Below are 72089 nucleotides of genomic sequence, written 5' to 3'. Positions count from 1 at the left end.
TAGGCAAGAGGTACAGGGGGGATGTGAGGAAAAAAAAATTACGCATATGCCGTCGGAAGTGGTGGAATCGGAGACACTCAATGTTTTCAAGGGGAGACTGGATAGGCTCTTTAGGGAAATAAACTTGCAGGAATACATCGATAGTGCGAAGGAATGGTACTGAATTTATCAGTCTACAGAGAGCCGGCACTGGCTCGATGGGCAGAAGTGCCTCCGCCTGTGGCATTATGCCTCTATGATTAAACCAAGGGAGCGCAAAGTCACGGATCATCAATTTTATAAGTCTTTTTAACAGGAGTGCGATTTTAGCTGTGATGACCCAGTTGTTAAGGTTGGCTGGGTTTCATCCGGGTTTTAAACCCGGGACCTCTCGCATTTTTAAGCAGCGAAATTGCTTGAGCGAGAATCAGATCTCTAGACCAACGAGCCGCCGATTTTGGGCTCGAAGTTGCATTGGGTTTCCCTGCGCTGTTGCGAACCCAGTTCGCAGAGGACCTGTTCATTCATTTGAAATAAGTTTATATTTTCCTAAATCCACTTCTTCATATGAGCCGTTTCCCTGAATCTGCTCTCAATTCTCCCCATAACAAGAAGGTCGGCGACAACCTAATTGTGGATATGGTGTTTGGGCGACTGTCTGTGCGTGACTTCCGTCCTTGTAATTCTCAACATCATGTTCAGGTGAATCGTTGTCTGCGTTCAACATGATGTCGGAAACATGTACATATTACCCGTGAGTTTACACAACTTCTCGTTTGTGCCAAAGGCTTAGTCACTGATTTGAAATCGAATCTATTTCCTGCACATTAGTCTTTGCCTGATAGTTGCTGGTTTAACAGTTAAAACTGGCCCCACCTTCCCTCCTCTCAATAAGTAACACTGAAGGGCTCCTTTAAAATTCCCATCCATTATTACAACACGGTGGGCCTGAGGAAACTAAGAGCAAAAACGCTGGCTGTTGCAGGTGAGGCTCGAGCACACAACCTCGACATTTCCCCGAAGCTATAGCTGTTATACAAGTACTATGCACGAACCGAATGCGCCACTAGAGCTGCGCTTGATGAGAGTTATTTATCCGTGCTCATTTACTAGCACATTTCAGGTTGTCTAATCGTGCGGGGGTGCAATGTTGTTTAATTGAGGTGCATTGGCTGGGTTTATACGAAAGAGTGAAGCAGGTGTTTTCTGATGTGTTAGCGAGCTGGTGAATTTACCAACGGCTGCACCAGATCCTTGTGCCATAAACACTGAACATTTTTACCCAACTCCTAAAATACGGGCTGCAAAATGAGAACCGATAAAAATTCATCACATGCAAAACGCAAGAAACGTTTTAAACTTTTGCCCATGATTCGGTAACCATGTGAGTTATCCGGTGATTAATGACGATTACAACTAACTTTTCACACAGTCTAATGAGTTTTACTCATTAAAATAAAGAGTTTTCTTAAAGTTCACTCCTTGACATGCAATGGAACCCGTATCGCAGAGTAAGAGGATTTGTAGCTGATAATTGCTGTTCTGAGCTGCTTCTCTAATTATTTAAAGAGCAGCAGTTTCCGAAGTGTAGCGGTTATCACTTCTGTCTAAAGTACAACAGGGCCCTGGTTCAATCATCTCTTGTAGGTAGAGATCCCGGAACCTCTCGCATTCTTATGTAGCAAAATTCCTTGAGCGTGAATCAGATCTCGAGACCAACGAGCCGCCGATTTTGGGCTCGAAGTTGTATTGGGTTTCCCTGCGCTGGTGCGAACCCAATTCGCAGAGGACCTGTTCATTCATTTGAAATATGTTTATATTTTCCTAAATCCACTTCTTTATATGAGCCGTTTCCCTGAATCTGCTCACAATTCTCCCCATAACAAGAAGGTCGGCGACCACCTAACTGTGGATATGGTTTTTGGGCGATTGTCTGTACGTGACTTCCGTCCTTGGAATCCTCAACATTATGGTCAGGTGAATCGTTGTTTGTGTTCAACATGATGTCGGAAACATGTACAGATTACCGGTGAGTTTACACAGCTTCTCGTTTGTTCCAAAGGCTTTGTCACTGATTTGAAATCGAATCTATTTCCTGCACATTATTCTTTGCCTGATATTTGCTGGTTTAACAGTTGAAATTGGCCCCACCTTCCTTCCTGTCAATCAGTAACACTGAAGGGATCCTTTTAAACTCCCATCCGTTATTGCAACACGGTGGCCCTGAGGAAACTAAGAGCAAAAACATTGGCTGCTATAGATGAGGCTCGAACTCACAACCTAAACATTTCCCCGAAGCTATACTGGTATACGGAGAGGCAGCGGACCTGCGAGGGAGCACCAGAGGTGGCGGAGCTACTTAAAGAGCAGCCAGAGGCAGCGAGGCCCAGAGCCCCGAGACCGGAGAGGCAGCGGACCTGCAAGGGAGCACCAGAGGCGGCGGAGCTACTTAAATAGTAGCCCGAGGCAGCGAGGCCCAGAGCCCCGAGACCGGAGAGGCAGCGGACCTGCGAGGGAGCACCAGAGGCGGCGGAGCTAATTAAAGAGCAGCTCGAGGCAGCGAGGCCCAGAGCCCTGAGACCGGAGACGCAGCGGACCTGCGAGGGAGCACCAGAGGCGGCAGAGCTACTTAAACAGCAGCCCGAAGCAGCGAGACCCAGAGCCCCGAGACTGGAGAGGCAGCGGACCTGCGAGGGATCACCAGAGGCGTACCAATCCAGGTTCCGGGATAGAGGTAAAAAGTAATCCAAGTATGACGTCAGCAGGATGCAGGTAAGTGATTGGTTGGTGAGTATTTATCTCTTTTTTAAACTTTAACTCTGTTTTATAGTTTCTAAGGTCTCTCTGGTGTAGCGGGGACTGTTGGTAAACTATTTAACTGTAGTGTAATTAGTAGGGTTGAATGATTAAATCTAAACTCAATTAATTAAAGGGTAAGTCATGGCAGGACAGCCCGGCCCCGTGATCTGCTCCTCCTGCGAGATGTGGGAACTCAGGGACACTTCCTTTGTCCCTGACAACTACATTTGCAGGAAGTGCACCAAGCTGTAGCTACTGACAGACCTCATTGCGGCACTGGAGCTGCGATTGGATGCATACTGGAGCGCTCACGATGCTCGGGACATCGTGAATAGCACGTTTACAGAGTTGGACACACCACAGGTAGAGGTTGGACAGGAAGAAAGGGAACGGGTGACCAAGAGGCAGAGTACTAGGTGCAGGCAGGTAGTGCAGGGGTCCCCTGTGGCCATCCCCCTCTCCAACAGATATACCACTTTGAGTACTTTTGGGGGGGATGGCTTATCAGGGGAAGGCAGCAGCAGCCAACTTCCTGGTACCAGGGGTGGCTTTGCTGCACAGAATGGGAGGAAAAAGAGTGGTAGAGCTATAGTAATAGGGGATTCAATTGTAAGGGGAATAGATAGGCGTTTCTGTGGCCGCAAACGAGACTCCAGGATGGTGTGTTGCCTCCCTGGTGCAAGGGTCAAGGATGTCTCCGAGCGCCTGCAGAACATCTTGGAAGGGGAGGGTGAACAGCCCGTTGTCGTGGTGCATATAGGCACCAACGATATAGGTAAAAAGCGGGATGAGGTCCTAAAAGTGCAATATAGGGAGTTAGGAGGTAAATTAAAAAACAGGACTTCAAAGTTAGTAATCTCAGGATTGCTACCAGTGCCACGTGCTAGTCAGAGTAGAAATAGAAGGATACTCCAGATGAATAAGTGGCTAGAGGAATGGTGCCAGGGGGATGGATTCAAGTTCCTGGGACATTGGAACCGGTTCTGAGGGAGGTGGGACCATTTCAAACCGGACGGTCTGCACCTGGGCAGGGCTGGAACCGTTGTCCTAGGGGGAGTGTTTGCTAGTGCTTTGGGGGAGGGTTTAAACTAAAATGGAAGGGGGTTGGGAACCTGAGCAGGGAGATAGAGGAAAGGGAAACATGGATAAAAGAAAAAGATAGGAAGGAGAAGAGCAAAAGTGGCAGTCAGAGAAATCACAGGTTTAAATCAAATGTGGCCACAGTAAATAACAATTCTAATAGGTCTAAGAGCGTTAAAAAACAACCTGAAAGCTTTGTGTCTTAATGCGAGGAGCATTTGTAATAAGTTGGACGAATTGGCTGCGCAAATAGAGGTAAACAAATATGATTTGGTTGGGATTACGGAAACGTGGCTCAAGGGCGGTCAAGGCTGGGAACTCAACATCCAGGGGTATTCGATATTCAGGGAAGATAGGCAAAAAGGAAAGGGAGGAGGGGTAGCATTACTGGTTAAAGAAGGGATTAACACAATTGTAATGAAGGATATTAGCTCTGATGAGGTGGAATCTGTATGGGTATAATTGAGAAATACTAAGGGGGAAAATACATTAGTGGGAGTGGTATATAGACCTCCAAACAGTAAGGTGGAGGTTGGGGATGGCATTAAAAGGGAAATTAAAGAATCGTGCAATAAGGGCACAGCAGTCATCATGGGTGACATTAATCTACATATAGATTGGGCTAACCAAATTAGTAACAATATTGTGGAGGAGGAATTCCTGGAGTGGTAACAGGATGGTTTCCTGGACCAATATGTCGAGGAACCAACCAGAGATCAGGCCATCTTAGACTGGGTGTTATATAACGGCAAAGGATTAATTAGCAATCTTGTTGTACGAGGCCCCTTGGGTCGGAGCTATCATAATATGATCGAATTCTTCATTAAGATGGAGAATGAAGCAGTTGACTCAGAAACTAGGGTCCTCAATTTAATTAAGGAAACTACGATGGCCTGAGGAGCGAGTTGGGTAGGATTGATTGGGGAATGGCACTCAAAGGGTTGACGGTGGATATGCAATGGGAAACATTCCAAGACCGAATGGATGAACTACAGAAGTTGTTCATCCCAGTTTGGCATAAAAATAAAACAAAAAAGGTGACTCAACCGTGGCTAACAAGGGAAATAAGGGATAGCATAAGATCCAAGGAGACGACATACAAATTGGCCAGAAAAAGCAATAATCCTGAGGATTTGGAGCAGTTTAGGATTCAACAAAGGAGGACAAATGGATTAATTAAGAAAAGGAAAATAGAATATGAGAGTAAGCTTACAGGGAACATAAAGATTAACTGTAAAAGCTTTTATAGATATGTAAAGAGAAAAAGATTGGTGAAGTCAAGCGTAGGTACCTTGCAGTCAGAATCGGGGGCATTTATAATGGGGAGCAAAGAAATGGCAGACCAACTAAATACATATTTTGGTTCAGTCTTCACAAAGGAGGACACAAATAACCTCCCAGAAATACCGTGGAACATAGGTTCCTGGAACTGAAAGAAATCAGTATTTGTAGGGAAATGGTGTTAGGAAAATTGATGGGTCTGAAGGCCGATAAATCCCCAGGGCCTGATAATCTACATCCCAGGGCACTTAAGGAAGTGGCCCTAGAAATAATACATGCATTGCTGGTCATCTTCCAGAACTCGATAGACTCTGGAACAGTACCCAAGGATTGGAGGGTAGCTAATGTTACCCCACTATTCAAAAAAGGTGGCAGAGAAAAAGCGGGGAATTATAGACCGGTAAGCCTGACATCGGTAGTGGGGAAAATGCTAGAGTCCATTATAAAAGATGTAATAGCAGAGCACTTGGAAAGCAGTGACAGGATCGGACAAAGTCAACATGGATTTACAAAAGATGCTTGACTAATCTACTGGAATTTTTTGAGGATGTAACTGGTAAAATAGATAAGGGAGAACCAGTGGAAATGGTGTATTTGGGCTTTCAGAAGGCTTTCGATAAGGTCCCGCATAAGAGGTTAGCGTGCAAAATTAAGGCACGTGGGATTGGGGGCAAGGTATTGAGTTGGATAGAGAACTGGTTGGCGGACAGAAAGCAAAGAGTTGGAATAAACGGGTCGTTTTCCAAATGGCAGGCAGTGACTAGTGGGGTACCTCAAGGATCGGTCCTATGACCCCAGCTGTTCACAATATATATTAATGATCTGGACGAGGGAATTGAATGTAATATCTCCAAATTTGCAGACGACACAAAGCTGGGTGGGAGGGTATGCTGTGAGGAGGATGTCATGAAACTCCAGTACGATTTGGACAGGTTGGGTGATTGGGCAGAAACATGGCAAATGCACTATAATGTGGATAAATGTGAGGTTATTCACTTTGGTGGCAAAGGCAGGAAGGCAGATTATTATTTGAATGGCAATAGGTTGGGAGAAGGGGAAGTGCAAAGAGACCTGGGTGTTCTTGTGCACCAGTCGCTGAAGGTAAGCATGCAGGTGCAGCAGGCGGTTTAGAAGGCAAATGGTATGTTGGCCTTCGTAGCAAGAGGGTTCGAGTAGAAGAACAAGGATGTCTTGCTGCAGTTGCACAGGGCCTTGGTGAAACCGCACCTTGAGTATTGTGTGCAGTTTTGGTCACCTTACCTGAGGAAGGACGTTCTTGCCATGGAGGGAGTGCAGCGAAGATTCACCAGGCTGATACCTGGGATGGCAGGAATGACGTACGAGGAGAGATTGTGTCAATTGGGCTTATACTCACTGGAGTTTAGAAGATTGAGAGGGGATCTCATCGAAACCTATAAAATTCTGTCAGGTCTGTACAGACTAGATGCAGAAAGGATGTTTCTGATGGCCGGGGAGTCCAGAATCAGGGGTCATAGTCTAAGGATAAGGGGTAAGCCATTTAGGACTGAAATGAGGAGGAATTTCTTCACCCAGAGAGTGCTGAACCTATGGAATTCTCTGCCACAGAGGGCGGTGGAGGCCAGTTCATTAAATATATTCAAGAAAGAGTTGAATATATTTCTTGAGGCTAAAGGGATCAAGGGATATGGGGAGAAGGCAGGACAGGGTACTCAATTTGGATGATCAGCCATGATCTCATTGAATGGCGCAGCAGGCTCGAAGGGCCGAATGGCCTACTCCTGCTCCTATCTACTATGTTTCTATATAAGTACCACACAGCTAACCGATTGCGCCACTACAGCTGCGCTTCATGTGTGCCAGTTATCCGTGCTCATTTACTTGCACGTTTCAGGTTGTCTAATCGTGCGGGGGCGCAATGTTGTTTAATGGAGGTGCATTGGCTGGGTTTATATGAAAGAGTGAAGCAGGTGTTTTCTCATGTGTTAGTGAGCTGGTGAATTTACCAACAGCTGCACCAGATCATGGTGCCATAAACACTGAACATTTTTACCCAACTCCTACAATACGGTCTGCAAAATAAGAACCGATGAAAATTCATCACATGCAAAACGGAAGAAACGTTTTAAACATTTGCCCATGATTCGGTAACCATGTGAATTACCCGGTGATTAATGACGATTACAACAATCTTTTCACACAGTCTAATGAGTTTTACTTAATAGAATAAACAGTTTTCTTAAAGTTCACTCCTTGACATGCAATGGAACCCTATCGCAGGGTAAGAGTATTTGTAGCTGACAATTGCTGTTCTGAGCTGCTCCTCTAATTATTTAAAGAGCAGCAGTTTCCGAAGTGTCGCGGTTATCACTTCCGTCCAAAGTACAACAGGCCCCGAATTCAATCATCTCTTGTAGGTAGAGATCCCTGGACCTCTCGCCTTTTTAAGTAGCGAAATCCCTTGAGCGAGAATCAGATCTCTAGACCAACCAGGCGCCGATCTTGGGCTCGAAGTTGCATTGGGTTTCCCTGCGCTGGCCCCACCTTCCCTCCTGTCAATAAGTAACACTGAAGGGCTCCTTTAAAACTCCCATCCGTAATTGCAACACGGTGGGCCTCAGGAAACTAAGAGCAAAAACATTGGCTGCTCTCGGTGAGGTTTGAACTCACAACCTCGGCATTTTCCCTGAAGCTATATTTTTATATAAGTACCACGCGCTAACCAATTGCGCCACTAGAGCTGCGTTTGATGTGTATTAGTTATCCGTGCTCATTTACTTGCACATTTCAGGTTGTCTAATCGTGCGGGGGCGCAATGTTGTTTAATTGAGGTGCATTGGCTGGGTTTATATGAAAGAGTGAAGCAGGTGATTTCTCATGTGTTAGCGAGCTGGTGAATTTACCAACGTCTGCACCAGATCCTGGTGCCATAAACACTGAACATTTTTACCCAACTCCTGTAATGCGGTCTGCAAAATGAGAACCGATGAAAATTCATCACATGCAAAACGCAAGAAACGTTTTAAACTTTTGTCCATGATTCGGTAACCATGTGAGTTACCCGGTGATTAATGACGATTACAACAAACTTTTGACACAGTCTAATGAGTTTTACTTAATAGTATAAACAGTTTTCTTAAAGTTCACTCCTTGACATGCAATGGAACCCGTATCGCAGGGTAAGAGTATTTGCAGACGACAATTGCTGTTCTGAGCTGCTTCTCTAATTATTTAAGGAACAGCAGTTTCTGAAGTGTAGCGGTTATCACTTCCGTCTAAAGTACAACAGGTCCCTAATTCGATCCTCTCTTGTAGGTAGAGATCAATAAAATGCATTAACAGCCGTGCGGTATTCTCCTTTTCTCTATACAGTTCTGTACACACTCAAACTGTACAGAAATACCGACAGTGTGAGATAACATTACAGGATCCTGCAGCGCTGCCTCGGTCAATAGCAACAGTTCGGAGCTGCATTTCAGACCCGGCAACAAACCCATGAGTTTGTTTGCTGTTACCCAGCTCCCGGAGTGAGTGAGGCCGCGACAGCAGCGAACTTCAGGCTGCCTGTCCGGCCCCGCTCTCTCCAAGCGCCTACTGCCGGCGGAAAACAGCGATTGCAGCCTCAGAGAGTGTAAACTGCCCATCGCTGCGAAACAAAATGTCACTGAAGCAGAGGAGCGCAGAGATTTGCATCTGCAGCGTGTAGGTGAGGATGTCGAGGTTGATATAGGTCGACTCGTTGTTGGAAACGCTGAAATTGAATCTTTCTCTGGCAGATGTTGCAGGTTTACCTATGAAAAGTGCCCTCGAGGTGCAATCGACAAATTTGGAGATGCCGTGTAGTGGAACAAGTTAAAGGATCAGCACAGTTAATGCCGAGAACAAATTAAACAGTAGCTCAAGCTGATGGACCTTGCACTGGTGAAAATCCTGGGCGGAGATTTAGAGGAAGCGACAGTGGGAAGGGCTGTGCCTCGATTCCAACACTTCTCCAAGCACATTCCGGGCAAGTAATCGACAGCAAAAAGAGGGCTTGGAACCAGAATTGGAACTGCGGGCCCACTTTTCAGACAAAATGCAATGGACAATACATGACAAATCCATTTGATTTTCCGTTTGATAACCAGTTGACTGGGCCTGTATTCCAGACAGAGTGACTCTTTAGTCTAGGGGTATGAATCTCGCTTTGGGGATTGTAGATTGACATTTGCGAATGGTTCCGCGTGAGGCCATTTTTAATGTCGACTTCTAATATTGGACTTGCGCTCAAAAGTTGCTCGAATCCTCCTAAGAAATGATCGTTTAGAACCCAAATCATTCTCCATCAGTCTCCAGCGGCTTTGGAGGAAGGTCAGTGCAAACTACCATGTAAATATTGTGGCTTTAAAGACAAACAATTAAAGTATTTTTTTTAACAAACAATCAGTCGTGATGGTTGTAAGTATATTTGTGTGTGTCCATATTAGATACAAATGTATTGGTGAGTTGCTATTGTATTAGTTGTAAATGCTTTTGCACCTCTGATCGCTACAAATATGTTTAGATGTATCTGTATTATTTATAAATGTATTGAGTGGGGGAATTTATGCCAGTTATAAATGTATTTCTGAGCACTGTAAATGTTCACTCCGGCCCCATTCTGCCTTCTCATTGCCCCCACGTGGGACACGGCAGACCATCTGTTACATTAGGATTCAACTTTTGCTTTTATTGATAATTAGAAAATGTGAGCTGTAGAAAGTAATAAATCTGCATCCATCAGACTCTCTGATACCTCTTGAGCGTCCCTTACTCTGTCTGATTGGCCCTGAGCATCCCTTACGCGCTCCAGAACCTCTTGAGCATCCCTTACCCTGTTTAGTACATCCGGAGTATCCCTTACCCTGTCTGGTACATCCGGTGCATCCCTTTCCCTATCTGATACAACCGGAGCTTCCCTTACAATGTCTGGTACATCGGGAGCGTACATTACCCTGTCTGTTACATCCGGAGTGTCTCTTACCTTATCCGATACATCCGAAGCGTCCCTTACCCTGTCTGATGCATCCGGAGCGTCCCTTACCCTGTTTGATATATCCGGAGTGTCACTTACCCTGTCTGGTACAACAGGACCGTCCCTTACCCTGTTTGGTAAATCCGGCTCGTCCCTTAAACCGTCTGGTACATCCGGAGCGTCCCTTACTCTGTCTGGTAAATCCGGAGCGTCCCTTCAACTGTCTGGTACATCCGGAGCGTCCCTTACCCTGTCTTTTACATCCGGAGCGTCCCTCACTCTCCTTGATAACTACTGAGCGTCCGTTTTCATTTTTGGTAGCCAGTTTGTCAAAATTGCATATTTCACCCTTCATCCGCAGCTATGTAGCGCTTCCCATCGCTCACGCCCCTCAACTGTTTAGGGAAAAGCGGCAACTACCAGGTGAACAAACCCAATTTTTCAGTTAGCCTCCCCAGTGCACTTCATTTCCCGAGCAATTTTCTTGTACAATCAGGCTGCTTTGGTTCCAAATGCCGGCCCTGCTTTCGCAGAGCTTGTCTGTCGAGAGGTCCCGCAGGTCTAAGTATATCGACTGGTTTGAAAGCACCAACTCAGATTGGGGTGAATGGGACATGTGCCCCAGGAACAGCGGTGGTAGCAGAGCACACTTAGCGTTTTAAGTAGGCGAAAGTGAATGTTAGATTAAGGTAATACTGCAGGAAATTTACAATGAAATTGAAGGAGGAATGTAAAGGAAGGCTATTGATTGTGGAAGGATGAAAAATCTGTGCCGTGACTGGGATTCTGACCGAGATTGCTGCGGCCACAACGCAGAGTACTAACCACTATACGATCACGGCGCCACACATCAACTACTGAAGCTCTGCTCTGACTACAACAAAGTAACGCACGGCACTGCATAGAAAAGGTGGATTTTTGATGAAGAGGCCAAAATCAGCACCGCCAGAAATTAGGACAGTGGTGGAATTCGACCCAGGCCCCGCAGGTATTGGAGCGTTCAACCAGAATGGGAACCAGTGCAGCTGCAGTTACATTAAAAATAATTTTAGCCTTTTCACACGAGAAGAAACTTACCCCTAGGGATTCAATAAAACAAAGGCCCCGCTGCAAGTCGAACCCAGGATCTCCTGTTTACTAGACAGACGCTTTGATCAGCTAAGCCACGGGGCCAAATCCCGAAAAAAAATTCACCTCCACTCACTGACCTCTATCAGCTACCGGTCACTGTCTTCTGGAGTCTCAGTCCATTTTGTATTTCTCCAGCTCTCTTGTCTGTTCCGCCATGTGTCCCATTGTTGTCTGTATCTCCCACTTAATTTATCTCAGTGTCAATCTGTGGGGTGATTCTGAATGATTACCTGAGTTTGTGTCTTATTATCTACATATATAAAAGGATCGATCTGTCTGTCTGTCTATCTGTCTGTCCTTCTGTCTGCCTGTCTGTCCGGCTATACACTCTAAAGTTATAGAGCCTACCTACACGTGCATTACATCAAAAGAAAGCTTATGATTCCAGAGCGGTCAGAAGTGTATTTACTTTTCGGCGAGACAAAAATTGTGCCCGCGTTATCCAAAAAACGTTCAAAATTCCGCTCATTATCCGCTCATTAGCATAGAGTGACATTCAGGTCGACCAATCGTACGGTCGAGCGACCCGACGGTCAAACAATCGCTGCATGGCGGGGGTAGGTTCGTTGCGCGTGCGGACGGGCCCTGCCAGAGCCGAGTGGCAGGATGATTGACCAATCCTACGCTTCGGTGACATGACGGTCGGCCAATCGGTGCATGTGTGGGCTGACCTTATCGTTCTGAGATGAGGTGAGTGGCCGCCATCTTGATTCCAAACTGTTCATTTCTTTTTCCCACTTTCTGCATGTTTCTTTTCACATCTACATTTCCAGCAAAAAAAAATTGCTTTAAAAACACAAATTATTTTTTTAAAAAGTTAATTAATTTGTAAATCTTTTCTCTAACCTCTATAATTTTCCTACCTTTCACCATTTTTCCAGGCCGCGAAGCCTGGGCCTCTGTTGCCCAGCCACGCCTGAGCTCGTCACCACCCGTCGCGATCAACAAAAGGCCCGCGATCGCCACAATCTTTGTGAAGGCAGGAGGGGGCGGGCCTGAGCCAAGCGTCGCCACTGCCACTGCCACCATCTTAGTAAAGGCGGATGGGGCGGGAGTCAGCGCATGCATCAACTTCTGCCCGGAGCGTGACTTGAGTCCGGCCGGGCCTCACGCGATAGGTTGTGCGGCGGCATCTCTCTCTCTGGTCTTGAAGCCGGCTCGGGCATGGGGAGGGGTTTGGCAGGGCGGAGCTCAGGAGGGCAGGGCTTGGGAGAGCTCGCGCGTGAGGCTCGGGGGGGCGGGGCTCGGGAGAGAGTGAGCGCGGGACTCGGGTGGGTGGGGCTCGGGAAAGCGCGAGCGCGGAGCTGGGGGGGGCGGGGCTCGGGAGAGGCCGAGCGTGGGGCTCGGAAGAGCGGGATCGCAGGGCTCGGGAGGCCGGTGCGCGGGACCGCATGGCTCCGGAGGCTGGGGCTTGGGAGGGCGGGGATCAGGCTGAGCCATGTCAGTACGTGGGGTGGAATGGAGCTCCGCGGAGCCATCGCCGGCAGAGGGCAAAGGGTCTGCTAGCTCCCCCCTCCCTTTCTCCCCCCTCCCTTTCTCCCCTCCCCCTCCTTCCTCCCCACACACCCCCTCCCCTCCCCCCCACAGCCCCCTCCGCTCCCCCCTCCCTCCTCCTCCCCTCCCCTGCCCCTCCCACCTCCCCCCTCCCCTCCCCTCCCCTCCCCCTGGCCCCTCCCCTCCCCCTCCCCTCCCCTACCCCCTCCCCTCCCTCCCCTCCCCCTCCCCTTCCCCCCAGTCGCTCTCTCTCTTCCCCCCAGTCGCTCTCTCTCTTCCCCCCAGTCGCTCTCTCTCTTCCCCCCAGTCGCTCTCTCTCTCTTCCCCCCAGTTGCTCTCTCTTCCCCCCAGTCGCTCTCTCTCTTCCCCCCATCGCTCTCTCTTCCCCCCAGTCGCTCTCTCTCTTCCCCCCCAGTCAGTCTCTCTCTTCCGCCCCCCAGTCGCGCTCTCTCTTCCCCACCCCCAGTCGCTCTCTCTCTCTCTCTTCCAACAACAACATGCCCTCAAAAAAGCCTCGGCACCGCCGGGCACTGCAGCTAGTATATATATATCTAAGAGTATGTCTCTCTTTCTTTCTCTCTGTCTCTCTGTCTGTCCAGCTATACAATCAAAAGTTATAGAGCGTACCTACACAAATGTTATATCAAAAGAAAGCTTATCGCTAGTGGACTCTTGTGGTTGTATTTACTTTTTAGTCACACAAATTTTGTTTGGACAGTCTACAAAAAACATTAAAAATTACTCAAAAATCCACTCATTAGCGCTTGACCAATCCTACCTCTCATTAGCGTTGCGTGACGTGCTACTTGACCAATCCTGCAGCTCACTCACCTGATGCTTGACAAATCGGTGCGTCACAGGCGGGACCTAATGCTCCAATCTCCTTAAACTTTGCCGCCATTTTTTTCATCCCCACAGGGACACTACCAGCCAAATAAACCCCCACATTCTGACTCCGGCAGCGGCAGGTGAGTTTCCACGTAACGGGCGGTTCATCGGCAGCGGCCGACCGTCAACCGCGCCACCCGCAGGGGAGCTCCATCCCCACAGGATCCCCCACATTGTGGCTCCCAATCCCGCTGCAGCGGCCGCCCATCAGCCACGCAATCCATGAGAGAACTCAGCTCTGGTCCGTCTCGGCCCGACAGCCCGGCCGCGCCTCAAGCGCTAGGCCCCGGACGGCCGCTATCAGAATGGCACTGGGCCTCAGGCGCTAGACAGGGAGAGGGGAGGGAGGGGGATGTGAGGGAGGGAGAGGGAGGTGTGGGGGGAGGGGGAGGTGAGGGGGGCAGGGGGAGCGGAGGGAGGGATGCAGGGAGAGGACAGCACAAGAAGAGGGGGAGAGGGACAGAGAGGGGGGACACACAGGGTCACGGACACCGCGCACCCCAAAATTGCCCTGGCAACGCCGGGCTCCCCTGCTAGTATGAAATAAATGTGGGGATCAGACAATTCTTCCTCTGACACCGGGGAACTAATGAGCCAACATTTATAACAAGATATTGTTTATTTTGGTGCAGCAAACACAATATTCCATCTTGAAAGATTCAGGTTCATTCCTGTGCAAAAGAAACTGTGAAACCAACGTGTTTCCAATAGGCTGCCTTTTAATTTGACGTCAAAAACACCACCATTGCAGCTCAAGGTGATTCATAACTAATGAACAGAGAAGTCAAGCAGTGAAAGGGTATTTGTAGAAAGGGTTGTGAGACTGTCGAATGCACTGGCCCAGCAAAGCAGCAGATATAAAACAAGGTCTAAAAACCGGCAGCATGTGGGAGGGAGGCAAGACAACCACAGGTAAGATTACCTTGGAATGCACTGGCCCCGAATCTGCTTTAAATCCCCCCACTGTACTGAAACACATTTAATGTCATATTCACACATTGATGCATTTGAGCAATATATGAGATTTAACGCTGTCTCTGATCTAAAATATCTGCTTTATGTATGTGAAATTATCATGGCCGAGATTAAACACGCATTGCAGGGTTAGTGGCTCTTTGCTCTAGGGGTGTGATTCTTGTTTTGGGAATTCACAACAATTAAAATGCAAGAGGCACCAGGTCCAAATCCCGGACGCGCTCCAAAATTTTAATAGAACCACTTTCCTCGGCCTGGAGACATTCCACAAGTCTTCAAATAATAACTGGCAGAAAATCAGCCTTTGTTCAGTACATCGCAAGAAAACGGCAATTTTATTCTTTAAAGCAGGAGTTCAGTCCCAGAAGTGCCGAATCTGTAAAATAAATATATAAGTCCGTTTGTATCCAGAAGCCTGCTCCACATTTTCCACATTGTCAATCTGGGAACACAGGCAGGACATGTGGTAAAGAGACTTTATTAAAGGTTGTTTCTACCGTTTGAAACAGAAATACTGAAATAAAAGGGATTTTTGGATGACTCCTTTTGTATAATAATGTTAGTTCGAGGTTGGTGAGACATTAACGTCTCAGGACTGTTAATCCAGTTGGAAGATACGTGGCCTGAAAATGTTACATTCCCCAAGTTAGACAATATTTTCTCTCCCTGTTTGGTAAAATTCTCCCAATTTTTCAGCCTAATATTTCACCCAGCTCTAATGGAAAGAAGATCGAATCGAGAGCTCCTTCCTCCTTCCTCCCTTGCTTCCCTCATTGCTTCATTCACATCCTTCTTGTTCACGGTTTCCTGCTTCATTGGACAATGAGCCTGAATTTGATGTTAACTCTGTGATCGACATCTTATCAGTTCCAGTCCTAACCTCGTCTTTTTGCAGATTTATTAAAATCTTTTTGATGGAAACTCTCCAACCTATAATAAAACTGCCCATTTAATGCCTGTGAGTTAAAACAGGCGTTTTCCTGGTGAGGGAACTATTAGAGGAACAGAACAACTCCTGCAACAATAGAAATAGATTCAGTGCCCAAATCTGCTGTTCGGGGCAATCCTCGAAGGGCTGAATGGCCTAATCTGCTCCAATTTCTTATGTTCTTATGTTCTTACACCGCTTGAACGATAAACAGAAAAAGCAAATGAAGTGGGAGCTGGCAGAAAGGGTTAACTTTATCCTTTGGAAATGAATTTAATTTCAAACTGTTATCGATCTTAGACCAGTGCTGTTTTCTGATTTGTAGCACGTCTGTACAATTTATTTCTGTTAAACTGTATTCCTGCCCCCGCTCTTCATAAAGAACAGAGGGTCCCGCGCCATGGGCATTCAAAAACATTTCAATTATGGCCAACCTCCTGTAATTGCTGGTTTCACCCACTAGTGCTCTTTCCATTTAACCTCTATTTGTTTCAATCGCACACTTCAAAGGAACTGTTAAGATTAAGACGAAGCACTTCCGATCCAACTGCACTGCAACAGCGGGCCACTTGTTCACATTTAAACCCTCATTGGCAGCTAGGTAGCGCTCCCTGTCACTCACGCACTACAACAGTTTTGGGAAAAGCACGAACCAGCATTAAAATAAATCCCAGTCCTTCAGTTAACAAGATTCTCCAAGGAAATTTCGTGAACAATCCGGCCGCTGTCCATCTGAAGTTCAGTCCTGCTTTCACAGTGATTATCTGTCGATCTGTCACACAGATCTAAATGTATCGACTGGTTGTACATTGGTGCGAATGGGACATGTGCCCCCATGAACCGCGGTGGTAGCAGAGAGAATTTAACCATGTAAGCACATGAAAGTGAATGCTAGATTAAGGTAATACCGCAGGCAAGTGACAATGAAATGGAAGGAGGGAAGTAAAGAATGGCTACTGATTGTGGAAGAGTTAAAACCTGGGAGAAGAGGTGGGTTTGAATTATGGGGCATCAAGCTCAGGCTTGTGAGAGCGCGGGGTTTTAAAGGAGTAAAAAGGTTTTCACCGCCAAAAAAACATAATTTTTCATGTCATAAAGATTGATTTTTCAGTCAGTTCCATTGGCAGGTGCCGCAGAGGACAGAAGATAAAAAGCGAGCTGTGACATGATTTAAGTTTGAACCGAGGTTACTGCGGCCACAATGCAGAGCACTAACGATGATATGATCAATGATCACAGCGCCACATGTCAGCTTCGCGTATTTTTTCTGGCTACAGCATAGTTGCGCACGGCACGGATATTTTTGCTGTTAACTATGAATAAAATGCGACGTATGTTGGCAGCTGTTGATGTTTCTGTCCTGTTACTGTCATAAGAACATAGAAACATCACAAGGCCATTCAAGCCCTCGAGCCTGCTCCGCAATTCAATTAGATCATGGCAGATCTGTATCTGAACTCCATCTACTTGCAATGATTCCATAAACCTTCACATCCTCGCCGAACACAAATCTATCGATCTCATTTGGAAATTGTCAATTGAACCCCAGCCTGAACAGCTGCTCCAGGAAGGGAGTTCCAGATTCCCACTACCCTTGTGTGAAGAACAGCTTCCTTATATCATCCCTGAACGTGGTAGCTCTAATTTTAGCGTTAGACCCCGTTGTGCTGGACCCTCCCAACAGAGCAAATAGATTCTCTCTCTCTTACACCTTTTTGTTTGCAGCTCTAACGGAAGTTCACACCCCAGAACATTAATTGTCACTCAGATCCTGTCCTGCTAATTTGGATTTTGAGTTCATGCCTCTTTCCCCGATTGTTATTTGCGCCCTGTCTCTGCAATTGGGTTTGTTGCAGATTACTGGCAGCAGGCAGCAGAAGCAAGCGGGATATGGGTGCTGAGAGGGAATGTTGCTTCTCATGGCTGTCTCACACCCCGCGGGAGCTGGCGGGGGTTTGAAAGCCTTCATGTGCAACACAGTTAGAATTGATGACGTGGTGTCTCAAAGTGCGACCCTATAATGGAAGAGCCTGTATATGGGGATATTTGAGACGCACACAGGATTTCGGGAACCTGTCTAACTCCAGATTATAAGACCGCCTGTTCGAATGACGCCCAGATCACGGCTACTTTTATACCAGATGTGCGTCTGAATAAATCTAAACCGCTCACAATAAACACTGTGAACTTTCAATATTTAGCGGACGAGTTTCTCCGAGCGATCAATTTGATCCTCTCATTAATTCGTTTCTACAAACTTTGGGAACAGACGGAAGTGGAAATGATTTACAGGGAAATCACGTAAACATATCTTCAAGTCTCCCAGTCACCCACAAAGAAGCTCAAACTCACGGATTCAGCATCCTCCGACGTAATCGGCTCTGTTGCGCAATGAATAGCGCGTTGAACTTCTCGTGTCAAGAGTTGGTAAAAGTTATTCAAAGGCTGTGGATTCGAGTGCCGCCAGAGTCGCTGTTCAGTCAGGTTTCGATGATGAACTTCTGAAGCAAAACCACTTTGATGTCCTTCAAGGACTGAGAATAGCCAATGAGGTCGTTTCGAATTGTGAACAATTAACATGTCAGCAATCTGCGCACTTTCTGCAACTGTAAAAAGACATCATTTGAACCTGAGAACCACTCCCATATCAATCAATGGAAACCCCCCAAGCGAGAATTCAAACCCGAGGACTAACGAGTCGCTGGCAATGAAGCCATAGCATTTCATTCAGACCGCTTCTGTCCGTCCAATATGGCTTTCCTATAAAATGTACAGCAATATCTGCGGTACACTAAACATTTCAAGTCAAAATATCATCCTCACTTCACCAGGTTCTGTTTGAAAGTTCGAATTTCACTTTACTTAATTACTTACCCTGCCGTCTCAGTCACTATTTCTTTCTTAACCGTTTCCTGCTGGTGTGGCAGGTTAGATCAGCCTTGGCAGTTCAAGGAAGCCTGAGACGTCTATCTGTGGAAAACACAGAGAGGCAAGATAGAGAGACGGAAACATTGAGAGATGGTGTCTACCGGTAGGATTCTCGCACAGAAAAATCCACTGACTTAAATGCGAGAGACGAGGACCCAAATCGCGGATGAGCCCCGTTCTTTAGACGAAAATCCCCAAATCCCTCAGTTTGGTGACATTGCAGAAGATTTAAAATAATAACTGGCAAAAATTCTGCACCGAGCTTGTGTCCAGTACACGCAAGAAACCCGCGATTTTGTTATTAAAAGCAGGAATTCAGTCTCAGGTGTACAGAAACTGTATAATGTTAACCCGCTTGTTTACAGAAGCCTGCTCCACATTTTCCACACTGTCAATCTGGGAGCGCGAGCCGGACATATCTACAAGTCTGCCGCTCACCCACAAAGCAGCACAAACTCATGGATTCAGAAACAACTCATAGATGGAGAATGAAAGATAAACACAACCAGAGAAAACTGCAATACCTTTAGCTCAGGAAAAATACTTTGGCACAAAAGCAAAAGACTGCGGATGCTGGAAATCTGAAATAAAAACAGGAAATGCTGGAAATACTCAGCAGGTCAGTCAGCATCTGTGGAGAGAGAAAGGGAGTTAACGTTTCAGGTCAATGACCCTTCGTCGACCTGAAAAGTTACCTCTCTTAAAATTCCGTGGCTCAGTTGGTTAAAGTGCCTGTTCAGTAAACACGTGTTTCTGGCTTGCACTCCCAGCTTTGTTTTATAATTAGTGAAATTAAGCAACAAAATAACTCTGTATCTGAAAACCACACAGACCAGAGCGTGGAAATATCAATTTTAATAAAATGACCTGCAATTTTTTCAATGATTGGTGCGAAAAATTAGATCGGAGGAGAGCTCATCGACCTGAAACGTTAACCCTGTGTTTCCATCTCCACAGATGATCCCGGACCTGCGGAGTGTTTACAGCATTTTCTGAATAATTTCATTTCCAGACTCTGCAACATTTTGCTTTGTGTTTTATTCTTTCATTAAAAGAATCAGGAGCGTAACAACAGAATTGAATACTAGGCTCTGTTGGTCCAGAGGTAGAATTCTCGCCTGCCATGCGGGTTCCATTTCCGGCCAATGCAAAGTTTAAATTCTGACTGAAGTATTTCGGTAATCCTTTTAAATTAAAGAAGATTCATGAAACGCACTACAAAGAATACAATTTTTAAAATATGTATCAAACTTTCCGTCATTCTTCAGTTAAAGAAGGTAAATCCATCCTCTCACATCCGTGGGACAAATCTCAGGCAAAGAGCTCCGAGCTTCCTTAAGAATTGCTTCACTCAGAGGGTTGTGAATGTTTGGAATTCTCTGCCCCAGAGGGCTGTGAATGCTGAGTCTTTGAGTATATTCAAGGCTGAGATAGATAGGTTTTTGGACACTAGGGGAATCAATGGATATGGAGATCACGCAGGAAAGTGGAGTATATGTCGATGATCAGCCATGATCTTATTGAATGGCGGAGCTGGCTCGAGGGGCCGAGTGGCCTTCTCCTGCTCCTAATTAGTATGTTCGTACAGATAACCCGTGAGTTTACACATCTTCTCGATTGTGCCAAATTCTTAGTCACTGCGTTGAAATCAAATCTATTTCCTGCACATTATACTTTGCCTGATAGTTGCTGCTTTAAGAGTTAACACTGACTCCACTTTCGTCCTGTCAATAAGTAACACTGAAGGGCTCCTTTAAAACTCGCATCCGTTATTGCAACACGGTGGGCCTGAGGAAACTAAGTGCCTACGTGAAACAACTAATAAGGAGAAAGCTTCCGCAAACACCAATTGTACCTTCAGCTCCGGTAGAAATATCACACCGGAAAAGCATTGGCTGCTGCAAGTGAGGCTCGAAATCACAACGCCGGCATTTCCAGAACCTCTACTCTCATAGAAATATGGCACGCTAAACGATTGCACCACTAGAGACGTGCACCGTGGGTTGGAGTTATCCATGCTCATTTACTTAATTTTTCAGATTGCTTAATAGTGTGCGGGGCTGCGGCACTGGTTACTGTTGTTTAATTGAGGAGCATTGGCTGGGGTTATATGACAGAGTGCAGCAGGAGTTACTCTGATGTGTTCGCGAGCTGATGAATTTACCAAAGGCTGCACCAGATTCCTGGCGTCATAAACATAGAACATTTTTACTCAACTCCTAAAAGTGCAGTCTATAAAATGAGAACGGATGTAAATTTATCACATGCATAACACAACACTTTTTTTTAAAGTTTTGCCTATGAGTCGTTAACCATGCGTGTATTTCGATCAGTCCGAAACAGAAAGTTATCGGTTGATTACTGGCGATTACCAGAAACGTTTTGCACAGTTTAATGAGTTTTGCTTAATTAATAAATTAGCAGTTTTCGAAAAGTTAATGGAACCCATGTCGCACGAATAAGAGCATTTATAGATGACAGTTCTCTTCTGAGTTGTGCCTACAATTATTTAGAGAGCAGCGGTTTCCAAATTGCAGCGATTGCAGCCTCAGAGAGCGTAAACTGCCCATCGCTGCGAAACAAGCTATCACTGAAGCGGGCGCTTGGAGGGAACCGGACGGACAGGCGGCCTGAACGTTGCTGCTGTCGCGGCCTCACTCACTCCAGGAGCTGGGGAACAGTAAACCAACACAATGGGTTTGTTGCCGGGCCTCAAATGCGGCTCCGAACTGTTGCTATTGACCGAGGCAGCGCTGCAGGATCATGTAATGATCTCCCACACTGTCGGTGTCTCTGTAGAGTTTGAGTGTGTACAGAACTGTATAGAGAAAAGGAGAATACTGCGCGGCTGTTCATATATTTTATTGCTCTCTGCCTACAAGTGATGATTGAACCGGGGACCTGTTGTACTTGAGACGAAAGTTACACTTCAGAAACCGCTGCTCTCTAAATAATGAGAGGAACAGCCCAGAACAGCAACTGTTCATCTATAAATCTCTTATCCAGGCGACGATGGTTCCATTCCACGTCGAGGAATTAACTTTCAGAAAACTGTTTATTTTATTAATTACACAAAACTCAATAAACTGTGTGAAAAGTTTGTTTTAATCGCCATTAATCAACCGCTAACTTTCTGTTTCCGACTCAGCGAAATACTCACAAGGTTAACGAGTCATAGGCAAAACTTTAAAAAGATATTGTGTTCTGCACGTGATGTATTTTCATCCGTTCTCATTTTTGCAGACTATATATTAGGAGTTGGGTAAAAATGTTCAGTGCTTAGGACACCAGGAATCTGGTGCAGCCTTTGGTAAATTCACCAGCTCGTGAATACATGAGAGTAACTCCTGCTGCATTCTAGCATATAACCCCAGCCAATGCACCTCAATTAAACAACATGGTGGTGCAATAAAGCATGAGACTTTTAAAGGAGCCCTTCAGTATTGCTTATTGACAGGAGGGAAGGTGCGGTCAGTTTTAACTGTTAAAGCAGCAACTATCAGACAAAGAAAAATATACAGGAATTAGATTCGATTTCAACGCAGTGAGTAAGCCATTGACACAAAGGAGAAGATGTGTAAACTCACGGGTTATCTGTACATGTTTCCTACATCATTTTGAACACAAACAACGATTCACCTGAACACGTTGTTCAGGATTATAACGACGCAAGTTGCGTACAGAGAATCGCCCAAACCCCATATCCACAATTATAGATTCATTTAACTGCCGAACTTCAACATTGATGGAGCGAGATCGTCCATACAGGATGTTCAATTACCATTGCCCTGATGGACAGTATCACACACATAATTGGCGTCAAACATCCGACAAAATCTGAGCTCAATTTCAGAGTAGGACCGAGGGGTTTCGTTATCTGGAGAGTACATCGGGCTCTCGGTGGCGCTCAACAACAATAAAAACAACAACTTGTATTTACATAGCGCCTTTAACGTAGGAAAACGTCCCAAGGCGTTGCACAGGAGTGTTTTAAGTCAAAAAATTTGAAACCGATCCACACAAGGATAAATTAGGGCAGTTGGTCAAAGAGATATGTTTCAAGAACCGTCTTAAAGGAGGAAGTTGGGGTAGCGAGGCGGAAAGGTTTAGGCAAGGAATTCCAGAGCTTAGGGCGGCAACAGGAGGCTCAGCCAGCAAAGATTGAGCGATTATAATCAGGGATCCTCAAGAGGGCAGAATTAGAGGAGCGCAGATATCTCGGGTGTTGTGGGGCTGGAGGAGATTACAGAGATAGGGAGGGGCGAGGCCTTGGAGAGATTTGAAAACAAGGATGAGAATTATGAAATCGAGGCACTGCTTAACCGGGAGCCAATGTAGGTCAGCGAGCACAGGAGTGATGGGCGAACGGGACTTGGAGCGAGTTTGGACACGGGCAGCCGAGTTTTGGATGATCTCAAGTTTATGTAGGGTGGAATCTTGGAGGCCAGCCAGGAGTGCGTTGGTATAGTCAAGTCTAGAGGTAACAAAGACATGGATGAGGGTTTCAGCAGCGCATGAGCAAAACAAGGGGTGTATACAGGCGATGTTACAGAGGTGGAAGTAGGTGGCCATCGTTATACCGCGGATATGTGGTCAGAAGCTCATTTCAAGGTCAATTATGACACCAAGGTTGCGAACAGTGATGTTCAGCCTCAAAAAATTATTTGGGAGAGGGATGGAGTCAATGGCTAGGGAACAGAGTTCGTGATGGTGACCGAAAACAATGGCTTCATTCTTCGCTCCTGGAGGTTCTTCTGGAGCAAGTTCCAAATAATGTTTCCACCCGGGATCGAACCAGAGACATTTCGCGTGTAGAGGTGAACGTGATAATCACAACACGATGGAAACCTCTGCTCCGTTTATTATCGGCAAGTCAGATGACGTGTTCAGGGACAGGGTGAATCGCTGAATTAGAGGGCGGGGATCCTGCGCTGTTGTTGAGACGGCCTGGCTGTTGCTGCTTCCACCTCTCGCACTCGGAAAGCCTGAGCCACAGTCCGCACTGATCTCACTCCTATAGATCCCAACTTTACTCCGTTCACTGTGGCGCAATGGTATCGCAGTCTGAAGCCAGTTCATGAAAGCTGCGTGTTCAAAATCATGCGCAGTTACAGAAACCGCTCCTAAATTGATAAAACGGAACAGTTTGCAAGCTGGGAAACTCAGTGTTTTTCAGAATTGTGCTCTTTTTCTGTTACTTCCCAGTTACGCATTCAGTTTTTATTTGGCAATTTTTATTTTATATCGGAACAATGTTTAGGGGATGTGATGTATTCATTGTTGGTACAGTAACTCTGTCACCCAGTGTGAGAAGTGAAACACAAACCGCCCAGCCTGGGGCTCGCACCCATTCGAGGTGAGTCTTTCTGTCCGTCAGCTCAGTTGGTTAGAGGCGGTGTTAATAACGCCTTTACAAAAAAATACAGAATGTCAGGGGAATTTATTTTCAATAACATCCATTGCACCTTTGCACTGGGGTGGAGTAACACATCTGTTTGTTTATTTGTGTTTCTTCGGTTTGCTGATAAACGTTTAACTGGCGGCCTGTTCCCGTTAATGGTCACAAGCATTAACAGACAGACAGAGCGTGTCGGACCGCCCGAGATGTGCAAAAGGCATCAGTTTACGACAAATGCATCAAATCAAATGTTCACCCGGTACCGAGAGAGAAAAAACCAGAGAAAATGGCAGAAGTAGATCGAGAAATAAAAACTAAATACAGAGGATATAAATATGTCCCACTCTAGATGTCACTCAACCATCATAACAAAAACAGATGATCTGGTCATTGCCCCATTGCTGCTTGTGGGAGCTTGCTGTGCGCAATGGCTGTCGCGTTTCCGACATTAAAACAGTGACTCCACTTCTGTAAAGTGCTTTGATTGGTCCGGTGGTCATGAAATGCAAAATAGAAATGCAAGTCTTTTTTTCTTTATTGATTCAAACCCAACCCTTCAGTTCCGGATAAAGAATTTCAGAGTAAATCATTCAGTTCGAGATTCAGACCAAAGAAAGTGACAGGAAATACCATAAAACTGCCAAAACCAGAGAATGAATCAGGAACCTTTAGATCTTTTTCAGTCTAACGCTCTCCCAACTGAGCTATTTCGGCCTCACAGCAAATTGCGCTTTGTGTCATTCATTGGAAAAAAATATTTCCCCGGATGGAATTGCCCCGAACCTGCAACACCAGCAGAAAAGAGCAAAGAAAGAAATAATGACTGAGACGGCAAGGAAAGTAATTCAGAAAAGTAAAATTCGCACTTTCCAACCGAATCTGGTGAATTGAGACTAATATTGTTGACTTGGAATATTTAGTGAACCGCTTGATATTGTTGAACATTGTGTAAGAAAGCGGATTGGATGGACAGAAGCGCTCTGAAACGATGGCTGATCAGCAGTGGGTGATAGCGAAATCTTACGGCTTCGTTTCCAGCGGCTCGTTGGACTTGGGGTTTGATTCACGCTCGGGGGGTTTCAGTGATTGATATGGGAGAGATTCCCAGGCTCAAATGATGTCTTTGTACCGTTCCAGAAGGTCGGATTGTCTTTTCTCCAGAGAATGTTTGAGCTCCAGAGGACAGAATGCACAGGGTTTGTCCACACAACACACGTGGAGTAAAGAAAATGTTGCCAGGAGGTGCGCAGATTGAAGCTGACATGTTAATTAATCACAATTCAAGCGGCCTCATTGGCGATTCCCAGTTCTTGAAATATAGAAACATAGAAGATAGGAGCAGGAGTTGGCCATTCGGCCCCTCGAGCCTGTTCCGCCATTTAATGAGATCGTGGCAGATCATCCAAATTCAGTACCTTGTCCATGCTTTCTCCGCATATCCCTTAATCCCTTTGGCCTTAAGAAATATATCTAACTCTTTGAAAATATTTGATGAATTGTCCTCAACTGCCTTCTGTGGTACAGAATTCTACAGGTTCACCATTCTCTGGGTGAAGAAATTCCTCCTCATCTCAGTCCTAAATGGCTTACCCTTTATCCTTAGACTATGACCCCTGTTTCTGGACCCCCGCCATCGGGAACATCATTCCTGCATCTAGTCTGTCTAGTCCTGCTAGAATTTAACAAGCTTCAATGAGATCCCCTCTCATTCTTCTAAATTCTAGCGAATATAAGCCTCGTCGACCCACTCTCTCTTCGTACGTCATTCCTGCCTTCCCAGGTATCAGTCTGGTGAATCTTCGCTGCATTCGCTCCATGGCTAGAAGATCCTTCCTCAGATAAAGTGACCAAAACTGCACACAATACTCAAGGTGTGGTCTCATCAAGGCCCTGTACAATTGCAGCAAGACATCCTTGCTCCTGTACTCGAAACCTCTCGCTCTCAAGGCCAACATACCATTTGCCTTCTTAACGGCCTGTTGCACCTGCATGCTTACCTTCAGCGACTGTTGCACAAAGCACCCAGATATCGCTGCACTTCCCCTTGTCCCAATCTATTGCCGTTCAGATTATAACCTGTCTTTCTGTTTTTTCCACCAGAGTGGATAACCTCGCATTTATCCACATTATACTGCAGCTGCCATGCATCTGCCCAATCACCCAACCTGTCCAAATCATACTGGAGTTTCTCTGCATCCTCCTCAGAACACACATGCCCACCTTGCTTTGTGTCGTCTGCAAATTTGGAGATATTACATCTAGTTCACTCATCTAGATCATTAATATATATTGTGAATAGCTGGGGTCCTAGCACCGATCCCTGCAGTACCCAACTAGTCATTGCCTGCCACACGGAAAAAGACCCGGTTTTTCCAAATCTTTGCTTACTGTCTGCCAACCAGTTCTCTATCCAAGTCAGGACATTACCCCCAATCCCATGTACTTTAACTTTGCACGCGAATCTCTTGAAGGACATCAGTGAACGAGTTGTGGTGTTGCTGCAAAATGTCGTCACCAAAAACCTGACTAAACAACGACTCTGATGGGACTTGAACCCACCACTTTTGAATGTTTTATTCCAATAATTAACGAGACGTCCAAGGCGCTATCCAATGCGCCATGGAGCCTACTGTATATTACAGCTCTGAATCCGTGAGTTTGTGCTTCTCTGTGGGTGACGCGAGCCTTGAAGATAAGTTTAAATGATTTCCCTGTAAATTATTTCCAACTCCGTCTTTTCCCGAACTTTGTACAAACGCATAAATGAGAGGGTCACACACATCGCTCCGAGAATCTCGTCCGCTAAACTGTGAAAGGTGAGAGTGTTTATTGTGAGGGGATTCCATTTATTGAGACATACATGTGATGTAAAAGTAGCAACAGGAGGCCTTATGATCTGGAGTGAGACGGGTTCCTGAAATCCAGTTGTGTCTTAAACATTTAGATTTTATTCTATATATAGTCATATTCTGAAACACCGCTTCACACATTCTGACTTTGTGACACATGAAGATTTTCAACCCCCCACCAGCTCCTGTCGCTTCTGCCGCCTGCTGCCAGTGATCTACAACAAATCAAATTGCAGGGGCAGGGCGCAAAGAATTATCAGGGAAAGAGGCATGGGTTCAAAATCCAAATTAGAGGGACAGCATCAGAAGGACAGTTAATGTTCTGGAGTGTGGACTTCGGTCAGAACTGCAAACACATAGGTGCAAGAGAGAGGGAATCTATTTCCTCTGGTAGGAGGGTCCAGCACAATGGGGTGAAGCAGTAAAGTTAGAGCTCCCCCGTTCAGGGATGATGTAAGGAATCTCTTCTTCACACAGAGGGCAGTGGAAATCTGGAATTCTATTCCCAAAACAACTGGTCAGGCTGGGGTCAATTGACAATTTCAAAATGAGATCGATAAACTTATGTTCGGCGAGGATGTGAAGGATTATGGAATCATCGCAGGTAGATGGAGTTCAGATACAGATCTGCCACGATCTAATTGAATAGCGGAGCAGGCTCGAGGTCCTAAATGGCCTCCTCCTATTTCTCTGCTCCTATGACAGTAACAGGACAGAAACCTCAACCGCTGCAAACATACGGCACATTTTATTCATATTTAACAGCAAAAATATCCGTGCCGTGTGCAACTATGCTGTGGTCAGAAAAAATACGCGAAGCTGACGTGTGGTGCTGTGATCATATCATGGTTAGTGCCCTGCATTGTGGCCGCAGTAACCTCGGTTCAAATTTAAATCACCTCACAGCTCGCTTTATATCTGCTGTCCTCTGCGGCACCTGCTAATGGAACAGACTGATAAATCAAATCTTACCACATGAAAAAAGATGTTTTTTTGGAGGTGAAAACCTATTTACTCATTTAAAACCCCGCACTCTCACATGCCTGAGCCTGATACTCCATAATTCAAACCCGCCTCTTCTCCCAGCTTTTTCTTCTTCCACAATCAGTAGCAATTCTTTACTTCACTCCTTCCATTTCATTGTCACTTGCCTGCCGTATTACCTTAATCTAACATTCACTTCATGTGCTTACGTGGTTAAGTTCTCTCTGCTACCACCGCTGTTCATTGGGGCACATGCTCCATTTGCACCAGTGTACAACCAGTCGATACATTTAGATCTGTTTGCCCGCTTGACAGATAAGCGCTGCAAAAGCATGACTGGACTTTAGAAGAACAGCGGCCGAATTGTTCACGAAATTTCATTGGAGAATCTTGTGATATCTTGTTAACTGAAGAACTGGGTTTTGTTTTGATGCTGGTTGGCACTTTTCCGAAAACTCTTGCAGTGCGTGAGCGACGGGCAGCGCTACCAAGCTGCCAATGGGGGTTTAACTGTGAACTATTGGCCCGCTGTTATGGTGCAGTTAGATCGGAAGTGTTCCGTCTTAATCTTAAGAGTTCTGTTGAAATGTGTGATTGAAACAAATATAGGATACATGGAAAGAGTTGAAATGTCTTTGAATGCCCGTGGCGCAAGGCCCTGTGTTCTTTATGAAGAGCGGCAGCAGGAATAAAGTTTTACAGAAATAAAATGTACAGACTTGGTGCGAATGAGTAAACTGCGCTGGTCTAAGATAGATAAAAGTTTGAAATTAAATTCATTTCCAAAGGATAAAGTTAACCCTTTCTGCCAGCTCCCTCGTCATTTGCTTTTTCAGTTAATATTTCAAACGGTGTAAGAACATAAGAACATAAGAAATTGGAGCAGGAGTAGGCCATTCGGCCCTTCGAGCCTGCTCAGCCATTCAATGAGATCAGGGCTGATGTTCTGCCTCAACTCCATTCTCCGGCCCTATCGCCATATCCCTTGATGCCCTTACTCGTCAGAAATCTATCGACTTCTATTTTGAATATACCCAATGACTGAGCCTCCACAGCCCTCTGGGGTAGAGAATTCCAAATATTCACCACCCTCTGTGTGAAGAAGTGTCTTCTCATCTCAGTCCTGAATGGCCTATCCTTTATCCTGAGACGGTGGCCACTGGTTCTAGACTCCCCAGCCTAGGGAATCATCCACCCAGCATCCACTTTATCAAGCTCTGAAATAATTCTGTATGCTTCAATGAGATCCCCTCTCATTCTTCTGAATTCAAGAGAATAGAGGTCTAGTTTACTCAATCTCTTCTCATAGGACAGTCCCGCTATCCCAGTAATCAATCTCGTGAACCTTCGTTGCACCCCCTCTATGGCAAGTATATCCTTCCTTCGGAAAGGAGACCAAAATTGTACACAGTACTCCAGGTGTGGCCTCACCAATGCCCTATATACTTGGAGTAAGACTTCTTTACTCCTATACACAAATCCTCTTGTAATGAAGGCCAGCATACCATTTGCCAACCGAATGGCTTGCTGCACCTACGCATTCACTTTCAGTGACTCATATACAAGGACACCCATGTTCCTTTGAGCATCTGCATTCCCCAATTTTTCTCCATTCAGGAAATACTCTGCCTTCCTGTTTTTTCTACCAAAGTGGATAACTTCACATTTATCCACATCATATTCCATCTGCCATGTTCTCGCCCAGTCACTGAGCCTGTCCAGATTCCCTTGAAGCCTCTTCACATCCTCTTCACAACTGACACTGCCACCTAGCATTGTATCTTGAGCAAATTTGAAAATGTTACATTTAGTCCCCTCATCTAAATCATTGATATAGATTGTGAATAGCTGGGGCCCAAGCACGATCATTGAGTGACCACACTAGTTACAGCCTGCCATCCTGAAAAAGACCCGTTTATCCCTACTCTTTGTTGTCTGTCTCTTAACCAGTGTAAAGCCCGTGTAGATTGGAGTTCGCTCTCAGTTTTCCCATCGATGTGAAAATGAAACACGAGGTGGCGAGGATTGCCCCGAACAGCAGAGCTGGGCACTGACTCGATTTCTATTGCTGCAGGAGTTGTTCTGTTCCTGTAAATATTTCCCTCAACATTAAAACGCCTGTTTTAACTCACAGCGTTTAAATGGGCGATTTTATTATATGTTAGAGAGTTTCCATCAAATAGATTTTAATAAATCTGCAGAAAGATGAGGTTAGGACTGGAACTGGTATGATGACGATACACAGAGTTAACATCAAATTCAGGCTCATTTTGCAATGGGGCAGGAAACCGCAAACAGTTGCTGATATGTGGCACCGTGATCGTATAGTTGTTCGTACTCTGCGTTGTGGCCGCAGCAACTTCGCTTCGAATCCGAGTCATAATACAGGTTTTTCTTCCTTCCACAATCAATAGCCCTCCTTTACTTTCCTCCTTCAATTTCGTTGTAACTTTCCTGTGGTATTACCTTAATCTAACATTCACTTTCACCTACTCGTACCGCTAAGTGTGCTTTGCACCCACCGCTATTCCTGGGGCACATGCCCCATTCGCCCCGAACTTAAGTCGATACCTTTAGACCTGAGGGACCGCTCGACAGACAAGCTGTAGGAATGCAGGTTCGGCCTTTGGAACCAAAGCAGCCCGATTTTACAAGTAAACTCCTTGGGGAATGAAGTGAACTGGGGAGATTAACTGAAGAACTGTTTTTTTTTTTAGCTGGTAGTTGGCGCTTTTCCCTAGACAGTTGAGGAGCGTGAGCGATGGGAAGCAGTACATGGCTGCGGATGAAGCGTGAAATGTGAAATATGCAATTTTTGCAAACTGGTTATCAAAATGCATAATGCACGCTCAGTAGGGAACAAAGAGAGGAAGGGACGCTCCGGATGTAACAGGCAGGGTAAGGGACGCTACGGATGTAACAGACAGGGTAAGGGACGCTCCAAATGTGCCAGACAGTTTAAGGGACTCTCCAGATTTACCAGACAGTGTAAGGGACGCTCCGGATGTACAAAACAGGGTAAAGGACTCTGCGAATGTATCACACAGAGTAAGGACGCTCCGGATAGATCAGACAGTGTAAGGCATGCTCCTGATGTAACAGACAGTGTAAGGGACGCTCCGGATGTATCAGATAGGGTAAGGGACGTTCCGGATGTACCAGCCAGGGTAAAGGACGCTCCGGATGTATCATACAGATTAAGGGACGCTCCCGATGTACCAGAGAGGGCAAGGGACGCTCTTGATGTACCAGACAGGGCAAGGGACGCTCCGGATGTACCAGACATTCTAAAGGACATTGCGGAATTACCAGACAGGGTGAGAGATGCTCAGGGGGTTCTAGAGCAGTTAGGGTGCACTCAGGACCTATCAGACAGAATAAGGGACGGTAAAGAGGTATCAGAGGGGCTGATGGATGCAGAGTTATTACTTTCTAAACCTCACATTTTCTAATTATCAATAAAAGCAAAAGTTGAATCCGAATGTAACAGGTGGTCTGCCGTCTCCCACGTGGGGGCAATAAGACCGTAGAAAGGGGCCGGCCTGGACAATTGTAGCGCTGAGAAATAGATTTATAACTTACACTGATTCCCCCACCCAATACATTAATAAATAATACAGATATGTCTAAATATATTTGTAATGAACAGAGGTGCAAAGGCATTTACATCTAACACAATAGCAACTCACAAATACATTTGTATCTAACATGGACATACACAAATATACTTACATCCATCACAGGTGATTGATTGCTAAAAGTACTGTAATTGTTTGTCTTTATGTGTCCCAGAAATTCGGGCCGGGGGCTTCCCGTGGGTGCAAGCCCCCGACCTACACTTACCTTGCGCGCCGGCAGTTGAGCTTTAGGGCTCCGTGGATTTCCTCTCTGTGGCCCGGTCCAGCTCCCGGCGCGCTGTGCTTGCGTGTTCCAGCGGCATAGTTAGTGCGATGCGTCCCCTTGGATAACGTGAGCCATGGGCAGCCAATCCGAGGAGGGAAAAGCCCATTCATAAGATTGACAGAAAGACCTGTCAAACTTATGAATACTCCGGTCCCCAAAACAGTAGTTAACCTTCAAATAAATTTTAACAAATCATCACACTTTTTAAATAAACTTTAAATTACATTAAATAACTATTTTAAAAATAATTTACATTTTTGAAAAAAATATTTTATAAAAAAACGGGGCTAAAAATAAACTTACCTTACTTTAAAGTGTTTAAAAATAATAAACCTCTGGAAAAAATGTTTTCATTTCAATTAATTGACCACTTACGTTTAAAAAGCAGGCCTTACGCCTGCTTTTCAAATGTGTAAATCCTACAGGCTTACCCTTGCGTGAAAACCTGTAAAAAAAAGCTATGTTCAAAGCGCACGCGCCGCCTCCCCTGCGCGCGCGTTCCACCTCTGAACCACTTCGTTCAGAGGATCGGAAGTGCCGGTTTCCCGCGCATGCGCGGTGCATGCAAGATATCGGCCCTTCCATCGGATCTACGCGTGAGCACCCCGTGCATACTCACGCGTTGGGACCCGAATCTCTGGGCCTACTATGGGCCAGAAATTCGGGTCGGAGGCTTCCCGTGCGTGGAAGGCCCCGACCTGCAGTTACCTAGCGCGCCTGCCGTTGTGCTGTGGGCCCGCGTGGGATTCTGATCCTGGGCCTGCTCCAGCTGCTGGCGCGCAGTGCTTGCATGTCCCAGTGGCGCCATTAGTTCGAAGAGTCCCCTGGGATCACGTGGGCAATGGAGAGCCAATCGTAGCACGGAATCTTTATTATCAGTTTTGACAGGAAGACCTGTCAAATCAATGAATAGAGATCTGCCCGAAAACCTAACTAAAACTTCAACATTTTTTTAGAAAACATCACAATTTTAAAATAACTATAAATTACATAAAATAACTATTTAAAAAAAAAATTAAATTTTGAAAAAAATAATTACTGTTTTTAACGCGGCTTAAAATAAACTTACCTTTCATTTAAGTATTTAAAAATAATAAACCTGTGGAAAAAAGTTTTAATTTTATTTAATTCACCACTTACCATGTTAAAAGCAGGCCTGGCACTGATTGTTTAATCTCGGCAATGAGAATTTCACATACATAAAGCAGATATTTTAGATCAGATACAGCGTTAAATCTCATTGCTCTAATGCATCAGTGTGTGAATATGACATTAAATGTGTTTCAATACATAAGAAATAGGAGCAGGAGTAGGCCATACGGCCCCTCGGGCCTGCTCTGCCATTCAATAGGGTCATGGCTGATCTGAATGTAGACTCACGTCCACTTCCCTGCCCTCTCCCCGTAACCCCTAATTCCCTTATCTGCTAGGAAAATGTCTATCTCCATTTTAAATTTATTTAATGTTGCAGCTTCCACAGCTCTCTGGGATAGCAAATTCCATAGATTTACTACCCTCTGAGTGAAGAAGCTTCTCCTCATCTCAGTTTTGAAAGGGCAGCAACTTATTCTAAGATTATGCCCCCTAGTTCTAGTCGCACCCATCAGTGGAAACATCCTCACCGCATCCACCCGATCAAGTCCCCTCACAATCTTATATGTTTCGATAAGATCGCCTCTCATTCTTCTGAACTCCAATGAGTAGAGTCCCAACCTACTCAACCTTTCCTCATACATCAACCTCCTCATCTCTGGAATCAACCGAGTGAACCTTCTCTGAACCGCCTCGAGAGCAAGTATATCTTTTCTTAAATATGGAAACCAAAACTGCACACAGTATTCCAGGTGTGGCCTCACCAATACCCTGTGTAACTGCAGCAAGACTTCCCTGTTTTTATACTCCATCCCCCTTGCAATAAAAGCCAAGATTTCATTGGCCTTCCTGATCACCTGCTGCACCTGCATACTAACTTTTTGTGTTTCATGCACCAGGACCCCCAGATCCCTTTGTACTGTAGCACTTTGCAGTTTCTCTCCATTTAGATAATAACTTGCTCTTTATTTTTTCGGCCAAAGTGCATAACCTCACAGTTTCCAACATTATGTTGCATCTGCCAAATCTCTGCCAACTCACTTAGCCTGTCTACGTCCTTTTGCAGGTTTTTTATGCCCTCCTCACTCAATGCTTTCCTTCCCATCTTTGTATCGTCGGCAAACTTGGATATGTTGCAGTCGGTCCCTTCCTCCAAATCGTTAATATAGATTGTAAAGAGTTGGGGTCCCAGCACTGACCCCTGCGGAACACCACTAGTTACTGATTGCGAGCCCGAGAACGAACCATTTATACCAACTGTTTGTTTTCTGTTAGATAGCAAATCTTCCACCATGCCAGTATATTACCCCCAACCCCGTGATTTTTTTTATCTTGATCAGTAATCTTTTGTGTGGAACCTTGTCAAGTGCCTTTTGGAAGTCCAAATACACTACATCCACTGGTTCCCCTTTATCCACCCTGTATGTTACATCCTCAAAGAATTCGAGCAAATTGCTCAAACTTAACTTCCGCTTCGTAAAACCATGCTGACTATGTCCTATTAAATTATGTTTATGCAAATGCTCTGTTACTGTTTCCTTAATAATGGACTCCAACATTTTGCCAACCACAGATGTTAGGCTAACTGGTCTATAGTTTCCAGCTTTTTGTCTACTTCCCTTCTTAAATAAGGGTGTTACATTAGCAGTTTTCTAATCTGCTGGGACCTTTCCTGAGTCCAGGGAGATCTGGAAAATAATCACCAATACATCCACAATCCCTACCGCCACTTCTCTCAAGACCCTAGGATGTAGGCCATCAGGTCCGGGGGATTTATCCGCCTTAAGTCCCATTATTTTACTGAGTACTATCTCCTTAGTGATTTTAATCGTGTTTAGCTCCTCCCCCCCCCATTGCCCCCTGTTTGTCCAGTGTTGGGATATTTTTAGTGTCCTCTACTGTAAAGACTGATACAAAATACGGTAGGGGGATTTAAAGCAGATTCGGAGCCAATGGTTTCTAAGGTGATCTTACCTGTGGCTCGTTAGTTCAGTATTTCTGTTTCCAAATGGTAGAAACAACCTTTCATAAAGTCCCCTTTACCGCATGTCCTGCCGAGCTCCCAGATTGACAATGTGGAAAATATGGAGCAGGCTTCTGGAAACAAACGGACTTACACATTGACCTCACAGTTTCAGCACTTCTGGGACGGAATTCCTGCTTTAAAGAATAAAATTGCCGTTTTATTGCGATGTACTGAACACAAGCTGTTTTTCTGGCAGTTATTATTTGAAGATTTGTGGAATGTCTCCAGGCCGAGGAAAGTGGTTCTATTAAAATGTTGGGGCGCGTCCAGAATTTGGACCCGGTACCTCTTGCATTTTAATTGATGTGAATTCCCAAAATGACAACCACACCCCTAGACCAAAGAACCACTAACCTTGCACTGATTGTTTAATCTCGGCAATGAGAATTTCAGATACATAAAGCAGATATTTTAGATCAGAGACAGCGTTAAATCTCAATGCATCAATGTGTGAATATGACATTAAATGTGTTTCAATACAGTAGGGGGATTTAAAGCAGATTCTGAGCCAATGGTTTCTAAGGTGATCTTACCTGTGGCTCGTTATTTCACTCTCCCCTTCCTCCCACACGCTGACGGTTTTTAAACCTTGTTTTATTTCTGCTTCTCTGGGCCAGAGCATTCCACAGTCCCACAAGCCTTTTTACAAACATCCTTTCACTGCTTGACTTCTCTGTTTATTAGTTATGAAGCACCTTGAGGTGCAATGGTGGCGTTTCTGACGTCAAATTAAAAGGCGGCGATTTGGAAACACGTTGGAGTCACAGTTTCTTTTGCACAGAATTGAACCGGAATCTTTCAAGATGGATTATTGTATTTGCTGCATCACAATAAAACATATCTTGTTATAAAGGCTGGCTCATTAGCTCCCCAGTGTCAGAGGAAGGATGGTCTGATCTCCTCATTTATTTCATGTAAGACACAAACACAGGGTAATCATTCAGAATCACCTCACAGATTGACACAGATATAAACAAAGCGGTAGATACAGATAGCAATGAGACACATGGCGAAATGGACAAGAGTTCTGTACACAATTAAACTCTACAGAGATACCGACAGTGTGAGAGATCATTACAGGATCCTGCAACGATGCCTCGGTCAATAGCAACAGTTAGGAGCTGCATTTCAGATGCGGTAACAAACCCATGAGTTTGTTTGCTGTTCCCCAGCTCCCAGAGTGAGTGTGGCCGCGACAGCAGCAACATTCAGGCCGCCTGTCCGGCCCCGCTCTCTCCAAGCGCCCTCTGCTGGTGGAAAGCAGCAATTGCAACCTCAGAGAGCGTAAACTGCCCATCGCTGCGTAACAAGATATCATTGAAGCAGAGGAGCGCAGAGGTTGACATCTGTAGCGTGTAGGTAATATGACCGACTCATTGTTTTGGAACAGCTGAACCTGAATCGTTCTCTGGCAGATGTTGCAGATTTACGTATGAAAAGTGCCCTCGAGGTACAATCGACAAATTTGGAGATGACGTGCAGTGGGACAAGTTAAAGGATCAGCACAGTTAATGCCGAGAACAAATTAAACAGTAGCTCAAGCTGATGAACCTTACACTGGTGAAAATCATCAGCGGAAATTTAGAGGAAGCGACATTGAGAAGGGCTGTACTGCGATTCTAACACTTCTCCAAGCACATTCCGGGCAAATCATTGACAGTAAAAAGACGGTTTGGAATGGAAATGGAACTGCGGGCACGCGTGACAGAGCATTGGTATTGGGAATGCAAAAATGCTGTCTCCAATACTCTGCTTACCTGAATCAGTCAAAATGCAATGGACAATACATGACAAACATTTTTGAATATACATTTGATAATCAGTTGATTCGGTCTGTATTCCAGACAGAGTGACACTTCAGTGAATGGGTATGAATCTCGCTTGAGGGATTGTAGATTGAAATTTGCGAAAGGTCCCTCGTGAGCCCCTTTTTAACGTTGGCGTCGTACTTCTGCTCCCACATGACACAGCTCAGCCACAGCCTCTGCTCCCTGCCCGCCGGCTGCAGAAACATTGTCTCCAGATTACAAACTGATTCTAGGTCGGAGATCAATATTCAGGGTAGAGCCTAAACACAGCGGGTGGGATCAAATAATAAAGCATTTATTTTAGACCAGAGGCAGCGATAAATGTCCTATATTGCTCACATGCATCAATGTGTGAATCTGACATTAAATGGATTTAAATACAGTGGGGGTATTTACAGTAGATTCGAGGCCAATAGTTTCCAAGTTGATCTTTCCTGTGTCTCTCTTGCCTCTCTGCCCCCTTCCTCCCACAAGCTGCCGGTTTTTAAATCTTGTTTTAAATCTGCTGCTTGCTCGGCCAATGCATTCCACAGTCTCACAACCCTTTCTACAAATACCCTTTCAGTGCTTGACATCTCTGTTTATTAGTTATGAATCACCTTGAGGTGCAATGGTGGCATTTGTGACGTCAGATTAAAAGGCAGCCGATTGGAAACACGTTGGAGTCACAGTTTCTTTTGCACAGAATTGAAACTGAAACTTTTAAGATGGAATATTGTATTTGCTGCAGCACAATAAACAAAATCGTGTTATAACTGTTGGCTTATTTGTTCCCCAGTGTCAGAGGAAGAGTTGTCTGATCCCCCCATTTATTTCATATAAGACACAAACAGTCAGAATCACCTCACAGATTGGCACTGAGATAAATTAAGCAGGAGATACAGACAGCAATGGGACACATGGCGAAATGGACAAGAGAGCTGGAGAAATAAGAAACGGCCTGAGAGTCCAGAAGACAGTGACCGGAAACTGATAGACATCAGTGAGTGGTGGCGAGAAGTTGTGTTCAGCCGTCTACCCAGTGTCTTAGCTGGTCAAAGCGTCTGTCTAATTGAACAGGAGATCCTGGGTTCGATTCCCAGCGGGGCCTTTCTTTAATGAATCTCCAGGGGTGAGTTTCTTCTCGTGTGAAAAGGCTACAATTCTTTTAAATGTAACTGTGTCTGCACCAGTTCCCATTCTGGATGAAGGCTCCAGTCGCTGCGAGGTCTGGGTCGAATTTCACCGCTTCAGTATTTCTGGCGGAGCTGATATTGGACTCTTCACCAAAAATCCATGTTTCCCAAGCAGTGCCATGCGATACTTTGTAGAGCTCCAGTTGTTGATGTGTGGTGCCGTGCTCGTATAGTGATTAATGCTCTGCATTCTGGCCGCAGCAACATCGGCTCCAAACCGAAACATAACGCAGACTTTTCTTCCTTCCACAATTAATAGCCCTGCTTTAATTACCCCCTTCAACTTGATTGTAATTTTCCTGCGGTATTTCCTAAATCTAACATTCACTTTCAGCCACTTAAACTGCTAAGTGTGCTCTGCTGCCACCGCTCTTCCTGGGCCACATGTCCCATACGCCCCAATCTGAGTAGGTGCTTTGATACCAGTCGATACATTTAGACTCGACAGTCAAGCTCTGCGAAAGCAGGGCCGGCCTTCGGAACCAATGCAGCCCGATGATACAAGAAAATTCCTCGGGAAATGAAGCTTCAAACTTTTCAAACAAATCGTTTTATTGACATAATAATACAAGTTTTACAGAGAGAGACTTGTACAACCTCAGTGGTGCAACTCAGAACTCAGAATGTTCAATTCTTCTGCTTCGGGAGAGGGAGAGATGAATTATGAGTTGGTGTCCTCCTTGTTTTTTTTCTGGTCAGTCTTCCAGATCTCCACTCCGTTTGTCTGTCTCCTGGACTGTCTCCTGGAATGTGTTCTGCTTTTCACTTTAGAATGGCTGCTCTTGTACCATTGCTGCTGACAGAAACAAGCCTTCCAGTGACTTTCCATTCTCTCTCTCCCATGGTTACACAGACTGATGCTACCGGACAGCACCGAGTGTATGTGAAGGTACCTCAGAGACTGTCGAGGCCTCCTTATCTGGAGCTTCCAGACAATCTGCAGAAAACTTTTGGAATTCGGTCAGCAAACCTTCTTGAAGTAAGTGATCCAGTTGTCTCGGCAATCCTTTATTTTCCTTAAAACCGGCATTGAAAATTCCAAAATCCTCCCAGAGGGAGCAGATTGAAGAAAATAATTTATTCGAAGTAATTAATTATCATAATGAGAAAACCCGCTGCGAGCAGGGTTCGAACCTGCGCGTGGAAACTCCATTGGATTTCAAGTCCAACGCCTTAACCACTCGGCCATCTCAGCCGCTGCAACGTCGGTTCCAAGATATTAAATTCTCAAATCGCTGACCCTGTTTATTGTTGGCGATGACGGTTTCGTGATATTTAATTTGCTGCAAATTCAGCAAGTCCAGAAGAATCGCAGCGATCATTACAATAAACGAAAACTTCCGATATTTAACGGTATGTAAGATGTTGAGAACAGTATGGAATATTCTGCAGGGTAATGAAAATAAACAGCAGAAACATTGTGTTCTGCTCCCACATGACTCAGATCAGTCACAGCCTCTGCTCCCTGCCCGCCGCCTGCAGAAAGCTTGTCTCCAGATTACAAACTGATTCTATGTCGGAGATAAATATTCAGGGTACAGCCTAAACACAGCGGGTGGGAGCAAATAATAAAGCAGTTATTTTAGACAAGAGACAGCGATAAATGTCCTATATTGCTCACATGCATCAATTTGTGAATCTGACATTAAATGGGTTGAAATGCAGTGGAGGGATTTAAAGTAGATTCGGGGTCAATAGTTTCCAAGTTGATCTTTCCTGTGTCTCTCTTGCCTCTCTGCCCCCTTCCTCCCACAGGCTGCCGGTTTATAAACCTTGTTTTAAATCTGCTGCTTGCTGGGCCAGTGCATTCCACAGTCTCACAACCCTTTCTACAAATACCCTTTCAGTGCTTGACTTCTCTGCTTATTAGTTATGAATCACCTTGAGATGCAATGGTGGCGATTGTGACCTCAGATTAAAAGGCAGGCTATTGGAAACACGTTGGAGTCACAGTTTCTTTTGCACAGAATTGAAACTGAAACTTTTAAGCTGGAATATTGTATTTGCTGCATCACAGTAAACAATATCGTGGTATAACTGTTGGCTTATTTGTTCCCCAGTGTCAGAGGAAGAGTTGTCTGATCCCCCCATTTATTTCATACTAGCTGGGGAGCCCGGCGTTGCCGGGGCTGTTTTGGGGCAGGCGGCTTAAATTGAGTGCCAGGCTTTGGGGCCCTGTCTGTGTCCCTTTGTGAATCTGGTGCTGGGCAACATTTTAAATCGAGTGGCAGGCTTTAGGGCCCTGTGTGTGTCCCTGTCTGTCTACCTTTTAAAAGCTTGCAAAATGAAAGTGAAACTTCTTATGGTTTTGGGGCCCTGTCTGTGTCCCTTTGTGAATCTGGTGCTGGGCAACATTTTAAATCGAGTGGCAGGCTTAGGGCCCTGTCTGTGTCCCTGTATGTCTACCTTTTAAAAGGTTGAAAAATGAAAGTGAAAGTACTTATAAAACGTTTTTGGTAAATCTTATGTTATTTTTAAAAGAGATACTAACTTTGAAAGTTGTTATAGCTGGAAGCTGAAGTCATTTGAGCTGGAAGCTTAGTGAAAGAATGGCTGCCACATCCCCGAGATGAAAACGAATAGTCCCGCCCACACACACACCGATTGGCCAACCATCAGGGGACCGTACTGTAGGATAGGTCAATCGTGATGGAACAGGATTGGTGGAACCTTGATGTCAGTCAATCAATGCTAGCAGATAATGAGTTTAATTTTGAAGGTTTTTTGCTGAAGGTTTTTTGCTTAAGGCACGAACAATTTTCGTCCGACTGAAAAGTAAATACGCTTAAAACTGTCTCTGAAGCGTAAGCTTTCTTTGGAGGTAACGCGCGCGTAGGTACGCCCTGTAACTTTCGAGCGCATAGCCCGACAGACGCACAGGCGATGGCAGAATGACAGACAGAATGACAGAGAGAATGACAGACAGAAGTACCGATTTATATATATAGATAAGACACAAACATAGGGTAATCATTCAGAATCACCTCACAGATTGACACTGAGATAAATTAAGCGGGAGATACAGAGCGCAATGGGACATATGGCGGAATGGACAAGAGAGCTGGAGAAATAAGAAACGGCCTGAGAGTCCAGAAGACAGTGACCGGAAGCTGATAGACATCAGTGAGTGGGGGCGAGAAATTGCGCCAGCATACGGTACCGTGGCTTAGCTGGTCAAAGCGTCTGTCTAGTAAACAGGAGATCCTTAGTTCGATTCCCAGCGGGGCCAATTTTTATAGAATCTCCAGGGTTGAGTTTCTTCTCGTGTGAAAAGGCTACAATTCTTTTAAATGTGGCTGTGCCTGCACCAGTTCCCATTCTGGATGAAGGCTCCAGTGGCTGCGAGGCCTGCGTTGAATTTCACCGCTTCTGTATTTCTGGCGGTGCTGATTTTGGAATCTTCACCAAAAATCCATGTTTCCTAAGCAGTGCCATGCGATACTTTGCAGAGCTCCAGTTGTTGATGTGTGGTGCCGTGCTCGTATAGTGATTAATAATCTGCATTCTGGCTCAGCAACTTCGGCTCGAAACCGAAACATAACGCAGACTTTTCTTCCTTCCACAATCAATAGCTTTACTTTCCCCCTTCAATTTCATTATAATTTTCCTGCGGTATTTCCTTAATCTAACATTCACTTTCAGCCACTTAAACTGCTAAGTGTGCTCTGCTACCACCACTCTTCCTGGGCCACATGTCCCATACGCCCCAATCTGAGTTGGTGCTTTGAAACCAGTCGATACATTTCGACCTGCGGGACCTCCCGACAGTCAAGCTCTGCGAAAGCAGAGCTGGCCTTCGGAACCAATGCAGCCCGATTCAGAAAATTCCTTGAGAAATGAAGCTTCAAACTTTTCAAACAAATCGTTTTATTGACATAATAATACAAGTTTTACAGAGAGAGACTTGTACAACCTCAGTGGTGCAACTCAGAACTCAGAATGTTCAATTCTTCTGCTTCGGGAGAGGGAGAGATGAATTATGAGTTGGTGTCCTCCTTGTTTTTCTTCTGGTCAGTCTTCCAGATCTCCACTCCGTTTGTCTGTCTCCTGACCTGTCTCCTGGAATGTGTTCTGCTTTTCACTTTAGAATGGCTGCTCTTGTAACATTGCTGCTGACAGAAACATGCCTTCCAGTGACTTTCCATTCTCTCTCTCCCATGGTTACACAGACTGATGCTACCGGACAGCAGCGAGTGTATGGGAAGGTACCTCAGACACTGTCGAGGCCTCCTTATCTGGAGCTTCCAGACAATCTGCAGATAACTTTTAGAATTCGGTCAGCAAACCTTCTTGAAGTAAGTGATCCAGTTGTCTCGGCAATCCTTTAGTTTCCTTAAAACCGGCATTGAAAATTCCAAAATCCTCCAAGAGGGAGCAGATTGAAGAAAATAAATTATTTGAAGTAGTTAATTATCATAATGAGAAAACCCGCTGGGAGCAGGGCTCGAACCTGCGCGGGGAAAACCTCATTGGATTTACAAGTCCAACGCCTTAACCACTCGGCCATCGCAGCCGCGGAAATAGAGGCTCCAAGATACTAAATTCTCAAATCGCTGACCCTGTTTATTGTTGGCGATGACGTTTTCGTGATATTTAATTTGCTGCAAATTCAGCAAGTCCAGAAGAATCGCAGCGATCATTACAATAAACGAAAGCTTCCGATATTTAACGGTATGTAAGATGTTGAGAACAGTATGGAATATTCTGCAGGGTAATGAAAATAAACAGCAGAAACATTGTGTTCTGCTCCCACATGACTCAGATCAGTTAAAACCTTCTGCTCCCTGCCCGCCGGCTGCAGAAACCTTGTCTCCAGATTACAAACTGATTCTAGGTCGGAGATAAATATTCAGGGTACCGCCTAAACACAGCGGGTGGGAGCAAATAATAAAGCAGTTATTTTAGACCAGAGACAGCGATAAATGTCCTATATTGCTCACATGCATCAATTTGTGAATCTGACATTAAATGGGTTGAAATGCAGTGGAGGGATTTAAAGTGGATTCGGGGTCAATAGTTTCCAAGTTGATCTTTCCTGTGTCTCTCTTGCCTCTCTGCCCCCTTCCTCCCACAGGCTGCCGGTTTATAAACCTTGTTTTAAATCTGCTGCTTGCTGGGCCAGTGCATTCCACAGTCTCACAACCCTTTCTACAAATACCCTTTCAGTGCTTGACTTCTCTGTTTATTAGTTATGAATCACATTGAGGTGCAATGGTGGCGTTTGTGACGTCAGATTAAAAGGCAGGCTATTGGAAACACGTTGGAGTCACAGTTTCTTTTGCCCAGAATTGAAACTGAAACTTTTAAGATGGAATATTGTATTTGCTGCATCACAGTAAACAATATCGGATAATAACTGTTGGCTTATTTGTTCCCCAGTGTCAGAGGAAGAGTTGTCTGATCCCCCCATTTATTTCATATAAGACACAAACATAGGGTAATCATTCACAATCACCTCACAGATTGACACTGAGATAAATTAAGCGGGAGATACAGAGAGCAATGGGACATATGGCGGAATAGACAAGAGAGCTGGAGAAATAAGAAACGGCCTGAGAGTCCAGAAGACTGCGACCGGAAGCTGATAGACATCAGTGAGTGGGGGCGAGAAATTGCGCCAGCATTGGGTCCCGTGGCTTAGCTGGTCAAAGTATCTGTCTAGTTAAACAGGAGATCCTGGATTCGATTCCCAGCGGGGCCTATTTTTATAGAATCTCCAGGGGTGAGTTTCTTCTCGTGTGAAAAGGCTACATTTCTTTTAAAAGTAACTGTGCCTGCACCAGTTCCCATTCTGGATGAAGGCTCCAGTGGCTGCGAGGCCTGCGTTGAATTTCACCGCTTCTGTATTTCTGGCGGTGCTGATTTTGGAATCTTCACCAAAAATCCATGTTTCCTAAGGAGAGCCATGCGATAATTTGCAGAGCTCCAGTTATTGATGTGTGGTGCCGTGCTCGTATAGTGATTAATAATCTGCACTCTGGCCTCAGCAACTTCGGCTCCAAACCTAAACATAACGCAGACTTTTCTTCCTTCCACAATCAACAGCTCTCCTTTACTTTCCCCCTTCAATTTCATTGTAATTTTCCTGCGGTATTTCCTTAATCTAACATTCACTTTCAGCCACTTAAACTGCTAAGTGTGCTCTGCTACCACCGCTCTTCGTGGGCCACATGTCCCATACGCCCCAACCTGAGTTGGTGCTTTGAAACCAGTCGATACATTTCGACCTGCGGGACCTCCCGACAGTCAAGCTCTGCGAAAGCAGAGCCGGCCTTCGGAACCAATGCAGCCCGATTCAGAAAATTCCTTGGGAAATGAAGCTTCAAACTTTTCAAACAAATCGTTTTATTGACATAATAATACATGTTTTACAGAGAGAGACTTGTACAACCTCAGTGGTGCAACTCAAAACTCAGAATGTTCAATTCTTCTGCTTCGGGAGAGGGAGAGATGAATTATGAGTTGGTGTCCTCCTTGTTTTTTTTCTGGTCAGTCTTCCAGATCTCCACTCCGTTTGTCTGTCTCCTGGCCTGTCTCCTGGAATGTGTTCTGCTTTTCACTTTAGAATGGCTGCTCTTGTAACATTGCTGCTGACAGAAACATGCCTTCCAGTGACTTTCCATTCTCTCTCTCCCATGGTTACACAGACTGATGCTACCGGACAGCAGCGAGTGTATGGGAAGGTACCTCAGAGACTGTCGAGGCCTCCTTATCTGGAGCTTCCAGACAATCTGCAGAAAACTTTTGGAATTCGGTCAGCAAACCTTGTTGAAGAAAGTGATCCAGTTCTCTCGGCAATCCTTTAGTTTCCTTAAAACCGGCATTTAAAATTCCAAAATCCTCCCAGAGGGAGCAGATTGAAGAAAATAATTCTTTTGAAGTAATTAATTATCATAATGAGAAAACCCGCTGGGAGCAGGGCTCGAACCTGCGCGGGGAAAACCTCATTGGATTTACAAGTCCAACGCCTTAACCACTCGGCCATCGCAACCGCGGAAATAAGGGCTCCAAGATACTAAATTCTCAAATCGCTGACCCTGTTTATTGTTGGCGATGACGTTCTCGTGATATTTAATTTGCTGCAAATTCAGCAAGTCCAGAAGAATCGCAGCGATCATTACAATAAATGAAAACTTCCGATATTTAACGATATGTAAGATGTTGAGAACAGTATGGAATATTCTGCAGGGTAATGAAAATAAACAGCAGAAACTTTGTGTTCTGCTCCCACATGACTCAGATCAGTTAAAACCTTCTGCTCCCTGCCCGCCGCCTGCAGAAACCTTGTCTCCAGATTACAAACTGATTCTAGGTCGGAGATAACTATTCAGGGTACAGCCTAAACACAGCGGGTGGGAGCAAATAATAAAGCAGTTATTTTAGACCAGAGACAGCGATAAATGTCCTATATTGCTCACATGCATCAATTTGTGAATCTGACATTAAATGGGTTGAAATGCAGTGGAGGGATTTAAAGTGGATTCGGGGTCAATAGTTTCCAAGTTGATCTTTCCTGTGTCTCTCTTGCCTCTCTGCCCCCTTCCTCCCACAGGCTGCCGGTTTATAAACCTTGTTTTAAATCTGCTGCTTGCTGGGCCAGTGCATTCCACAGTCTCACAACCCTTTCTACAAATACCCTTTCAGTGCTTGACTTCTCTGTTTATTAGTTATGAATCACCTTGAGGTGCAATGGTGGCGTTTGTGACGTCAGATTAAAAGGCAGGCTATTGGAAACACGTTGGAGTCACAGTTTCTTTTGCCCAGAATTGAAACTGAAACTTTTAAGATGGAATATTGTATTTGCTGCATCACAGTAAACAATATCGGATTATAACTGTTGGCTTATTTGTTCCCCAGTGTCAGAGGAAGATTTGTCTGATCCCCCCATTTATTTCATATAAGACACAAACATAGGGTAATCATTCACAATCACCTCACAGATTGACACTGAGATAAATTAAGCGGGAGATACAGAGAGCAATGGGACATATGGCGGAATAGACAAGAGAGCTGGAGAAATAAGAAACGGCCTGAGAGTCCAGAAGACTGCGACCGGAAGCTGATAGACATCAGTGAGTGGGGGCGAGAAATTGCGCCAGCATTGGGTCCCGTGGCTTAGCTGGTCAAAGTATCTATCTAGTTAAACAGGAGATCCTGGATTCGATTCCCAGCGGGGCCTATTTTTATAGAATCTCCAGGGGTGAGTTTCTTCTCGTGTGAAAAGGCTACATTTCTTTTAAAAGTAACTGTGCCTGCACCAGTTCCCATTCTGGATGAAGGCTCCAGTGGCTGCGAGGCCTGCGTTGAATTTCACCGCTTCTGTATTTCTGGCGGTGCTGATTTTGGAATCTTCACCAAAAATCCATGTTTCCTAAGGAGAGCCATGCGATACTTTGCAGAGCTCCAGTTGTTGATGTGTGGTGCCGTGCTCGTATAGTGATTAATAATCTGCACTCTGGCCTCAGCAACTTCGGCTCCAAATCGAAACATAACGCAGACTTTTCTTCCTTCCACAATCAACAGCTCTCCTTTACTTTCCCCCTTCAATTTCATTGTAATTTTCCTGCGGTTTTTCCTTAATCTAACATTCACTTTCAGCCACTTAAACTGCTAAGTGTGCTCTGCTACCACCGCTCTTCCTGGGCCACATGTCCCATACGCCCCAACCTGAGTTGGTGCTTTGAAACCAGTCGATACATTTCGACCTGCGGGACCTCCCGACAGTCAAGCTCTGCGAAAGCAGAGCCGGCCTTCGGAACCAATGCAGCCCGATTCAGAAAATTCCTTGGGAAATGAAGCTTCAAACTTTTCAAACAAATCGTTTTATTGACATAATAATACATGTTTTACAGAGAGAGACTTGTACAACCTCAGTGGTGCAACTCAAAACTCAGAATGTTCAATTCTTCTGCTTCGGGAGAGGGAGAGATGAATTATGAGTTGGTGTCCTCCTTGTTTTTTTTCTGGTCAGTCTTCCAGATCTCCACTCCGTTTGTCTGTCTCCTGGCCTGTCTCCTGGAATGTGTTCTGCTTTTCACTTTAGAATGGCTGCTCTTGTAACATTGCTGCTGACAGAAACATGCCTTCCAGTGACTTTCCATTCTCTCTCTCCCATGGTTACACAGACTGATGCTACCGGACAGCAACGAGTGCATGGGAAGGTACCTCAGAGACTGTCGAGGCCTCCTTATCTGGAGCTTCCAGACAATCTGCAGAAAACTTTTGGAATTCGGTCAGCAAACCTTGTTGAAGAAAGTGATCCAGTTCTCTCGGCAATCCTTTAGTTTCCTTAAAACCGGCATTTAAAATTCCAAAATCCTCCCAGAGGGAGCAGATTGAAGAAAATAATTTATTTGAATTAATTAATTATCATAATGAGAAAATCCGCTGGGAGCAGGGCTCGAACCTGCGCGGGGAAAACCTCATTAGATTTACAAGTCCAACGCCTTAACCACTCGGCCATCGCAGCCGCGGAAATAGGGGCTCCAAGATACTAAATTCTCAAATCGCTGACCCTGTTTATTGTTGGCGATGACGTTTTCGTGATATTTAATTTGCTGCAAATTCAGCAAGTCCAGAAGATTCGCAGCGATCATTACAATAAACGAAAACTTCCGATATTTAACGGTATGTAAGATGTTGAGAACAGTATGGAATATTCTGCAGGGTAATGAAAATAAACAGCAGAAACATTGTGTTCTGCTCCCACATGACTCAGATCAGTCACAGCCTCTGCTCCCTGCCCGCCGCCTGCAGAAACCTTGTCTCCAGATTACAAACTGATTCTAGGTCGGAGATAAATATTCAGGGTAGAGCCTAAACACAGCGGGTGGGAGCAAATAATAAAGCAGTTATTTTAGACCAGAGACAGCGATAAATGTCCTATATTGCTCACATGCATCAATTTGTGAATCTGACATTAAATGGGTTGAAATGCAGTGGAGGGATTTAAAGTAGATTCGGGGTCAATAGTTTCCAAGTTGATCTTTCCTGTGTCTCTCTTGCCTCTCTGCCCCCTTCCTCCCACAGGCTGCCGGTTTATAAACCTTGTTTTAAATCTGCTGCTTGCTGGGCCAGTGCATTCCACAGTCTCACAACCCTTTCTACAAATACCCTTTCAGTGCTTGACTTCTCTGCTTATTAGTTATGATTCACCTTGAGATGCAATGGTGGCGATTGTGACGTCAGATTAAAAGGCAGGCTATTGGAAACACGTTGGAGTCACAGTTTCTTTTGCACAGAATTGAAACTGAAACTTTTAAGCTGGAATATTGTATTTGCTGCATCACAGTAAACAATATCGTGTTATAACTGTTGGCTTATTTGTTCCCCAGTGTCAGAGGAAGAGTTGTCTGATCCCCCCATTTATTTCATATAAGACACAAACATAGGGTAATCATTCAGAATCACCTCACAGATTGACACTGAGATACATTAAGCGGGAGATACAGAGAGCAATGGGACATATGGCGGAATTAGACAAGAGAGCTGGAGAAATAAGAAACGGCCTGAGAGTCCAGAAGCCTGCGACCGGAAGCTGATAGACATCAGTGAGTGGGGGCGAGGAATTGCGCCAGCATTGGGTCCCGTGGCTTAGCTGGTCATAAGCGTTTGTCTGGTAAACAGGCGATCTTGGGTTCGATTCCCAGCGGGGCCTATTTTTATAGAATCTCCAGGGGTGAGTTTCTTCTCGTGTGAAAAGGCTACAATTCTTTTAAAAGTAACTGTGCCTGCACCAGTTCCCATTCTGGATGAAGGCTCTAGTGGCTGCGAGGCCTGCGTTGAATTTCACCACCACCTTCTCAAGGCCAATGAGGGATGGGCAATAAGGGCTGGCCTTGTCAGCGATGCTCACATTCCAGGAGGGAATAAAAAGAATAGCATTGCCACGCACGATACCGCTTAATAAAGGGATTGTTGATGAAGAGTATGACTCACTAGATGCTGCTTGACCCAATCAATGCTTCCTATATCATATATTTTTATTTTGATCTTTGCAGCGAACATTTCTTTGGTAAAACCCGAAAATAAACATAATTGTGGCAGCGGTGGGATTTGAATCCACTCCCCTGAAAAGACTGAAAATTAAATCCAGCGCCTTGGAACGGTCAGCCAGGCTGGCACGTCATTGCTATCTCACTTCTGATGCTGGGGACTGACAACTGAAAGCTGACTTTCCTGTTGCTTTTGCTTTGGGTCCAGGGATTTGCATTGAGAAAGAAGGAAAGAAAAGATCTCTCTGTGCTGTGTTTACGGGGCGCGGTGGTTGAGAGGTTAAGGAGGTGGACCGTTAATCGACTCCGCTCTACACGCAGGGTTTCGAAATCTAGCGTTGTTGCATTTCAGACTAGATTTTTTTTCATTACTTCAACACATCCAAGGCTCCTGCATCTGAGTGCCATCTTTGCCCAATCCGCAGTGGGGAGTTTTGTTTTGCTGCCTCGCTCTATTTTCTCAAATCAGCAAGGACCTCATTCCCGCCCAAACTGTTCCTTGCACGGAGGTGTTGAAATTGTAAGTTATGACCCACGTGAAGTATCAGTCACAGTGGGCAGTGATGTCCTGGTAAAATGAATATTTCTTCACAGATGCTGCCTGAGCTGCTGAATATTTCCAGCTTTTTCTGTTTTTAATTTTGTGCTTTCACTGTCGCAGTTTACCTGACAACACAAAACTTGCCTCAAGGGCGGAGCTCCAAGCAAAACGTTTCAGTGGTCTTCTCACACACAAAGTCCACTTAACTTTCCTACACACACTGTGAAGTCAGCCGGTTCCGCCCATATTGGCCTGAGCCACGGCATTCAAAACACTCTTTGCACCTGGTATCAGGGAGTCTAAAAGTTTCTCAGAGGGGATTGCGAGAGCAAAGGTGAGCTCAGAGGATGTGAGGGAATTGAAGGGTTCCTGAGATAGTATCAAGGGGGTATGAGGGCTTTGAGTGGATACCAGAGAGAGTAGTGGACTCTGTGGCGGTATCAGGGAGGTTAGAGACTCTCAGGATGTATCAGAGCGCATAAGGGACGCTTCGGATGTTTCAAAGAGTGTAAGAGACACTGAGGATCTATCAGCGAGGGTGAGCAATGCTATGGAGATATCAGAGTGGGTAATGAATACTCAGGTTGTATCAGAAAGATTGAGGGACACTTGGGAGGTAGCAGAGAGATTATGTGACGCGGAAGCGGTGTCAGAGAGGCTGGTGGAACAAGAGTTGTTTTTTTTATAATTATCACATTTCTAAATGTCAACATAGTTACTAAAAACAAATGTTGAATCCGAATGGAACAGATAGTCTACCGTACCCAACGTGGGGCAATGAGAAGGTAGAATCGTGCCGGACTGGACATTTTCAGACCTCAGAAATACATTTATAACTGACACAGATCACCCACCAATACATTAATAACTAGCTGAAGTGCCCGGCGGTGCCGAGGCTTTTTCGAGGGAATGTTGTTGTTGGAAGCGAGAGAGAGAGCGACTGGGGGGAAGAGAGAGAGTGACTGGGGGGAAGAGAGAGAGCGACTGCGGGAAGAGAGAGAGCGACTGGGGGGAAGAGGGAGAGCGACTGGGGGGAAGAGAGAGAGCGACTGGGGGAAGAGGGGGGAAAAGAGAGGGGGAAGGGGAGGGGGGAAGGGGAGGGGGCGAAGGGGAACGGGGAAGGGGAGGGGGGAAGGGGAGGGAGGAGGGAAGGGGGGAAGGGGGGAAGGGGGAAGGGGGGGAAGTGGAGGGGGGAAGGGGGGGAAGGGGAGGGGGGAAGGGGAGTGGGAATGGGGGGAAGTGGAGGGGGGAAGGGGGGGAAGGGGAGGGGGGAAGGGGAGTGGTAATGGGGGAAGGGGAGGGGGGAAGGGGAGGGGGAAGGGGGGAAGGGGAAGGGGGGAAGGGGAAGGGGAGGGGAAGGGGAAGGGGGGAAGGGGAAGGGGAAGGGGGGGAAGGGGAAGGGCGGGAAGGGTAGGGGAAGGGGAAGGGGAGGGGGAAGGGGGAAGGGGAGGGGGAGGGGGAAGGGGAGGGGGAAGGGGGGAAGGGGAGGGGGAGGGGGAAGGGGAGGGGGAAGGGTGGAAGGGGAGGAGGGAGGGGAAGGGGAGGATAAGGGGGACAGAAGGACAGACAGATCGACCGCTTTATATATATATAGATAATACAGACACATCTAAGTATATCAGCAAACTACAGAGACGCAAAATCACTTACATTCAGCACAACAGCAACTCACAAATACATCTTTATCTAACATGGACACATCCGATTATATTTACAATAACCACAGGTAATTGATTGCTAAGAAAGACATTAATTGATGTCTTTAAAGGCTTGATATCAATATCGTGGTTTGCAGTGACCTTCTTCCAGAACCGTTGGAGATTGTTGTGGACTGATTTCGGTCCTGTCCGATAACTTCTTGCGTGGATTACTGCAAATTTGAGCATAATGGATTGATTCCACGGGCCCTGTTCTGTTTACTCCCAACACAATACATACTTACAACCAATAAAACAAATCTGCCGTGGATGGAAGTCGGCTTCGTTTTCTGGAAGCAATAATCAAAAGGGCCGAAAAATGACCTCTCGCAAAATCGTGCTATATAAACAAAGGATTAAACGTCAGAAGTGGGATGCGAGCCAACACCTCCAGGAGCAACCCCGACCTAAACACCTGAGACCGACTGATCATCCTGACTTACTTTTCCAATCATACTCACGTCCCCTCCCTCACCTCTTTTTCTGGAACATTGATGACTGTATCGGTGCTGTTTCCTGCTCTTGCCCTGAACTAGAAAATTTCCTTCACTTTGTTTCCAATTTCCACCCGTCCATCACCTTCACATGGTCCATCTCTGACTCTTCCCTTCCCTTCCTCGACTTCTAAGTCAACATCTCTGTGGATAGGTTATTGACAAACATTCACTATAAGCCCACTTCCTCCCACAGCTACCTGGACTACACTCCCTCACACCGTGCTTCCTGTAAGGACTCTCTTCCATTCTCCCAGTTTCTCCATCTGCGCCACATCTACTCTGACGATTCCCCCTTCCATACTAGTTCCTCTGACATGTCTTCATTTTTCCTCAACTGAGGATTCCCCTCTACTGTGGTTGACATGGCCCTTAGCCATGCCCGTTCTATCTCCCGAACTTCTGCCCTCTCCTCTGCCCCTCCCTCCTGCAACCACCATAGGGTTCCCCTACGCTTTCACCCCAACAGCCTCCACATTCAACGGATCATCCTCCACCATTTCTGCCACCTCCAGCGTGATCCCACCACCAAACAAATCTTCCCCTCACCTCCCCTTTCACCATTCTGAAGGGACCGCTCCCTCCGCGATACCCTGGTCCACTCCCCTATCACCCCAATCACCTCTTCCCCTTCACCCGTCACCTTCCCGTGCAAGCGCAGGAGATGCAACGCATGCCCTTATACCACCTGCTTCCCACTGTCAGGGGCCCCAAACATCACTTCCAGGTGAAACAGCGATTTACTTGTACTTCTTGCAATTTACTATAGTGTACTCGATGCTCACGATGGGGTCTTCTGTACACTGGGGAGACCAAACGCAGATTGGGTGGCCTTTTGCAGAACACCTCCATTCAGTCCGTAAGGGTGACCCGGAGCTTCGGTCGCCTGTCACTGTCATTTTCCGCTGCACTCCCGCTCAGACCTCACCGTCCTAGGCCTCTTAAATTGTTCCACTGAAATTCAAAGTAAGCTCGAAGAACAGCACTTCGTCTTTTGATTAGGCACTTTACAGACTTCTGGACTCAACATAGAGTTCAACAATTTCAGACAATAACATCGGCACCTAGCATGTATTTTTTTTTCCACACTTCTTTTTTGTTTATTTGTGTTTTATTTTCTTCGCTCCCACATGGCAGCTGCCTTTCCTTCTGTCAGGGCAATTTACACTTCATCTAGAGACATCTTTTGTTTCTTAAGCTGCCCCATTACCAGCTCCTTTTGCCTTGAATATCGGTTAATGTCTCTTACCCTCTACTGCCTCCTATCCTATCACAGACCATCCTTGTTGTTCTTTCATTCCCTCCCCCTTTCCCAGCACCTACACTTGCTTTAAAATCTGTTCTTTCTCCTGCTTTTTTCCAGTTCTGACGAAACGTTAACTCTGGTTCTCTCTTCACAGATGCTGGCTGACCTGCTGAGTATTTCCAGCATTTTCTGTTTTTTTCCTGTAACATTATCCAGTGATTTCCTCACTGAGGCAAGTAAAACGTTTCATTTCATTCGGTCCTCGCCAACTGTTGCTGGAAGGCCGATTGACCTGGATTCAATCTCCACGGATTTTATGTCGCTGTGCTCGGTGTATGAGGAGGCTTCGCCAGGCCATATTGTATCTTGCTTCCCAAGGATGGACAGCAATGCGCTGCCTTCGCTGCAGTAGGGACCCCCAGGGGTGGGTATTAGCACCATCACTTTTCCTGTTATATATAAATGACCTGGACTTGGGTATCGGGAGCAAATTTCAAAGTTTGCTGATGGTTTGGCAACATTTTAAATATTCAGCAGGACAGCATTCGGCATTCGGGATCCTTGATATTATAAACAGGGAAATAGAGAACAAAAGCAAGGAATCTATGCTCAAACTTCATAAAACATCATTTAGGCATAAGGTTGAGTAGTGTGGCAAATTCTGGGCACCACAGTGAGGAAGGATGTAAAGGCCTCAGAGAGTCTGCAGTAGAGATTTACTAGAATGGCACAAGGGATGAAAGACTTCTGTTATGTTTAGAGATGAGGAAACATTAATACGCAGCGATATTTAAGATCTGTAATGCACTGCCTGAAAGGGTAGTGGAAGCAGATTCAATCGTAACTTTGAAAATGTAATTGGATAACTACTTGAAAAAAATACTGGGCTATGGTGAAATTGCAGGGGAGTGGGATTAATTGTTTCGCTCTTTCAAAGAGCCGGCACAGGCACGATGGGCCGAATGCCCACTTCTGTGCTGTAATATTCTACCATTCTATAATATCGACCTCCACAACGTCACCTATAGGCGAGAGATGCAAAGTTGTGCACAACTCTGCTTCAGTGGTATCGTGTTCACCAGAGATGGGCTGTAATGCGCTGACTGAGGCCACAATCGCGGCTTCTTGCCAGCAGCGGGTGATTGAAGAGAGCTGCTTTTCGCGGCCTCACTCATTCGGGGTTCTGGAAAACGGCAACAAAACGATGGATTTGATGGCATGTCTGAAATGCAGCTTCGGACAGTTGTTATTAACCGAGGCAGCCCTGCAGGATCTTATAATGATCTCTCAAATATCAACTGAAACCAGTCAGGATGTAAGTATCATTTTGCTTTTCCAAAATAAACGGTGTGACATTCATTGTGGAAACCTGGATAGAGTCTGGTCTGGCTCACTGCGGAAATATGCATGTCACAGCTAACCAGCTCTCCTGCAACCAGTGCAGCCTCCCATTGGCCTTTCGGAGACTTGTCTGCTAAGATGAAATCTGATTTCCGTGAAGCCAATCTCAGGCTTTTATATATTTTTGATGTGCCTGCTTCCGATCGCAGGGTTAATGGTGGGAATGTCAGCTCTGCCCAGCTGGCAATGTTTGTAGCACATTTCCTTTCAGTCAAAACACACGTTGAAATCTGAAACTGTGAGCCAATAATGTAAAGATTACCCGATCGTTCGTAGAACCATTAATTTTTGAGCTCACGGCCGACCGTGTTAACTGATTGTCCCACAGAGGCAAAAGCCTTTCCATATTGAAACAATGATTCACCGAGCTACAGCATCAGGTTACAGCAACCAATAAGGATCGAACATATATTACGAATTACGTTCGGTCTGCTGCAGATAAGCGGAGCATTGGGGACTGTATTTTGTACATTCCGAATACCAACGCCCTTTCACGCCAGCCCAAAGTTCGATTCCCATTCTGAGCCCTCTTTCACAGTTCGATGACTTCCATCGTATGTCCAAGTTTGCTGACGGCACCAGGTTAGGCAGCACAGTAAGTAGTGTAGATGGAAGCAGAAATTTGCAAGGGAACATTTATACTTTAAGTGAATGGGCAAAACTGTGGCTGACGGGGTTCAATGTGGGGAACTGTGAGATCATTCACTTTCGAACTAAGAAAGGTGGATTAGAGTAATTTCAAAATGGCAAATAGTTAGGAACTGTGGAGGAGCAGAGAGATTTAATAGTCCACGTAGAGTAATTACTTCAAACTACCGGACACGTACAAAAAAATGCTAGGTTCATGGAATATTAGCCTTAATCTCAAGATGGCGGGAATACAAAGGGGCGGAAGTGCTGCTGGAGGACTACAGGAAAGATAGGGAAATGGTGCAGGGGGAGGAGAAGCCTTAGTGATTCAGGATGAAATCAATTCAATGTTAAGGAGGATATAACGAGAGGTAAACAGACAGTGGAGAATTCATGGTTAGAATTAAGAAATAGGAAACGATTTAAGACTGAGCGATTAAGACAGTGGGATTTGTGTATAGGCTCCCTGGTCGCTGGTCTGAAGTGCTAGATTGTATAAATGCAGCAATTAGACAAGCGCGTCATAAAGGCAGTGTTGTATTAATGGGGGATATTAACTTTCACAGAGATTGGGGTAAGCAGACTAGCACTTATCAGAAAGGTTTTTTAAGTGTGTCCGGGATAGTTTTCTACAACGATATGTCCTAGAACCAAGAAGGGGGCATGCCATATTAGATTTAGTAATGAGTAACAAGCCAGATTTATTCATCAGATTTAGCGTTCGTGAAACTGTATTTAATAGTGATCATAACATGTTCGAGTTCACCGCAATGTTTGAGAGGGAGAAATGCAAAGCAGCTACAAAGATTCTTCGTTTTGGCAAGGCCGTCTTCAACAAGACAGAGCCTGGCCACAATAAACTGGGCAAATCTGTTCACAAGTAAAACGACAGAAGTGGGAGGTGTTCTGAAATAATTTAAGATGAAATTGAATCAGTTTAAACATCTGAGGGGCAAGAACATTACTGGCCAAAAAATAGGCATGGGCGGCTAGAGGTAAGAGACTGCATTAAAATAAAAGGAGAAGCAAACACAAATGCAAAACATTGCAGCGATCCTGGTGAATGAGAAAGTTACAAAGAACAGCAAAGGGTCACAAAGCAGATAGTAAGAGCTACAAAGGGGGAGTATGAAGAGAAAGAGACTGGTGAAATGGGCAGACACATGGCAGAGAAAGTTAACGTAGAGAAGTGCAAAGTGATATATTTTGGTCGGAAGAATGAGGAGAGGCAATGTCAACTAAATGGTAGAACTTTAATGGGGCCGATTATTTCGTTTAATTGGCTCCCTCTGCAGACCACTGGCCCCGAAACCACTCAGAATGCTCTCCCCTGCAATTAATTAACCAGCTCTAAATGGTACAATTTGAAAGAGGGTGCACGAACTGGAACACATGGGGTGTGCGCACACAAATCATTGAAGGTGGCAGGATAAGTTGAGAAAGCTGTGTAAACGGATTTGAGATCCTGTCTTTTATTAATAGCTGAATAGAGTATAAAAGCAAGGAAATTATGCTAAACATTTATAAAGCACTGGTGAGGCCTCACCTGGAGTATTGCGTTCAATTCTGGGCACCACACTTTACGAAAGAAGGCAAGGCCTTGGAGGGAGTGCAGAATCGATTTATTGGAATGGTACCAGGGATGCGGGACCTCATTTATGCAAAGAGACTGGAGAAGCAGGGATTTTTCTCTTTAGAGCAAAGAATGTCAAGAGGAGAGTTGAAATAAATGTTCAAAGTTATGAATGTATTTGATAGAGATAAAAAGGAGAAACATTAAAAATGTTAAATTAAATGCGATAAATGTCCCGAGGCGTAGATGGGGGTCGAACCCATGCTCTTCGGTTTACGAGACCGACGCCTTACCACTTGGCCACTACGCCGTATGTCAGAGTTTAACTTGAGCTTCATTAGTACCGAACCCCGAATCATTTCAATGAGGTTGAAACAGAACAGGCACTTGTACACAGGAATAAACTGAGATAGTGGAGCAGGCAAATAACAGCCTCATTTACATGAATCCTTCAATAAAACCTTTCAGATAATTAGAGAATCATACATCACAGAAGGAGGCCATTTGCCCCGTCGTGCTCTTGAAAGAGCAATCCAATTATTCCCAGCTCTTTCCCCATACCCCTGCAAAATTTTCCAATTCAAGTATTTATCCAATTCCCTTTTGAAAGTTACTATTGAATCTGCTTCCAGCACCATTTCAGGCAGAGCATTACAGATTATAATAACTCGCAATGTAAAAAAATGTTTCCTCATCTGCCCTCTGGTGCTCTTTCCAATTACATTCAGTTTGAGTCCTCTGTTGTCCTCTGGGTGTTGCCAGGACTGGAGAATGTTGGCGTTGAGGAAAGATTGGACAGACTGGAGTTGTTTTCTTTGGAACAGGGGAGGCGGAGGGGAGACTTAATTGAGGGGTATAAAATTATGAGGGGCCGAGCTAGAGTGGATAGGAAGCACCTATTTCAGTTAGCAGAGAGGTCAATAACAAGGAGCCATAGATTTAAAGTAATTGGTAGAATGATTAGAGGGGTGTTCAGGAGAACTTTTATCACCCAAAGGGTGATGGAGGTCTGGAACGCACTACCTGAAATGGTGGTAGAGGCAGAAACCCTCATCATATTTGAAAAGTACTTGGATATGCACTTGATGTGCCGTAAACTGCAAGGCTACGGACCAATAGCTGGAAAGTGGGATTCGGCTGGATAGGTCTTTCGTCCAGAGCCGATGGCCCTCCTTCTGTGCCGCAAATTTCTAGGGTCCTATGATTCTAACAGGTAGTGAGTTCTCCTAGGTGTCCTGGGCATATCTGTGTCCGAGAGCCAACATCACCAGTGGGATCTTGCTGTGTAGAAATTGGCAGCCGTGTTTTCATACATTACAAGCAGTGACCACGCTTCAAAAAGTACTTCATTTTCTGTAAAGCAATTTTTTTTAAAACATTCGCCATTCATGCGATGTGGGGGTCGCTGGCAATACTAGCATTTATTGACCATCCCCAATTGCCCTTGAGAAGGTGGTGATGAGTGCTTTTTTGAACCACTGCAGTCCGTGAGGTGAAGATACCCAGAGTGCTGTTAGGGAAGGAGTTCCCGGATTTTGACCCAGCGACAATGAAGGAACGACAATATATTTCCAAGTCAGGATGGTGCATGCCTTGGAGGGGAACTTGCAGGTGTTGGTGTTCCCATGCACTAACTGCTCTTGTCCTTCTAGGAGGTACAGGCATCGGTTTTGGGAGGTGCTGTGGAAGAAGCTTTGGCACTTGTGTAGCGCGATTGTTACTTTCTACGTATCAACTCAAGCCTGAATGTTGTCCAGTTCTTGCTGCATGCAGGCCAGGATTGCTTCATTATCTGATGGGATGAGAATGGAACTGAACACTGTGCAATCATCGCTGAACATCCCCACTTCTGACCTTATGATAGAGGGAAGGTCTTTGATGAAGCAGGTGAAGATTAACTCCTGCAGTGATGTCCCGGTGCTGATATGATTGGCCTCCAACAACCACAAGCATCTTCCTTTATGTTAGGCATGTGTCCAGCAGAGGAGTTTCCCCCTACCCCACGTCCCCCGAAAGATTCCATTGACTTCAATTTTACTCGGGCTCCTTGATGCAACATTCGGCCTAATGCTATTTTGATGCTAAGAGCAATCACTCTCACCTCGCCTTTGGCTATGTTAGGATCAAGGGTGTAATGAGGTCTGGATCCTAGTGGTCCTGTCGGGACTCAGACTGAGCATTCGTGAGCAATCCGGACGTCCCATGGTCGTGAAAGCTGCTATAGGAGAGCGAGTTTTCTTTTTCACTATTTAAAAACTACTAACAATTGCGTGATGTTTATTTGTAGTAACAGATGGTCATCGGGCTGAAACCTTAACTCCAACTTCCTCTCCCCACAGACCCTGCCAGGTTGTCCCAGCAAGGCCCATTCATAAATGTTGATATTAAATAAATTGTTCCTTCTATCGTCATTAATGACTTAGAAAACACAATATAGAGCCATATATCCAAGTTTGCCGATGATACAAAGGTTGGTGCTACGGTAAGTCGTGTAGCCAGCAGCATATAATTACAAAGATATATTGATAGCTTAAGTGAATGGGCGAAACCGTGCCTGATGGATTTCAATGCAGGTAATTATGTCGTCATTCATTTTAGACCAAAAATGTAGATCGGAGTATTGATTACATGGTGCACAGATCGGAACAGTGGAGTTCCGAAGTTATTTCGGGTTCATGCACACAGACCACTAAAAGGTAGCAGTAAGGTACAGAAATAATCAAGAAATCGCACAGCATATAAGGCTTTATAACGAGAGGCTAGAATATAAAGGAGAGGAAGTTATTCTACAGCTAACAGATACCTGGTTCTATGTACAGTTCTGGGCACCGGCCGTTAGAAAGTATAGATTGACAATGGAGGGGTTGCAGTGCACATTCACCAAAACGTTACCAGCGCTCCAAGGGTTAAAATATGAGGAGCGATTACATAAACTGGGCTTCTACTTCCTGGAATTTAGAAGGTTGTAGCATTTGATTGAGGTTTTTAAGATTTTGAAACGAATTGATAAGGTGGATAGAGAGAAATCATGTTTAGCCGTTGGTGGCGGAGTCCAGGACAAGGGGACATAATTGTAAAATCAGAGGCAGGCCATTCGGGGAAGAAGTTAGGAAGCATTTCTGCACGTGAATGTTGGCAGCAGTGTGGAACTCTCTCCCACAAAATAGCAGTATATGCCAGCTCAACTAATAATGTTAACCTGAGATCGGTACGTCTTTGCTAGACATGCGTTGAAATGATGTGTTGCCAAAGCAGATGGATGGAGTTAAGACACAGCTCAGACAGGAATTCAGTGAATGGCGAAAAGGCTCAAGGGGCTGAATGGCCTCCTCCTGTTCCTATGTTCAGAACACCAATTGTAAATGAAGAAACGCTGTCTTGAAGGGTGAATTATAAATATGGCACCATCCCTTGCAGAGATCAAATGACTTTTAATCCATTTCATACCAAAATTGGCTGGATGTTTTATTTTCAACCCCCGTTGCCTGAGCATCTACCAGAAGTGGGGTTCGAGCACACGCAAACACACTTCTATTAGAATTTAATCTAACGCCTTAAAAACTCGGCCATCCTGGTGATAGAATCCGTGCCGCGCAGTGCTTGAAAATTCGACAAATCCCTTGCAGACTCTAAATTTAGTTTTCAGCGCCGAGCAAACTACACGTCAGCATAATCTAAAAATGTGAGAGGATAAAGACATTTTCTAAAGCTACGGACGGTGAAAAGCTGAACTGCAAAATCACAGCAGCTGGGCAAGTGATGCATTGAACTGATCGTGCGTAACTAAACAAGAACTCCCTCGGCTTTTAGCCCATAGACCATGTAACCCTCCCGTTCAACACCGAACACCTATGAAGGAATAATGTTAAAATGCACGTGAAACACTCAGGATCAGCAAGCTGTAAACTGAACCAGCGCTTAAAGGGTTTACACGTGAGGTGCAGAGTAAAATGATGTGGGGGGGCGATGGAGAGAGTGCCGGAGAGAAGGTAATAGTTGGACGGATAAACAGTGACCCAATTAGAAAAGCTTACAGAAAGTGACTGAGGCTGAGTGAGACATACAGAGAGACTGACACCAGGAAATAAATACAGCAACAGAGAGAAATAGAGCGAATCATAGAGCGAGAAAAAGTGAAACATCACATTAAAGGTGAGAAAGTCGCTGCCGGCACGGGCGTGAATTGGAGACGTGACCTGCGGTTTACCGGTGAAAACACAAGGTCACTGAGGTAGAGGATTGTCGCATCATAGAACCATAGAATGGCGCACTTTCCCCACAGCCCTGCACATTGTTCGTCATCAAGTATTTATCCAATTCCCTCCTGACTATTGCATCAGCGATCCGATCTGCTTCCACCAACAGTTCAGACAATGAATTCCAGACCATAACTACCCTCTGAGTAATAAAAAAACTCATCGCCTCAGTAATAAAACAATCTAATCTCAACTCGCGTTCTTTTGCCAATTAAATTAATAATTTAAACCTGAGATCGATAGTTTTCTTTTAGACAAGGGTACGAATGGATTAGACGTTCAAAGCAGGTGGGTGAAGTTAAGATCCAGGTCAGCCATGATCTCACTGAATGGTGGAATATGCTCGAACAGTTGAGTGGCCCACTCCTTTTCCTATTTTCTGTCAATCGGCGGAGCACCTGCTGTAAATGTAGCAACGCTGCCTGGAAATGTGAAATATAAATATTGAAATTTCCTTTCCAATGATTACAATACTTCGATGAGTTATCACAATCGATAACATCCAACATTGGGGGGCTCAGAATTCACACGTAATGACGTACATTCAATCTTCACTCAGATCCCTTAACCACTCGGCCATCCTGGTGATATAAACAGCGACGCGCAGTTGTACACAATTCAACAAATTCCTTTCACGTCAAAATACAAATCCATTGATAATGCCAGTGATTTGAAAGCTGCTGTGGAAAAAATAACATCACTTACATTCTTGTTTCCTGGTCCTCACCGTCTCCCTTTCACTGTGGGCGTCCAATCCCGCTACACCTCCATCCCCCACCAGGACGGCTGGATGACCCTCCGCTTCTTCCTTGAACGGAGGCCATCACAGTCACCATCCACTACCAACCTCCACCGCCTGGCTGAACTTGTATTGAACTTACATTGAACTACTTCTCCTTTGAATCTACTTACTTCAACCAAAGAAGCCCAGCTGCTCCCAAAGCTAACTTGACGCCATGTCCTCCCACCTTGCTTCCTGTAAGGACTCTATTCCTTTTTCTAAGTTCCTCCCTCTCCATCGCATCTCTTCTGACGATGCCAACATACAGTTGGGCCAGTAATTCCGGTCCCAACGCGTGAGTACGGACGGGGTACTCACGTGTGGGCCCGTTGGAAGTGCCGGATATCAGCATGCACAGCGCATGAGCAGGAAACCAGCATTTCCTCCAAGGGGTTCAGAGGTCCTGCGCGCACGCGTTGAACTTCCTTCTTTTTGACAGGTTTGCCCGTGTGCAAGGGCCTGAACTTTTTAGACATATAAAAAGGAGGCGTAAGGACTTGATTCTTTAAGGTAAGTGGTCTATTATTTAGAATTATAACATTTTTTCCACAGCTTTATTGTTCTTAAGGACTTTACAGTAAGGTAAGTTTATTTTTAGACCCGATTTCTTAAAAAATTATTTTTTTCAAAAATTTGATTAATTGTTTAAAATGGTTTTTTAAAGTTATTTATAGTTTATATAATTATTGGGAAGCTTTTTTAAATTTTATTTAAAGTTAAACTAGTCTTTTGGGCGCACTACTTTTCATGAGTTTGACAGATCTTACTATAAACTCATGAATGAAGTTTCCCCTCCCCTGATTGGCTGCATAGTGCTCACCTGATCCCAGCCGGCACATCGCACTAACTACGCCGCTGGATCAGGCAAGCACAGCGCGCTGACATCTGAACCGGGCCAGTGACAGGAATTGCAAGCAGGCCCAGGCTTCAGATGTCGGCGTGCCGGGTGAGTGCACATCGGGGGCTTGCACATGCGGCAAGCCCCCGAACCTAACTTCTGGGCCAACCACCTGGATCTGTGTAAGGGCAGTCTGTGTCAGGGTAGCATCTGTCTAGTTCTGCATATTATATCTGGATCTGAGTAAGCGCTGTCTGTGTCATGGTCGGAGCTGTCAGGGTCGGTACGTTATATCTGGATCTGTGTAAGGGCAGTCTGTGTCAGGGTAGGAATTGTTTGGCTCTATATGTTATATCTGAGTCAGTGTAGGTTCTTTCCAGGTTTGTGTAGGAGCAAGCAGGGTTTATGAAGAAGCTAACGAAAGGCAATCAACCTGCAACATTAACTGTTTCTCTCTCCACAGATGCTGCCAGACCTGCTCAGTATATCCAGCATTTACTGTTTTTATTTCAGATTTCCAGCATCAGCAGCATTTTGCTTAGGTTTCTATGATGCAGATGTCTGGGTCTGTGTAGGAATATCTGGGTCTGTGCAGGATCTGTCTGGATTTGTGTATGAGTGCCTGGGTCTTTGTAGGAGCTGCCTGTGTCTGTGTAGGAAGGTCTGGGTCTGAGCAGGAGCTGTCTGGGTCTGTGTAGGAATGTCTGTGTAGGAGCGGCCTGGGTCTGCGTAGGAGCTGTCTAGTTTTGAATAGGAATGTCTGGGTCTGTGTATGTGCTGTCTGGTTCTGCGTAGGAATGCCTGGGTCCGTGTAGGCACATTCTGTGCCTTTCTTGGAACTGTCCATGCCCGTGTAGGAAGTTCCCATGTCAGTGTAGTGGCTCATGCAGAGGTGCTGGCTGAGTCATTGTAGGAATTGTCTGGGTCTATGTAGGAGCGAATGGGTCGGAGCAGGAGCTCTTGGGTCAGCACATGTGTTCCATGGATCAGGGTTGGAGCTATCTAGTTTTCTGTAGGATAGTCTGTGCCTGTGACGGTGCTCCCTGTGTCAGGGTAGGAGCACCCTGTGTCTGTGTAGGACAGTCTGTGCCTGTGATGGTGCTCCCTGGTTCGGGGTAGGAGCTCCCTGGGTCTGTGTAGTTAAGTCTGTGTCTGTGATGGTGGTACCGGTGTCAGGGCAGGAGCTGACTGGGTCTGTGTATGAAAGTCTGTGCTTGTGATGGTGCTCCCTGTGTCAGGGTAGGAGCTACCTAGGTCTGTGTAGGAAAGCCTGTACTTGTGGTGGTGCTCCCTGTGTTAGGGTAGGAGCTGACTGGCTCCGTCTATAAAGTCTGTGCCTGTGATGGTGCTCCCACTGTCAGGGTAGGTACCTTGTAGGTCTAAATATGCTTACGGGTCTGAACCGAAGTTTTCTGGGACTAAATAGGAACTGCTTTGATCTTTATAGACAAAAACATCTGTCTGATGGGGCTGAGATTTCGTCAAAAGGTCACAGCGTCTCCGTCCTCACCTGTGCTTTGTAAAGCAGTTTTATTTACGTTTTAATTTACAGATGGGTGAAATGATAATCAGGGGCGGTTGGAGCCTCAGCGCCCCCGGGTGAGACAGGGATGAATCTGCCGGGCCTGGTCCTGAATGTGCAAATGTGGCAGAAATCACGATGGGCATGGGAGGAGATGGGTGGGGCTATGAACTGAGATTAAACCCCCTGCCCAAACAAAACTTGCCTCAGTCACAGAAACGAATGGTCACTTCCTGGGCGGTTGGTGCATCACTCACTGCCTCCATATCTTCTCAGTGCCTTTGCTGAGATATTGTGCAAATCTGAGGCCTCGCACCAAACTAATGCAGAAACGCTGCTGCTGCTCTCGGGATGGGTACCTGCTGCCTCTATACATTACCGTCCTAACAATTCATTAACTGTCTGAGTGGAGCAGTGCGGCGCTTCAGAAGACTGGCAGACAAGGCAATGTCAGAGCTGTCCCGGGCTCAAGTGCTCTGCTTATCAAGAACAGCCAACACATGGCTTACTTATGGAAACGCTCTAAGTGCTGCTTTTTATATCAATGGCTCGTTGGTCTTGGGGTATGATTCTCACTTCGGGTTAATTAGCATAGAATGATGTGAGAGATCTCGGGTTCAATTCCCGGACGAGCCCTCATTTTGCTCTCGACTTTTGACCTTGAATTCCCTTTGAAACATTTGGAAAGATAGAAGAGCAGTTTCCAAATCAATCCACGTGAATCTCAAGCGCTTTGGTAAGAGGGTCAGTGCAAATATGCCGGATCAAAGGTAACCTCTACGGCCTACTATTTGTATAAACGAGTTTTTTCTGGAAGTTGAATGCGATATTCAACCAGTTCTGGATTTTCATCGCATTAAAGTAGATAAATGAACAAAAGATTTGCATTTATTGTGCGCCTTTTACCACAAACGGACGTCCCAAAGCACTTTACAGCCAATGAAGTACTGTTGTACATCAGTGTTGTAATGTAGGAAACATGGTTACCAATTTGCGCACAGCAAGCTGCCACAAACAGCAATCAGATAATGACCAGATCATCTGTTATTTTTTGTTATGTTGATTGAGGAATAAAAATTGGCCAGAATGATTGATGTCCCAGTTTTATTCAGTATACAGGCAGTCATTAAGATAAATAATGATTGGGACTGGGAAGGACACAGTTTTCACACCTACCCGCAATGATCACAAGATCCTTTCCTCTGAGGAAGGCCATTCAGCCCATTCTAATACAGCCCTCCAGGGCATCCATAGTCTTCACCTCATTGTTTAATCCAGTTTATTCCTATAAATCATTCCGAGGGTTTAACCACCACCGCTCTGCCTGGAGTCCATTCTAAGTGTTGATCATTCTCCTGATATCAGCCCTAAAGAGCTCACTTTTACTTTTGAGGCTGTTTCTTCTTGTAATCTGGTATTCCACATGAGTTACTTTCTTGTAGATCTCTCCATTGCCGCAGCTGCCTCCATACTAGGCTGAAAATTTCGATTTTAACCCCGAGCGGGGAGGGGTAAAATCCCTCCACGTGTGTATGTTTGTTCAACAGTATCCAGGTGTGTCTGGTACTGTTGCTCCCTCCTCTGGCCGCTGTGTAGTATTGCACCACCTGGCACTGCTGCAGACTCCTCTGGCCGCTGTGCAGTATTGCACCACCTGGTACTTCTGCTCCCTCCTCTGGCCGCTGTGCAGTATTGCACCACCTGGTTCTGCTGCTCCCTCTGCTGGCTGCTGCGCAGTACTGCTGTGTATGGTTGAACCTGGTCCAGCTTCGACCTCCTCTGCTTCTAGCTGTGCCAGAACTGGAAAAGGAGAATGAAGGGTGGAGTTGCTTCGGGGGAAGCGACCTTCCAGAATAGAAGGAGTGAAAGGACGATTTCTTGATCCAGTCTGCAGACACCTAATATAGGGTAAACTTATCTGAGAAGGAAGAGAACAGAATTCCCGAACTTAGAGCGGGTGTAGTGCTTTCAACCTTCTACCTGCTCCGACATTACATTAGTTCATGGCTGATCTGCACCTCACCTACATTTGTCTGGCGTTGCTCCATATAGCTTGATCCCCTTACCTAACAACAACTTGCCGATCTCAGTCTTGGAAGCAACAATTGACCCCCACGGAATTATTGGGGAGAGAGTTCCAGATTCCTACAAACCTTTATGTGAAAAGATGCTTTCGGATTTGACTTTTGAATGCAGCGGCTGTAGTTTTAAATTTTTCCCCCTTGTACTTGATTCCCCAGTCAGAGGAAGGAGTTTAACTCTATCTACACTATTAAACCATTTAACACTTAAAACACCATGATCAGCTCACCCATCAACCTACTAAATTCAAGAGAACAGAAGCCAAATTTATACAATTAATCCTCATAATTTAACCCTGTAAGCCACGGTATTAATCTGGTAAATCTGCACTGCACCACTCCAAGGACAATATATTCTTCCTGCTTGCGGTGACCAGAACAGAAAACAACAGGCTTGACTATTCCAAAGCACGCCTGGCCGGCCTGCTACGTTCCATCCTTCAGAAACCTGAGGTAATCCTGCCTGCCCATGTCCTTACTCGCACCAAGTCCCATCCAGCCATCACTCCTGTGCTTACTGACCTGGATTGGCAGGGCAGCAATTTCTGTGTGAATAACTGGGAGAATCGGACATTATAGGGACGTGGGATGCTATAGAAACGCGGAGCAAACGAGGACCTTTTCATTTTGAGTCTCAATTTAGACAAACCAGAATCGCTGAATGGCAGCTTATGATCAATTATGATTATGGAGCCTGACATTGCTCGGAACTCGAATCACAATAATGATGCATTGAAGGCGTGCGTCATTATTATTACATATATGTTGCAGCAAGCGCGAGGCAAGATGATTTGTGCTGCGCAAGAAACTGATGGTTATTCACTACAAATGGGAACATATTGTGCTTGTCTGGGATTTGTACATGTGACCTCACATATCAATCAGTGAAACCCTTTAGCGAGAATCACACCACCAAAACAACGAGCCGTTGGCAACATAGCCGTTCAGCCAGTGTAGAATTTAACTGCCACCAAAACCCCATCAGCCCGCCTTTCAAACAGCGTGTGTCCGTTCCATCTCGGTTTCTATTCGGGGAAAATCCTCTCTGACACATCTAGGTGAGTGGAATTAGCCCAGGAAATCACCCTGGCCCTGTATCCCTCACAGTACCGAGCTGTTGCAAGAGGTGAATCTGCCCCAGCCAGAAACAGGTCCAGCTCTCGCTTGAAGAAATTCAGCGAATCGGCGTCCACTGCCCGAACCAGCAGATTGTTCCAGAGTTAAAAATAGAAACATAGAAGATAGGAGCAGGGGTAGGCCATTCGGCCCCTCGAGTCTACTCCGCCATTCAATGCGATCATGGTTGATCATCTAAATTCAGTACCCTGTCCCTGCTTTCTCCCCATACCCCTTGATCCCTTTAGCCTTAAAAAATAATTGCTACTCCTTCTTGAATATATTTAATGAATTGGCCTCTACTGCCTTCTGTGGTAGAGAATTCCACAGGTTCAGCACTCTCTGGGTGAAGAAATTCCTCCACATTTCTGTCCTAAATGGCTTACCCCTTATCCTTAGACTGTGACCCCTAGTTCTGGACTCCCCGACCATCGGGAACATCCTTCCTGCATCTAGTCTGTCCAGTCCTTCAGAATTTTATAAGTTTCAATGAGATCCCCTCTCATTCTTCTAAACTCCAGCGAGTATACGCCCAATCGAACCAATCTCTCCTCATACATCATTCCTGCCACCCCAGGTATCAGCCTGGTGAATCTTCGCTGAACTCCTTCCATGGCAAGAACATCCTTCCTCAGATAAGGCGACCAAAACAGCAAACAATACTCAAGATGTGGTCTCACCAAGCCCCTGTACAACTGTAGCAGGACATCCTTGTTCCTGTACTCAAACCCTTTCGCTATGAAGGCCAACATACCATTTGCCTTCTTAACCGCCTGCTGCACCTGCATGCTTACCTTCAGCGACTGGTGCACAAGGACACCCTGGTCTCGTTGCCCTTCCCCTTCTCCCAATCTATTACCATTCAGATAATAATCTGCCTTCCTGTTTTTGCCACCAAAGTGGATACCCTCGCATTTATCCACGTTATATTGCATCTGCCATGCTTTTTGCCCAATCACCAATCACCAATCACCCAACCTGTCCAAATGATCCTGGAATTTCTCAGCATTCTCTTCACAGCACACAAGCCCACCCAGCTTTTTTTCGTCTGCAAATTTGGAGATATTACTTCAAGTTCCCTTGTCTGGATCATTAATATATATAGCTTGGGCCGAAGGACCGATCCGTGCGGTACCCCACTAGTCACTGCTGCCACTCAGAAAAAGACCCGTTTATTCCAACTCTTTGCTTTCTGTCTGCCAACCAGTTCTCTATCCAAGTCAATATCTTGCCACCAATCCCACGTGCCTTAACTTTACACGCCAATCTCTTATGCGGGACCTTATCGACAGCCTTCTGGAAGTCGAAATACACCACATCCACTCGTTCTCCCTTATCTATTTTAACAGTTACAACCTCAAAAAACTCCAGTGGATTAGTCAAGCACGAATTACGTTTTGTAAATCCACGTTGATTTTGTCCGATCCTGTCACTGCTTTCCAAGTGCTCTGCTATTACATCTTTTATAATGGACTCTAGCATTTTCCCCACTACCAATGTCAGGCTTACCAGTCTGTAATTCCCCGTTTTCTCTCTACCAACTTTTTTGAATAGTGGGTTAACATTAGCTACCTTCCAATCCATGGGAACTGTTCCAGATTCCATCAAATGTTGGAAGATGATCAGCAATGCATCTATTATTTCTAGGGCCACTTCCTTAAGTATCCCAGGATGTAAGTTATCAGGCCCTGGGGATTTATCGACCTTCAATCCCATCAATTTCCCTAACGCCATTTCCCGACATATACTGATTTCTTTCAGTTCCTCACTTTCATCAGACTCTATGTTCCCCGACATCTCTAGGAGGTTATTTATGTCCTCCTTTGTGAAGACAGGACCAAAATATGTATTTAATTGGTCAGCCATTTCTTTGTTCCCCATTATAAATTCCCCTGATTCTGACAGCAAAGGAATCTACACTTGACTTCACCAATCTTTTTCTCTTCATATATCTATAAGAGCTTTTACAGTCAGTTTTTATGTTCCCTGAAAGCATACTCTCATGTTCTAATTTCCCTTTCTGAATTAATCTCTTTGTCCTTATTTGTTGAATCCTAAACTGTTCCCAATCCTCAGGTTTACTGCTTTTTCTGGCCAATTTATATGTCCTCTCCTTGGATCTTATGCTATCCCTAATTTCCCTTGTTAGCCACGGTTGCATCACCTTTTTTGTTTTATTTTTATGCCAAACTGGGATGAACAAATTCTGTAGTTTATCCATGCGGTCTTTGAATGTGTGCCATTGCCTATCCACCGTCAACCCTTTGAGTGACTTTCCCCAATCAATCCTACCCAACTCGCACCTCAGACCATCATAGATTCCTTTATTTACATTTAGGACCCTAGTCTCTGGGTCGACTACTTCATTCTCCATCTTAATGAAGAATTCGATCATTTTATGATCGCACCGACCCAAGGGGCCTCATACAACAAGATTGCTAATTAATCCTTTCTCGTTACATAATACCTAGTCTAAGATGGCCTGCTCTCTGGTTGGTTCCTCGACGTATTGGTCCAGGAAACCATCCCGTAAACGCTCCAGGAATTCCTCCTCCACAGTATTGTTACTAATTTGGTTAGCCCAATCTATATGTAGATTAAAGTCACCCATGATGACTGCTGTGCCCTTATTGTCCTCTTCTCTAATTTCCCTTTTAATGCCATCCCCAACCTCCACATTACTGTTTGGAGGTCTATATACCACTCCCACTAACGTTTTCTGCCCCTTGGTTTTTCTCAGTTCTATCCATACAGATTCCACATAATCAGAGCCAATATCTTTCCTTACAATTGTGTTAATCCTTTCTTTAACCAGCAAAGCTACCCCACCTCCCTTTCCTTTTTGCCTATCTTTCCTGAATATTGAATACCCCTGCATGTTGAGTTACCAGCCTCGGCCACCCTGGATCCATGTTTCCGTAATCCCAATCAAATCATATTCGATTACCTCTATTTGCGCAGCTAATTCATCCACCTTATTACGAATGCTCCTCGCATTAAGACACAAAGCCTCCAGGCTTGTTTTTTTAACGGTCTTCGGCCTATTAGAATTATTATTTACTGTAAGCAGCAATTTTATGAGAGCTGCAATACTAAAGTGAAAAGCAAAACACATTCCAGGAGACAGACATAGAAACATGGAAACTTAGGAAATAGGAGCAGGAGTAGGCCATTCGGCCCCTCGAGCCTGCTCCGCCATTCAATGATATCATGGCTGATCATCCGAATTCAGTACCCTCTCCCTGCATTCTCCCCATATCCCTTGACCCATTTAGCCTTAAGAAATATATCTAACTCCTTCTTGAATATATTTAATGAATTGGCCTCAACTGTCTTTTGTGGTAGAGAATTCCACAGGTTCACCACTCTCTGGGTGAAGAAATTCCTCCTCATCTCAGTCCTAAATGGCTTTCCCCTTATGCTTAAATTATGACCCCTGGTTCTGGACTCCCCGCCATCGGGAACAGCCTTCCTGCATCTAGTCTGTCTGTTCTGTCAGAATTTTATAAGTTTCAATGAGATCCCGTCTCATTCTTGTAAACTCCAGAGAGTACAATCCTAATCGACCAAATCTCTCCTCATACATTATTCCTGCCATCCCAGGTGTCAGCCTGGTGAATCTTCGCTGAACTCCTTCCATGGCAAGAACATCCTTCCTCAGATAAGTCGACTAAAACTGCACACAATACTCAAGATGTGGTTTCACCAAGGCCCTGTATAACTGCAGCAAGACATCCTTGTTCCTGTACTCAAACCCTTTCGCTATGAAGGCCAACATACCATTTGCCTTCTTAACCGCCTGCTGCAGCTGCATGCTAACCTTGAGCGATTGGTGCACAGGACACCCAGGTCTCTTTGCACTTCCCCTTCACCCAATCTATTGCCATTCAGATAGTAATCTGCCTTTCTATTTTTGCCACCAAAGTGGATAACTTCACATTTATCCACGTTATATTGCATCTGCCATGCTTTTTGCACAATCCCCCAACCTGTCCAAATCATCCTGGAGTTTCTCGGCATCCTCCTCACAGCACACACGCCCACTAGGCTTTGTTTCGTCTGCAAATTTGGAGATATCACATCGACTTCCCTTGTCTAGATCATTACCATATATTTTAAATAGCTTGGGTCGAAGGACCGATCCCTGCGTTACCCCACTAGTCACTGCCTGCCACTCGGAAAAAGACCCGTTTATTCCAACACTTTGCTTTCTGTCTGCCAACCAGTTCTCTATCCAGGTCAATACCTTGCCCCCAATCCCATGTGCCTTAACTTTACACGCTAATCTCTTATGTGGGACCTTATCGACAGCTTTCTGGAAGTCCAAATACATCACATCCACTGGGTCTACCTTATCTATTTTACCAGTTACATCCTCAAAAAACTCCAGTGGATTAGTCAAGCACGATTTACCTTTTGTAAATCCATGTTGATTTTGTCCAACCTTGTCACTGCTTTCCAAGTGTTCTGCTATTACATCTTTTATAATGGACTCTAGCATTTTCCCCACTACCAATGTCAGGCTTACCAGTCTGTAATTCCCCGTTTTCTCTCCACCAAATTTTTGAATAGTGCGGTAACATTAGCTACCTTCCAATCGATGGGAACTGTTCCAGATTCCATCGAATGTTGGAAGATGATCAGCGATGCATCTATTATTTCTAGGGCCACTTCCTTAAGTATCCTAGGATGTGGGTTATCAGGCCCTGGGGATTTATCGGTCTTCAATCCCATGAATTTCCCTAACACCATTTCTGGCATATACTGATTTCTTTCAGTTCCTCCATTTCATCAGACTCTATGTTCCCCGACATCTCTAGGAGGTTATTTGTTTCCTCCTTTTAGAAGACAGAACCAAAATATGTATTTAATTGGTCTGCCATTTCTTTACTCCCCATTATAAATTCCCCTGATTCTGACTGCAAGGGACCTACGCTTGACTTCGCCAATCTTTTTCTCTTCAGAAATCTATAAAATCTTTTACAGTCAGTTTTTATGTTCCCTGAAAACTTACTCTCATATTCTAATTTCCCTTTCTTAATTAATCCCTTTGTCCTCCTTTGTTGAATCCTAAATTGCTCCCAATCCTCAGGATTACTGCTTTTTCTGGCCAATTTATATGTCCTCTCCTTGGATCTTATGCTATCCCTAATTTCCCTTGTTAGCTACGGTTGCTTCACCTTTTTTGCTTTATTTTTATGCCAAACTGGGATGTACAAATTCTGTAGT

The 72089-nt window shown here is 45.2% G+C and overlaps 7 non-coding genes across 7 annotated transcripts; 1 reads left to right on the top strand and 6 right to left on the bottom strand.

Moving 5' to 3' along the window:
* Positions 1–7763: 7763 nt before the first annotated feature.
* Positions 7764–7859, bottom strand: trnai-uau (transfer RNA isoleucine (anticodon UAU)). The gene is made up of 2 exons: positions 7822–7859; positions 7764–7799 (listed from the first exon to the last, which is right to left on the bottom strand). It is a non-coding gene; the product is annotated as a tRNA-Ile (tRNA).
* A 30944-nt stretch (positions 7860–38803) lies between these two features.
* trnas-uga (transfer RNA serine (anticodon UGA)) lies at positions 38804–38885 on the bottom strand. Its single transcript has one exon. It is a non-coding gene; the product is annotated as a tRNA-Ser (tRNA).
* Positions 38886–42119: 3234 nt separating this feature from the next.
* Positions 42120–42203, bottom strand: trnat-ugu (transfer RNA threonine (anticodon UGU)). The gene has a single exon. It is a non-coding gene; the product is annotated as a tRNA-Thr (tRNA).
* A 2394-nt stretch (positions 42204–44597) lies between these two features.
* trnat-ugu (transfer RNA threonine (anticodon UGU)) lies at positions 44598–44681 on the bottom strand. Its single transcript has one exon. It is a non-coding gene; the product is annotated as a tRNA-Thr (tRNA).
* A 2394-nt stretch (positions 44682–47075) lies between these two features.
* Positions 47076–47159, bottom strand: trnat-ugu (transfer RNA threonine (anticodon UGU)). Its single transcript has one exon. It is a non-coding gene; the product is annotated as a tRNA-Thr (tRNA).
* A 1113-nt stretch (positions 47160–48272) lies between these two features.
* On the top strand, positions 48273–48347 carry trnat-ggu (transfer RNA threonine (anticodon GGU)). The gene has a single exon. It is a non-coding gene; the product is annotated as a tRNA-Thr (tRNA).
* An 8157-nt stretch (positions 48348–56504) lies between these two features.
* On the bottom strand, positions 56505–56576 carry trnat-cgu (transfer RNA threonine (anticodon CGU)). The gene has a single exon. It is a non-coding gene; the product is annotated as a tRNA-Thr (tRNA).
* Between the last annotated feature and the right edge of the window lie 15513 nt (positions 56577–72089).

This window comes from Somniosus microcephalus, unplaced genomic scaffold, assembly GCF_052327205.1.
Source record: "Somniosus microcephalus isolate GS21.2 unplaced genomic scaffold, FLI_Smic_1.0 unresolved_chr1, whole genome shotgun sequence".
Lineage (NCBI taxonomy): Eukaryota > Metazoa > Chordata > Chondrichthyes > Squaliformes > Somniosidae > Somniosus > Somniosus microcephalus.
This window is presented reverse-complemented; position numbering and strand designations above follow the sequence as displayed.